Below are 72089 nucleotides of genomic sequence, written 5' to 3'. Positions count from 1 at the left end.
TAGGCGAGGTGTTGTCATATAAAAATAAATAATGTTGAAAATATATATTTTCTATTTATTTATTAAAATTAAAAAATATGATGTCGGAAAATTTTAAATGTGACATTTGATATTTCTTATTTTTGCTTTTACAAATAGAAAATATTATATAAAAATATAGAAATTTTATTTAAAAAGTAGGTAGATAATTTATAAAGTCCATTTTAGATGGTATTTTGTATTTTTATTTTCTAGAAAATTAGGCTGAAAAAAAAGGAAAATACGAAAATATCAATTTGGTATTAAATACAACCCAAATTTTTTTTTATTGGGAGATATTTCTTATTTGGTACACCACTAACTTTTTATTTCTTTTTTTTTTTAGGTGGAAATTTTCGGTATTTAGTAACACCTTTCTTTAATTTTTCCAAAAAAAAAAAGAAAAAAGAAAGAAAAGAACAAAGGGCAGTGATGTAATTCACAGTAAGGGTACTTTGGTCTCAAAATTGGTAGATTTTTTAAAAACCAAACAGCGGTTGTAACATCCAAATCACACACCATCTTCACCGTCCAAACCGTACCATCCGACGGCATCTAACGGCGTCAATAAAAAATGAGAGGGAAGCAACAGTGACCGTTAGATCTCATCCCCTCCTTATATATACCGTTTCCACTGCTCTCACTTCACTCTCAACCGGAACCGTCGGCAGTATCTGTGAATTCCCTCTCCGTCTGTTGGTTTTCGGAGAACTTCTTCTCTCATTTTCCTGATCTTTCCGTTTGTTTCCAGTAAAAACTAGAGAAAATGAGGGAAATCCTCCACGTGCAGGGCGGACAATGCGGGAACCAGATCGGATCCAAGTTCTGGGAGGTGGTCTGCGACGAGCACGGTATAGATCCGACTGGAAGGTACACTGGAAACTCAGATCTGCAACTGGAGCGGGTGAATGTGTACTACAATGAGGCTTCGTGCGGGAGATTTGTTCCTAGGGCTGTGCTCATGGATCTGGAGCCTGGGACTATGGACAGTGTGAGGACTGGTCCTTATGGCCAGATCTTCAGGCCTGATAATTTCGTTTTTGGGCAATCCGGTGCCGGAAATAACTGGGCGAAGGGGCATTACACTGAGGGTGCGGAGCTGATCGATTCGGTTCTCGATGTTGTGCGGAAGGAGGCTGAGAATTGTGACTGTCTTCAAGGTATTACCGTTTTCTCATAGAAGCTCAGTTGGTGGTGAAAGTAGTTGGATGTTGTATTTCCATGTGAGTTTTTACTGATTTTGATTGCAAGAGTAGGACTTTAGAACTCAATTTCAGGCTGCATAATGGGTGGAATGTTTTAATTCAATGCTTTATGTTTGTTTGGCTGATGGGATGGATTTGAGGCTTTGGAATTAAGTCTGGAATTTTGATGAATTGAAGACAACTTAATCCGAAGCCAATCCGTTAATTTGAGAAATTCAAATCCTACTCAAATTTGCGTTGGGTCCTAGGCAACTCAACTTGAATTCAGACGTTTAATTGAAAGGCTCCCGCTCGCTGGGTTGGGATTAGTTTGATCCGATGGAATGAGGACATAAGTTCCAAATCTATGGTTGGATTACTTTATGCTTCGCTTGGATCTCAAAAAGTATGAGGGGAGGGAAATGGAAATGATATCCATATTCGTTCTTTTTTTCTCAACCTGTTTTCAGACTTTTTAAGATTCAATTGGAGCTTTAAAGTCCAGTAGATTTGCAAGTTAATTTGAATATATAGTGTTTCAACCCACAAAAGCATTCCATCATTCCTTATCAAGTGCAAGATTTTGGAATTTTATAGATCTGAATTTCCAATTTAAATTCAACCATTTGCAATCAATTTCACAGGATCTTTTCTTAAAATAATGTTACCTTCTTTCTGTTTTCTAGAAAATTTGGTGAATTATTTTGTTTGTATCTAATTCATGCTGAGTGGGTTTTGCAAGATGTGAATGTACAGTTCTTTGATTCTTTGTCTTTTCTCTTAGTAACTGTATTTGTAATTTGTTCATTTGTAGGTTTCCAAGTGTGCCACTCACTTGGTGGAGGCACTGGTTCTGGAATGGGAACTTTGCTGATTTCAAAGATCAGGGAAGAATACCCTGATAGAATGATGCTTACTTTCTCTGTGTTCCCATCACCCAAGGTTTCAGATACAGTGGTGGAGCCATATAATGCCACCCTCTCTGTTCATCAGCTTGTTGAAAATGCAGATGAGTGTATGGTTCTTGACAACGAGGCTTTGTATGACATCTGCTTCAGAACCCTCAAGCTAACCACTCCTAGCTGTAAGTTTATCATTCCTTTCTACTTCCGGCTATGATGGTCAATTAAACTAGACATTCAAATCGTTTAGATGAGTAGTTATGCAGACCCAGGTGATTTTGAGATGAAATTTTGTGGATATCATCTTTTATTGTATGTCTATTTATTGCTTGTCTTTATGCATTGTGATATTGGGGTTATTTTGTGACTGATCTTTCCAACCAATAAAGTTGTTTTGCGACTTATGGTATCACTTTTATTCTCAAGTATGATGTTCAATAAATGTTTTTTATCAAGAGGAACAAAAAATGTTAATGATATAATGAAATTTAGATAGCAATATTGATTGAATTCTAAGGGTGGCATGAGACCATCCCATGCTCCTATCAGTGCACAGTCGCACAGAGATTTGATACTTGGAGGTAACGTGGTTGAAGCGCTCACCCTTCTTTGTGTCTAAGACTGAATAACTGTCTAGGGTTTCAGACTCAAGTGGATTAATCCTCTACTGCAATAGCATGACTACTATCACACTGCAATAAGGTGAACAGAACTTGCAATAATTCCACTAAGCTATTGTACTCATCAATTCCGTAACTGTACTCATCAGTTGTATTACTTTAGAGTAGAGCCAGCACAAAGAATATTCTAGACAGACAATTGTTAATTTTTTATTTTTTTTTTATTTCTGTCATCTTTTAGTGTAACAGGAAGATGCTTCTCATGATGCTTTTAATGCAGAGATATGATGTTAATCAGTCTTTTCTTTTACAACTACTTCTCTGCCATGTTCTATAAAGATATAGGCTGACTAACTTTTATGTTTCATTTATTATTAATACAGTTGGTGATCTGAACCATTTGATCTCTGCAACCATGAGTGGGGTCACTTGCTGCCTCAGGTTCCCAGGTCAGCTCAATTCTGACCTCCGGAAACTTGCGGTGAACCTCATTCCCTTCCCCCGTCTACACTTCTTCATGGTTGGGTTTGCTCCTCTCACCTCTCGTGGGTCTCAGCAGTATCGTGCACTAACAGTCCCCGAGCTCACCCAGCAGATGTGGGATGCCAAGAACATGATGTGTGCTGCAGACCCACGTCATGGCCGCTACCTCACTGCCTCAGCTATGTTCAGGGGCAAGATGAGCACCAAAGAAGTGGATGAACAAATGATCAATGTCCAGAACAAGAACTCTTCATACTTTGTTGAATGGATACCCAACAATGTTAAATCAAGCGTTTGTGACATTCCACCTAGGGGTCTTTCCATGGCATCAACGTTCATTGGTAACTCTACCTCAATTCAGGAGATGTTCAGGCGGGTGAGCGAGCAGTTCACAGCTATGTTCAGGAGGAAGGCTTTCTTGCATTGGTACACTGGGGAAGGCATGGACGAAATGGAGTTCACCGAAGCTGAGAGCAACATGAATGACCTTGTGTCTGAATATCAGCAGTACCAGGATGCAACAGCTGATGAGGAAATTGACTATGAAGATGAGGAGGAACCTGAACAAGATATGTAAGTCGATCATAAGATATTGCTGAGTGCTGCTCTGCCATTCCGTTATGGTAAAATGTGCCTAAATATTTTTCTACTACTTGAGGGGTTGAGCCATGGGAATTGTTTGATGTCTTTTCTGTGTGACGATTAGCGGGCAAATAGTAGTAGTTGAGTCCCCAAAAATGCCCGTTTTCCTTTCCAATTGAAGTAGTTTGATACCAGTTGTTGCGAGATGTGGAAAGTTCAAAATGTATCCTTTTCATTCCTGCTTGAATTTCAGCATATTGCCTTTTTCTACACATTCCGTGATGGTCTGTTTGTTTTGGTTGATCCGGAATTAATTGAATTATTGACACTACTGTGGGTTTGATTTTACGGTTCCATTGACGGTTAGCATTTTTGGTTTTTTTTTTTTTTTAAAAAAAAAATTTTAAATTTTTTGAATTTGTTACTTCTGAAAGTAAATAAATCGATTCAGGTTGGATGAATATTGTATCTCGAAAATAAATTTGTGATCACTATGTCAATGATCATTTCATGAAGGTACTCACACCGCATCCCTAGTCTATTTTTCATCTGGGATCCACTGGCAATCATAATCATTATTTTAATTTTTGAAATTTTATATATAAATAAACTTTGAATAGTATATAAAAAAAAGTCTTAGAAAAGTATGAATCTCCAAAGGTGGTATGCAAAAAGACATTAATAAAAATGTTAAGTGAAAGGGTAAGCTAGAAAGGCCTATAAATTAGGACATGAAGAAGTGATACTAATATGGCCAAAAAAGTATAATAATTTCATTTATGATAAGCATTTCCGTGCAAGGAAAGCACAACAATAAAACAAATCCATTCTGAAAAGCCCAAATTATTATCATGCATCTACCTTCAATAAATAAATAAATGAATCTCAACTTCAACGTAAGCAACCAGGTGAGCTATTGATCAAAAGTACAAACAATTGGAATTTTATGCCTTGAAATCTACTCTTTTTAATACTTTTTTAAATTTTATCTTATATGAATTTCATTGCATATATGTATATATTAGATATGTTGTAAGGGGCTCACTAATTTTCTTAACAAGGTGAGCTCAAATCATTTAAGCCCATAAGTAATGCTATAAATACCCATTTAGAGGTTCGGGTTTCATCTTCTTACATTCACTTTATTCCAAATGTTCCATAAAAAGAGAATCATAGCCTCTAACCTTCTCAAATCTTTACCATTTAGCTGTTAATATTCAAGGAAGAGTCATCAAGCAGAAGACTTGGGAAATATAAGATCTTCTACGGTTTTTTGTTCTCCTCTTCATCAATAGGAATCAATTTAGGAATATCCAAATATAAGGTAATCATCAATTTTCTAGATCTAAAATGTTTTTTGATATCAAATGTTTATGCTATGAATAGATCTAGGAGCTTGGGAAGTTTTTGCATGCACCTGATTGATCTAGGGCTAGGAAACAAAGTAATTCAGAATTCCTTATAAATAAAGGGATTATGATATCTCATGTATTTGAGAGAGTATGTCCTATTAAGTGATCCTAAGCATTTATGATAGTGAAATCTATTACCATAGTAATTCATTTAGTGAAATTTGATTGAAATTTGACTTCTACGGTTTGTGGATAATAGTATGTTTGTTGATCATGATATAGGTAAATTTAAGAATTAAAGATTAGAGAGGTAACAGAGATTGATAGCTACTATCTTATTAAATTACGAATATCAATTCATGAGAATTTTGCATGAATTTGCAGCAATGAATAGTAAGTCACATACTTGAGAAATTAATTGATTAATAATTAATTAATTTTATCTTCATTTAATTTTCATGAGATAATGGAGTGTGTTGACTTCCTTTATTAAAATGTTGAATCAATTTTAGAATTTGATTATAAGAGGGCTATTATTTTCTTATGGATTTCAATAATCTCCACTTGAGCTTAAGAGATCTGTAACTTACAAAAATTTTCCTAGACAAGGAATGTGAAAAAAAAAATCCTCAAAGCATTTTTCAAGTTCTAAAAAAATGACCAAGGAGAGAGTAGGTGTTGGAGGTGCTGGAGGAGGTAGGTGCTATTTTGTGGTGGAATCAAAATCCTTTGAGATTTTGATTAACTCTTCAGGGGGGAAGCTTTGTGGGATCATAATGGAGAAAAGTAAAGGCTTCTCCAATTGGATTAGGTTTAGAGATTATGGGTTAAGGAGTTTGCTTGGGGGAGTGGAGGCTTGTTGCAGGGAGGAGAAGTTCGGGAAAGTTATCAAAACTTGGGTAGAGGAGGGGAGGAAATTCATATTAGAATTGTGTGCTAATGAGATGGGGAGGTACATTCTCTATTCTGTTCATGATCTGGAAGCGAAAAGGTTTAGTTTGGTGTTTCTGGAAGGCAGGAGGTTAATTGAGGGATGGGTTTTGCTAGCTGAAAAGCTTTGTTCTTTAGGTATTTATCTGCTAGTTGAATATAAGGTGGGTGTAGGTATGGTAGGAGCAAAGGAAGGAATGAGAGACGAAGAAACGGAGAAGGGGGAGGAGAATAAGTGTTTCTTTGTTGAAGTAGCAAAAGCAAAGGCGGGAAGAATAAGGAATGTAGTGTGGATTCAGCTAGGGGGCAGAGCATTAAGACGAAGAGAGGAGCAATTAGGGCGTTGTCTTGTGGGAATGTGGGAAACAAAGACTGATCAATGTCCAAATCTAGATTGTTTAAGATTATGGGGGAGGCGTTTATGGAACTTGAAAGGGGGAGTGAGGTTTTCATATTTGGGAGGCATTTCTTTTCTTGCAGAATTTGAGATAGCAGAAGAAGTAGAAAGAGTGTTGTGAAGAGGAAACTGACGTGTTCAAGACAAATTTTCTCAGTTAGAAAGATGGGGTTCAGAAGCAGGTTGTTTTTGTCATGGAGTTCATTCAAACCTTTGTTGGGTGAGGGCGGTGGGGCTTCTTCTCAATTTCTGGAACCAGGAAGTGTTCAGAAAATTGGGGGACAGTTGTGGAGGGTTGGTAGCTGTGGACGAGGATACAACTAACTTCTCTCAGCTCCACTGGGAAAGGTTTTTAGTGAAGTTGGATGGAAAGGATTTACCTGAGGCGTTAAATCTGGTGGTGGGCTCTTTGTGTTTTGCTATTCAACTATGGTGGGAGGTGCCGCCATGGGTGTCGGTGACGGTACCGGCGCAATGAAGGGAGAGGTCGTAGGGCAAAGACGAAGGGTGCTTGGCTTCACACGTGGGAAGCAACGTGGGGCCATCGCAAGTACAAGGAACCATGGCAGTAGGTGAGGTAGGCAGTGAAAAGCAGGTGAGAGCTGATACTGTGGAGTATGGTTGGGGTATGGTGGGGGGTATTGAAGCAGGTGAGGACATTGATGGAAAGGGAAAGGGGGCAACTGAAGAAGTGGGTTTTGTCTCAAAGGGAGTGGGCTTAAGGAGAAAAGGTAGTGGGTCTAAGGAATATTAGGCTGAGTCAAGTAAGGGGGGAAGTTTGAAGAAGGAGGGAGCCCAAAGGGATTGTGGGCAGTTTGTGGGCCGGGAAAAGCCCTTGGCCTAGGAGGGTTTTGGAGTGGGCCTTAGTCAAGAGGGTTGTTACCCTTCTTTGGGTTTCTTAAAGGAAGGTGGGCTCAGGGGATTGGGCCAATCTGTTCAAAAGGGTGTGGCACGGATGGGTCACAATGGTGGCTTTATGAAAGCTAGGGCTCCAACGATTCAGTCTTCGTGCGAGGAGTCGAGGCTGGTCGAGGCCATCGTCGGCGCTGCGTTGTGGGCTGAAGAAAGAGGACAGATTGGAGCAGATGAGGCCCTCTTGGAGGAGGTTTCCAGGTACTCACTTCCTGAAAATTGTTCTCTTCTTAGTTTTGGGGATCTGGGACATCTTTCTTCTTCTTCTTCTTTCTACGGGGAAAAAAGTAAGGATTTTATGGCTGTTCGGGACTTGGTGGCACTCGATGGGCCATATTTGGTGAACGAAGAAGGGAGGGCTGACCCGTTGAGGATCATTGAGGCTGATGGGAGGAAAAGAGAAATTTCTTTCGACATGGAGAAGAATATCAAGGAGAGTAAGGGAGGGGGGTGGGATGACGATAGAAGTTATGGGAAGAGTTTCGGAGGAAGATAATAGAAGTGTGCTGGGCTCGTGAATGAATGGTGATTTTATAAATCTTTGTAAGTGTTTGGGTATGCCTACATAGTGTTTTGAGGGGGAAATTTTAATGTTATTAAGAAGAATGGAAGGACGAAAGAATTTTAAGGGTGTTGCGGCAGGAAAAAAAAAAAGTTCAAAAGGTCTCCAAGTCAGAGAGAGAATTGAAAAAACTGGAGTGTTTAGTGAATTATTGCGGGTCTGGAAAGAGTGCGGGGTTGTTTTAGATTGCTAACTGAAGTTTGGGTTTGTTGGTCTAGTGAGGGGAGAGGGGATTATTAAGGTGGATGTTATGAAATTAAGAGTCTTGTCGTGGAATGTTAGAGGGGCTAATGATAGTGAGAAAATAAAGGTGATTAAGGCGTTGATCAAGGATCAAAAGGTGGATGTAGTGTGTTTACAAGATACTAAAATGCAGGAAATATCAAGGATTGATAGTTAGAAGCCTCGGAGTGGGAAGATGTTTGGATTGGAAGGTGTTAAATTCGAGGAAAGCTTTTTGGTGGTGTGCTGATGTTCTGGGATAAGAGGGTGCTGCAATTATTGGAAACGGAAGTGGAGAATTTTTCAGTGTCTTGTAGATTCAAAAATTGTGAGAACGAATTTTGTTAGATATTCTCTAGAGCTTATGAGCCTTCCTTGATGAAAGAGAGGGAAGATTTTTGGGCGGAATTAGGAGCGGTAAGGGGTCTATGTAGTGATCCTTGGTGTGTGGCAGGGGATTTTAATGTTGTGAGATTCCTTGTGGAGAGTAGTAAGGGAGGCAGATTATCTACGTCAATGAGGAGATTTTTAGAGATTATGGAGGATTTAGAGTTGAGGGACCTACCTTTGCAAAGAGGCCCCTTCACCTGGAAAGGAGGAGTGAAAATCAATCCCATTCAAGGCTCGTTCGGTTTCTAATTTCGAATGAATGAGAGGATCATTTCTCTAGGTTTGTGCAGTATGTCCTTCCTAAGCCGACTTCGGATCATTTTCCAATTCTTTTAGATGGGGGAGGAGTAAGGAGTGGTCTGATGCCGTTCAAGTTTGAGAATATGTGGTTGAAGGAAAAGGGGTTCAAAGAAAAAATGCAGGGGTAGTGGGTAGGGCTCAATTTTAGTGGATCTGCGAGCTTTGTGTTGGCTTCTAAATTGAAAGCTTTGAAGCCTCTGTTGGGAGATTGGAATAAGCTGGAGTTTGGGAAAATAGAGGTTAATAAGGCTTTGGCTTTGAGTCAGGTGGATTTTTGGGACAAAATGGAGTTATCTCGACCTCTCTCTATTCAGGAGGTGGATGCAAGGAGAGGAGCTAAAGAGGATTTTAAGAAGTGGCCTTTGCTGGAAGAGATATCTTGGAGACAAAAATTAAGGGAAGTCTGGTTGAGAGAGGAGGACGGGAATACTAAGTTCTTCCACAGGATGGCTAACGCTCACAGAATGGGGAACATGTTATCCCGGGTCAAAATAAATAGAGTTTGGTTAACAGAGGAGAATGAGGTTAGAGATGGGGTGGTGAATGAGTTAAATCTATACTGTCTTCTACTGGAGGTTGGAGACCCAGCTTAAGGGGATTGTCTTTTGAGAGATTGGAGGCTATAGATGCAGCCAGTTTGGAGGAGTTGTTTTTGGGGCAAAAGGTGCTGGAGGCGCTTAAAGGTTTTTGTGGGGATAAAGCTCCCGGGCCTGATGGTTTTACTATGGCCTTTTGGCAATCATCTTGGGAGTTTGTGAAAAAGAAGGTCTTGGGTTTTTTTTTAGGGATTTCCATAACCATGGCAGGTTCATTAAAAGTCTTAATGCCACATTTATTATTTTGATTCCAAAGAAATGAGGGGTAGAAGAATTAAGGGACTTCAGGCCTACAAACTTGGTGGGAGGTCTGTATAAGTGGTTGGCTAAAGTTTTAGCTAATAGATTAAAGAGAGTGGTGGGGAAGGTGGTATCCAAGGCTCAAAATGCTTTCGTGCAAGGAAGGCAAATTCTAGATGATGTTCTGGTGGCTAATGAGGTTTTAGACTCGGTTTTAAAAAATAAGGAAGAGGTAGTGATGTGTAAGTTGGACATTGAGAAAGTGTATGACCGTGTGGAATGGTCCTTTTTGTTTTCAGTCATGAGAAATATAGGGTTTGGGGAAAAATGGATTAGATGGATGAAGTGGTGTATCTCCATTGTTAGCTTCTTCGTTTTGGTGAATGGGTTTTCCTTGGGTTTTTTTCAAAGCTTTAGAGTTTAAGACAATAGGATCCTCTCTCTTCGTGCCTTTTTGTGTTGGTGATGGAAGCTTTTAGTAGTCTCCTAAGGAAGGCAGTAGTTGGAGGCTTTGTGTCTACTTGTAAGGCAAAGAGCAGGGGTGGTAAGGGAGTTGTTGTGTCACACCTCTTGTTTGCTGATGACATTTTGGTTTTCTGTGGAGCTTCCACGATTCAATTGTTGCGTTTAAGTTGGATTTTAATGTGGTTTGAAGCCATGTCGGGCTTGAGAATTAATCTTGACAAAAGTGAGCTTATTCCGATGGGTTGTGTGAATAATGTAGAGGAGTTGGCTACAGCTATTGGTTGTAAGGTTGGAAGTCTCCCAACCACTTATCTGGGCTTGCTTTTAGGTGCGCAGTATAGGTCGCTGGCTGTTTAGGACGGTATGGATGAGAAAATGAGGAAAAAATTGGCTAGATGGAAGAACCAATACATATCCAAAGGAGGCAGGATTACTTTGATCCGAAGTACTCTTGCTAATATGCCCATTTACTTTATGTCCATGCTCTCTATGCCTAGAAAAGTCAGACTGAGGTTAAAGTGGATTTAGAGGGAGTTCTTATGGGGAGGTGGGGCTCTTGAGAGGAAGATTCATCTTGTTAGGTGGGAGTTGGTTTGCCTTGAGAAGGATAATAGGGGGTTGGGGGTCAAGAGTCTTTCTATCCTCAATAAGACTCTTTTATGTAAATGGAGTTGGAGATTTGCTATTGAGAGAGAGACTTTTTGGAACCAAGTGATTAGGGGAAAATATGGGGAGAAGCAAGAGGGATGGAATTCAAAGGAAGCAAGGGGGGGCATGGTGTGGGATTGTGGAAAACTCTTATGAAAGAATGGAAAGTCATGAAAAGTAGGTTTTTTTTCATTGTGGGGAATGAGAAAAGGATAAAATTTTGGAAAGACATTTGGTGTGGGGATGAACCCTTTTATGTTTCTTTTCCTTCTTTATTTGCATTGGTTGTTTCCAAGGATGCTTGGGTTAAGGATGTTTGGAGGTGCAATGAGGGTGGGGGAAGTTGGAGCCCGCTGTTTTCTAGACCGTTAATGATTGGAGTTGGAAGAGGTGTGCAGTTTTTTGTGGCCTTAAATAGGAAGCAAATTCAACAAGGGGTGGATGATAGGGTGATTTGGAGAGAGACTAATTGTGGGAAGTTTTCGGTTAAGTCTCTCTACAAATCATTAGTATCAGGTCATCCAATCTCCTTCCCTTCGTCGGCTATTTGGAAAGTTACGGTGTAGCCTAGAGTGAGTTTTTTTGGGTACGAAGCAACGTGAGGAAAGACTCTCACCTTGGATCAGCTTCAAATGAGAGGTTGGGCTCTAGCGAATAGATGTTACCTTTGTCAAAGACATGAAGAATCAATTGATCACATTCTTCTACATTGTGATAAGGCGAGAACTCTTTGGGTGCTGCTTTTCTCAATGTTCGGGGTGCAGTGGGTGCTGCTAGCCACGGTTAAGGAGACGCTTTCGGGGTGGAATGGGTCTTTTGTGGGAAAGAAGAGGAAGGGTGTTTGGAAAGCAAGTCTTTTGTGCTTTTTTTGGACTGTTTGGAAGACAAGGAACAAAGTTGCTTTTGAGGAAGAAGAACTGTCAATTCAAAGACTTAAGGCTTCTTTTGTTTATTTTCTTTGGTCAGAGACGAAGAGGCCTATAAAAGATGGTCCCTCGACTTTAGTTGATTTTGTTGGGTGGGTGGCCTCTCGTTAAGAGTGTGGGTAGGGTGGCTCTTTGTTCCTTGGCATGCTGCTAGGGAGCATGGGGCGTTTTTATTTCTTTTTCTTTCTTTTTGTTTTCTCCTTCTTGTACTTTTAGCCACTGCTTCGGTGGTTTTTAATACAATCTCTTTATTTATATATATAAAAAATAATCTCCACTTGACCTTATATTTTTTGGTGGCATAGGATTTGAGGGAATTATTTAATTAATTGTAAATTTACAGAAAGTTGCTTAAGAATAAACACAAGATTGTATAAGTGCTTATAATTAAACAACTTATAGTTTCAACTTATAGTGGGTCAATTAATTAAATAGAATCCAATGAACTGGATTAAATAATTTAAGTCCATGTGATAAGCTTTAGTCACTTAAGCTTACTAGTGGTCTATAGTGATTTACATAAACCCGCTTAGAGTTTAGGGTTAGACAACTTTTCATCTTCCATTCTCTAAATAGAAAATCGTAGTCAATATCGCCTCAAGGTGAAAGAGAAACTCATGCTTCTCTTTGTACCACGATCCGAAGGGAGAGTCATAAGGTGAAAGACATTTAGGGTCCGTTTGACCATGTTTTTTGAAACTTATTTTTAAAAACTATTTTTTTATTATTTAACTTAAAAACATTTTTTAAAAAACAAGTTTCAAAAAACACAATCAAACGGACTCATTTTTTCCTTTTGTTTTTAAAACTAGTGAAAACAACTCATGTTTATTCTTTATTTCCTTTTGTTTTTAAAAATTGTTTCCAAAGAACAACAACAAAATAGTGTTATAAATTTTTAAAAATAGTTTTATGTTTTTAAACCACATGGCTAAAAAGGCTTAACTCTTCATCAGCCCAGAAAAGTATTTAGGAATGTCTACATCCAAGTTATGTCCTAAAATATCCTAGAAAGTAAAAATTAAAAATTGACATATGTTGTAAAAATTAAAAATTGACATATGTTTTCTTTGTGCCTAGGATGTAGTAGTATGCTCCAATGTATTCAAGAATCTTGTGGATTATCTTTTATTAAAGATAACACAACAATATTATATGAAAATAATGTTGCATGTATTGGGATTTTTGATAATTGTAAGGTGAATTTAAAATTAATTTTTTAAAATATAATTCATTGAAAAATATTTCCAAATCTACGACACTTTTTGCCACTTTGAAAAGTGCCTCTTGAAAAGACATTTTCCATCATTTTTATATCAATAATACGCGTTCAAAAAAATTGAATTTACATTGAAGGTGTCTTTTTAAGAGACACCTTCCATAATTTTTATATCAATAACACACATTAAAAGAAAATTTGAATTTACATTAAAAGTGTCTCTTCAAGAGACACTTTTTACAATTCTACAAAATCAAATTTATATTGAAAGTGTCTTTTAAAGAAACACTTTTCACGATTTTCATACTAGTTGCATAGTGAAAAAATTGAATTTATACTAAAGATATCTCCTTGAGAGACACTTTCTATAATTTCACAAAATTAAATTTATATTAAATGTGTCTCTTGAAGAAACACTTTTAACAATTCTTGTATCAGTCATCCATTGAAATAATTGATTTTATACTAATAGTGTGATACTTTTCATAATTTCATAAAATTAAATTTATATTGAAAGGATTTCCTTCAAGAGACACTTTTAGTATAAATTTAATTTTTTCGATAGGTGACTAATATAAAAATTGTGGAAAGTGTTTCTTCAAAAGACACATGTAGTTTAAATTAAATTTTGTGGAATTGTAGAGACGTCTTCAATGAAAATTCAATTTTTTTTTCACTGTGTGATTAATATGAAAATTGTGGAAGATGTCTCTTCAAGAGACACCTTAAGTATAAATTTGATTTTATGGTATTATGGAAAAGATATTTCTTTAGTATAAATTCAATTTTTTTAATGTGTATGACTAATAAAAAAATTATGGAAAAGTGTCTTTTGAAGAAACACTTTTAACATAATTTCAATTTTATAGAATTATGGAAGGTGCCTCTTGAAGAGACACCTGTAGTGTAAATTCAATTTTTTTTTTTTTTTTTTAACGTGTTGTTGATATGAAAAATATGAAAGGTGTCTTTTCAATAAACATCTTTCAAAGTAGCAAAAGTACTATATATTTATCAATAGTTTTGTAACTACCATATCTTAAGAATTTTTTTTCCGAAGTAGCATTTTTTAAGAATTATTTTTTAAAATAGCTATACAAGTTAAAAAAAGCCCCATGTATTGCACAAATTGTAAGAGGTTATATTAAATGTGATAGAACTAAGCACATCTTACCAAAGGTATTTAATACATATGAATTCTAAAAGAGTTATGAAACTTATGTTCACTAACTGCATTCAAGTGCTAATCTAATTGTAAACCCCAAAATTTGTCCCAATTTTTTTTTGTTGTTATTTATTTATTTATTTATTTTTACTTTTGTTTATTTTAGGACTTCTAGTTAATATTTATTAGACTTATTCTTTTTAACTTTTAACCCAAGTTTTATTGGAGAATTAATCTTGACCCTTCCTTTTTTTTCCATCAAATCCCTATCACCCATTTCAAACAAAACCCTAATATTCTCATTTCTCTCTCCATCTCAACCCAAGACAGCCGCCTCCCTTATCCACATTTTCCACCATCTTCTCTTCTTTTTCTGCATCTTCCCCTCATGCAAGTTAATAAATCTGACATAAAACTTTATTTTTTTAAAATGATATAGTTTGAAATGTTTGTTTTTTACAAAATTGAAATATTTGTTCTTTTTTTTAATAAATTGGAAAACTTTTCTGTAATGAAACTTAAAAAAAAAAAAATGACTTTTATTTGAAATAAAATTCAAAGGTTTTAAATCCTTTACTTAACTTTATTTTATTTTATTTCATTTTCTCTTTACCTTTTTTTTTACCTTAAATAAAATCACTTAATTTCTAAAACCAAGCTTGTTTTTTTGTTTTTTTTTTTATTAAAGTAATTTTCTTATAAAATTTTAAATAATCTTTATATATGTATATACATAATAAAAGTTGAGCAAAAATCATCTTTAAATAAAAATCAAGATACTTGTAAATAATTTTGCAAAGGTTCTTTTCCCAAATAATTTATAATGGTCTTCCTTAAATAAAATTATGATTGGAATAATATTCTTTTTTATGAAAAAAAAAATCATAAACTTTATGAAAAATTCCTCTAGATAAGTCTATAAAGAAATCTTTTTAATCAAATTTCTTCTTTATGTAAACTTGTGCAAAATCCATTTTTAAGGAAAAAAATCCTTTAGTTAAATTCATTTTTTTAGTTTATTTATTTATTATTATTTTTAAAATAAAGTAAGCAAAATCATCTTGTAGTGAAGACAAAATTCCCTTTTTTAAATAAAGTAAAAAAACAACTCTTTTACTGTTATTATTATTATTATTATTATTATTATTATTATTATTATTATTATTATTATTTTTCATGAATCTTTTTTATACAAGTAAAATAAAATTTTCCTTTTAGATAAAATTATCAAAATATAGATTTTCTTTTTATAAAGCAAATAAATTCTTGGAAAAGAAAGCAAAAATAAAATTCGAGAATAAAATTGGAATGCTTTTGTGAATAAAATATCAAAAATCATTTTTATTTATTTATAATAAGATTGGATAAACTTTTTTTTACACAAATTCCAAATCTTTAAAGGCAAGTAATAAATTTGAAATATCTTTTTATAAAATCATGGATAATTATTTGATAAAATATTTTCTAATAAATCTTTTTAAAATCAAACAGAAGGATTCAAACATTTTTGTGATTAATTTTGCAAAAATTCATTTTTTGACTAATAAATTTTTTTTGGTATTAATAAAATTGGATTGAATTTTGATTTTTTGTAAATAAAATTGTAAAAGTCATGTTTTCTATAAAAATAACAAAAATTAATTTGCTTGCAACTAGAATTAAATTGAAACATTAGATAAAATTATATATATATATATATATATATATATATATACATCTTCTAAATACTTCATAAAAATTCATTCATTTATAGTAAAAGCAAATAAAAATAATTTTTGTTGCCAAATTGAAATTTTGTAATAAATTATTCTGAAACAATAAGTGTAAATAACTTTTTTTGAAAATTGAATACAAATAAAATTGAATCAAATCACTTGAAGAAAATAAATTGACTTTTTTTGTAAATAAATAAATTGAAATCATTAATTTGAAATTGTTTTTAATAAACTCCTTTGAAATTTCTTGAAAAAAAATATATTTTTAATCAATTCAATAAATCAATTTGCAAAATCCTCTTGTCATTTATTTTGTATATTCTTGTAATTAGATTTCATCATTATTTTTGTAAATATTGATTTTCACCATGACATGCACATACTCATTTGTGTGATTATTTTTTTTTTTTGTATCCATAATTAATTAATTAATTGTCACAATTCCCTTGATTCGTTTAGTAGAGACCTTATGTATACAGACTTAGAGGGGTGCTACGGCTCACCACCGTACCTTCCCAATAGGTAACCTGACCCCCGAAACCAGACTCGATTTTTGCAAACATGTCTTTTCCTAATAAGGAGTCACACATGGTTTTCTTTCTTTTTTTTTTCCCTTTAAAAATAAAACAAAAATAAGTGGCGACTCCAATTCTTTTTCTAAAAATCAAATTTTCATAAATAAATGAAAAACGAGTCTCGTTGTTGAGTGAGGATGCACTTGAAAAATGTCGGTCCACAAAATGGCGACTCCGTTGGGGATCCCTAAATGATCAAGCTTGAACTTAGGTTAAGACAAATGTGAAGTTTGATTGGTCGATCAGTGGGTACCTATCTCTCTTTGTGCTTTTGTTTGTTTGATTGTTGATTACACATTGAGTGCTCTTGATATCATTATCCTTGATGCATGCTTGGTAATTGTATTCATTTGAGGCATTGGCATGTTGATTATATTGATTGATCATTTCGCCTATCCTTACATGTTGGCTCTGTTTGCTGTATGATTACTCTACTCACCTTGACTTGTATATTCTCAGTGTTGCTTATCTTTTTCATCTTGATATCTTGATTATTTATGCTATATACTATCTTGATCACGTTTGAGCATGCCATTTATTATTGTTAGATATTCATCATGATTATCATATTTCTTACTTAGCTTGTGTGTAGATTTGGATGATATACATATGCTTTGTATGACTGTCTGTTGCATGACTTCTCTCATTCTGTGTGATTGCATGAGTTGCTTGTCTATGTGGGACACACACCTATCCCCTTATCTCCAACTCCCTAGTCTCGGTCGATCTTGTTTCCCTTGATCTCGTATTTGATATGAAACTCATTGTTTTGTTTGCTCTCCAACCGAGCTAGTGATTAGGAGTAGGGTCTAGCGATAGACTATATCTTTGTTTGGGAACATTCTGGAGGAGGCCGCCACATTGACGTTGATTAGAGTCCGACCTTTGAAGACTTGTATAGCCCAGAGTCAAATTTCAGGATATTTGTGTGGCCAATATGTTTTCTATTTTAACTTCATAGGATTTTCGGATGCACCCACACCACTCATTGTGTACTTTAGTTTACTACTGAGTGTTGAGAGTTATGAGAGCTTTCACCATTGGAAACCCCTTAGGATGTCGAGGTAGTGCATGTGTGGAGATGATGACCACCTTGCATGGAAGAGTCCCGTCTCTTCGAAGGCGTGCAGGAGGTTGCGTACTGTCGGAGGGTACGATCACTTCTGCTAAGGATCTTTTAAAGTCCACCATTCCTTTTTAGAGTCACCTTAACCTTGTAGGTTGAGCATAAGATCATTTTATTAGGATTTCCCTTCCTACACGCTAGTGCATCTAAGAGTCTTTGGGACCTCCTTAGTCATAGTTTGGATCCAATACTCCTCATTGTGGTCTCCAGTAGAGAGTGCTTAGAGATTAGTACGAATTTGAGTTTCAATTGGACCACCCCTTGATGTATGGTGTTGACTTCTTCTTGTTGCTCGTTGAGTCTATCACACTTTCCCTTAGGGCTTTAGACATGTTTCATTTCTTTAGTCGGTACATTCTTTCAATTTATTGTCATTCTGTTTGACACTTTAGGGTATGCCATCAATCATGTTCATCCTTTTACACTTATCATGGGCTTGATATTTCATTCTTTGATTGATCCATTTGATTCCATTTTCAACCCGATGCTTATCATTTTCATTACGAAAAGGTGAATGACTCGTTTTCACATTCATACATTTTTTAAAGATCTACCTTGATCACCTTATCATTTTTCTTAATGGAGCTTGGGTTGAAAGTGAATTAAGGATATTTTGTTATAAATTAAGTATTGATCTCGTGATAGTGTTGTTCTTCACACCTCATTCATTTTTTGGATCATTGATAGAAATTCTTTAGTCATATTTATAGCCATTTCACACTGGAAACTCCTGTGACTCTGAAGTTTCTATCATGTATCTAAATTTTAATTGTCACCATAGGATTGTGTATCACGCCTTGTCATGTATTGAGTTATGTTGTATCATGCATCCTGTGTTGTTGCATGAGTCTTGTTTGAGTCATTTGTTTTGTTATTTTTGTAAGAGTCTATTTTTAGTCCAGTCTTGGTTCAGTGCCCTAGGTTGAGTTGGAGAGAGGTTGATCCGTATCAGAGAGCTGTTATAGACGGATTCACAGTCTATTTCGATTGTTTAACAGACCACTTCTATGACTTTGATTTAAGAGGCACTGACTAGTTTGAGTCAGAGGATGGGTACTCAGTAGAGTAGGCATGTAGTGCCTGAGGACACTCTATCTGATTTAGTACCATCACCACCTCCACCTGTTTAAATGCCATCTACATAGGCCTTATATACCATTTCATGGGATCAGGCCGTTGTCATTCCACCCATTGTTGCACCAACTATTATTATTGAGTATCCCACTCTCGCATGGACAGCCTTGAGCAAAGGATTAGATGGATGAGAGATCCTGAGGTGACGATTTATTGGATGACACGGATGATATGCCAATGTCCACTTTGCCAGCCGATTTCAAAAAGCCTGAAATAGAGTGATATACGAGTGTTGGATGTCCTTATATTCATCTCAAACTTTACAGCACAATTATGAGGGCTCTTGGTATAGATGAGGTATAGTTGCTCACTTTGTTCCCATTGTCATTGAACGACATAACACAGAGATGGTACGCTTCATTAGAGTCATCTTGTCGGAGGACTTGGAAGGACTTAGCACAAGAGTTTTTGAGACAGTATTCATTCAGTAGTGATACGAGCATTACATGTAGAAAGCTTGAGTCTCTTAGACATAAATTAGATGAACCAATTTCTTCTTTTATCTCCCGCTGAAGGGAAAAGACTGCGGGAATGATTGAGCGACCTACTGAGAGAGATCACATGTGCAAGCTTTTAAGGAGTTTGCAACCTAGGTTTGCTCGATGTTTGATGAGGGTCCCTTTCTAAGATTTCAGATCATTGGTTCGAGATTTGTTCGATGTAGATGAGGGCATATATAAAGGATTATGGTAAGATATTACTCATTCCCTAAATACGAAAGGGAAAAGAGTTGTTGGATCATCTGAGAGCCATGAAGGTGTATGTTCTGCGAGTTTTCAACATCAATGACCCGGTTATCATTCCTACGCTAGATCATTGTAGATACCTAGGAGTGATTTCCCACCCTCACCCTTAGTTAGTTTAGCAATATCCTTCTATGCATCCTCATACTACCATAATACGACTTTTATTTCAATTTCAGTATCCACAGACTAGTACCCCATGACATGAGCAGTCTCGTTCCCATTGGCGACATTGAAGAACTTATTCTGATTTGGGGATGCCCTTGGATTAAGCTTTTGAGCGACTCAAAGCTATTGGTTTTTTAGTATCATTGGTTCTCAGGTCGTGCACGAGTACTTTGCTTCTGTGTTTTTGTGCTCACGAGTTTTGTGCATTTCACCAGATGGCAAGCCACCATATTGATTATTATGTTTCCCTGTGTCATACCATACAGGATTTTATTGACAATGGTGCGATTAGCTTTCCTATATTGACCACAAATACTGATTTTGGTCTAAATATGGCTGCTGATTTCTTTTCAGCCTATTCCACACATGTAGTTCTTTCTCCTTTAGGCTTATATCATCATGTTTTAGACACTCAGGGCACTGATATTCACAAGACACTTTGATATTGCAGACCTTGTCGATGTATTTTGAGACTACATTTTTAGTTAGTCGTTTAAGTTTGTTCTCTTTTGTTTTATATTTGAGTTTTGTTTTACAGTTAGTGATTCAAGTTCGTACCCCATGTTTCGAGAGTGGACTTTATTGTCCTATTATTTCACATGATGTACTCTTGTTTCACTTAGTGATATTGTTTTCTTCTTGAGTATGTGTTTCTATCTTATTTTTTTATTGTTTCATATCATGTATCTTATCTGTTGTTATCTTGAGTAGCATTAGGTGTTGCCTTGTTTTGTTTTTTGCATTGTTTTTTTTTAAGTCTTGGACAGTTTGAGTATAGTGACTGGTTTCCGAGTAGAGATTAATGGCATGTTGGTTATGGCATAGAGTACATTGAGATTAGACTTCTTCAGTTATGGTTCATCATGTTAGACGAGATTGCACCAATCTCTTACTACTCTTTATGAGATGATGATGGATTTGACACAGATGATTAAGAGGATTGAGCTCATTATGTCAAAGTATCCATCGTTGTCGAGAGAAGTTCCAGGAGTAGTGACACCTTCATGGCCACATTTGACTTTACTAGCATTTGTTACTCGGGGTGCCTCACATCCACGACCTTGTCCACATTCAGTGCCCCAACAACATTATTCGCCCACTACACTGGCTACACTGACACGACCTCCATTCTAGTTTCGGGACCCTCTAGTCGTTATAGTTCCTTAGGAGCGACTCATCCTCGTCGACGATGTCAGAGACACTTTTCAAACTTAGGCATACCACTGAACAGAGTTTTTGAGACATTCCAGGCCATGGGATTTTTAGCCCTTTTGGCTTCTAGGCCACTTTCAGATCTTGTGTCTTCACAGTTAAGACTTTATTTATATTATGTATACCATCAGTCGATAGGGCATCACACTGATCGTTACACTGCTGTACAACATGCCATACATGACATTGTTGTTTTTAGGGGGTTTTGTCATCCTCGGTCTAATATGATTTATATTAACTCAAACCATGCATGCAGACACCCTTTTTCTAGTAGTCCCTGATTTTATTGACTTAGGTGATTGACTCATGGTTGACTTACTTTGGTGCGATGTGATGTTATGACCAGTCAATGTTTTTTAGTCTCGTTTTATTTTTATTTTTGGCATTTGGAGTCTGTAACTCGATTTTCGAGTACTGTCCTTGTTATCCTTATTTTTGCATGATGTACTCATCAGTCTTGCTATTGGATGCATTTTCCTTTATGAGTATATGTTTGTGTTTTGTGATATGATGTATTGTCTTTTAAGACATTTATTCACTTATATTTTGTGGTATTGAGGCCTGACCTATCATGGAGGATATTGAGTCTTTTAACCTTGGACCAGAGACTTAACCTAGGGAGTTCAGGATTGTGACTCATTTATCTAGTGATTTGAGCAGTACCTACCCACTTTCGCACCTTTTATTCTTGTGTGCCTATCTATTTTGAGCCTTATGAAGCATCATCTCTCACCCCATTATCGCTTGACCTTTCCATCCTACATATTCTAGCCTTGCACAGTATCATCACTTATTCTTTTTATCATTCTCTGATTTGTCCAGGTGGAGTTTTAAGGGATTAAGTCTGAGATGAGTTTGACATGATGAGGATGGGCTTATGATGAGAGAGTAGCTTGGTTGTTTGACAAGATTGTTGATTGTTCTACCATTTAGAGGATCATATTTTAGTTGGTTATAGAGTATTCGTGTTGAGATCTTTACATATGACTTCAGAGAGTTGCCATGAGTATAGAGATTGATCTTGCATGATGAGAGTTGGCTTGTGATTAGTAGTTGTGCTCGATGAGATCGTCATCTATTTTGCTTTGAAGAGATTATCTTTGATTTTATTACAAAGCATTTGGAGTAAAATATGACGCATGATTCTAGAGAGTTGACACAACTATATTAGATGGACATCATCTTTAGTATCGATCATTTGAGGGTTTGAGAACATGATGTTTAAAATTGTGGAAAAGCTTACACCCTATTTCATTTATTGACATCTGGACCGTCGCTAGCCCTTTAAGTCTCACATCAGCATCATGACATTTTCTTTCTTATAACCTTGCTCACCTTTTACTCAGGGATAAGGGTCCTTTGGTGTATATCTTCTTTATTCAGGAGTTTCATAAGCCATGGACTTATTTGCTCACCTTGTTCATTATTTTTTTTATTTTATTTTTTATTTTTTGTCGTCTTACCATCATTTTTCATCATACCTCATTGTTTATATAATTTGTTTCATCATTTGTCTTTGTTATCACGTTTCTCTCCATGCCTTCAATGATGATATTTCACATTTCAGTGCATGGAAGACGACCCTGTCCCCTTCCACTCCTATCTCATGGACATTGGTTCGAAGATCCTTAGTTGAAAAGGTCATCTTGTCAGAGAGAGCTCATGTACATCATTCTTTAAGAGTATATCCATTTCATAATGTATTCTCAGTGGAACTCATTTATTTGATATTCTGAGTATGCGTAGAAAAAAAAACAAAAAATACTAATACTAATAACAATAATAATAAGTGCATGTATGTATGTATACAGTGTCCTTCTCCATTGAGTGTGTAGATTGGCCATTAAGGGTTGCTTTTTTTGAGCAAGTTCGTATGTGAGTTTTCAGACGTCCTCATTTCCTTATGCCTATCTCATTATGCATTTTATATGTGAGAGACGGGTGACATTTTCCTAAGAACTCCGAATCATTGTTTTCTCCATCATTACATTCATTAATGATTTGACTGTTCTTTATGACTTGATTTGAGTATATCAGTGCTCATTCATTTTCCTTTGATTTATTTTTTTTTATTTCATTCGGCTTGCCTACATTGTTCTTCGTTCATATCGATTTACATTTCGTGTTCGATATTTTCCACACATCATTCTTGTACATCTCATTGGTAGTTCAATATTCTTTTTTTCTTCTTCTCTTTCATCACTGATATATTCAGTTTGAATTCTTTCTTCCTCATCAATACATTCATATTGGACATCCTTAGGTCCATGAATTATGAGATTTTTTTCTATACATGTTACATTTTATACACGAGGACATGGGATTTGATCATTGGGTATTTGAGCCTAGTTTCCCTTCGTTTCTTTCATCCTATCACCCTAGTCTACATTACGTTTCAAGTCTTAAGACCACCCTAAGGTAATGATATTGTGCATTGTGTTTGATAGCACTCATGTGGGTGATACTTGAGATTTGTTAGAGAGCATTCTGATTATGGTATGACCCTACACTGGGGCATAACCACCTCAAAGAGTTTTTATCAAATATGTAGCCATTCTGCTTGATATATCTCATTGAGACACACATCTTTCTCCATTAAGGGTTGATTTTTGAGATTTCCATTACACAGAGTCATAATGCTCTCAATTGATGATGGATTCTTAGGACGTAGTCATTCATTGGAAGGGATTAGACATTCTTTTTCACATTGGAGCATGAGATGTGGGAGAGAGATTTCATTTGATATGCTTACATTGGGGCATACCCTTCTTAGACGATGATGGATTTTAAGTCATAGCCTTTCCTTGGAGTTAATCAGATTCATTTTACATTGAAGTATGATGCATGGATGAGAGATTTCATTTTGATGTTCTTACACAGGGGCTTACCCTTCTCAGATGATGATAGATTTTTTTGGGACATAGTCATCCTTTTTGGGGGAGTATAGTCTTCTCATTAGTATTGACGGATTTTTGAGGTAATTAAATCGTGGTGCAAACGCTTGTGAGAGCTATATTGGTTCTTAAGTATTTTAGAGATTGCTTATATTGAGGCATACCCTACTCATCGATGATTGATTTTAGAGGTACTTGTTGTATTCGAGGCTTGCCTATTTTGAGATGATGTATTCATACTAGAGCATAGCCATTTTATCGATTTTGACATTGAGACTTGACCTTCTGTTTATAATTGCTATTTTCGATGGATTATAGAGATTATGATATTTTTGGGATCAGTCTTCTTAGCTCACTTGGTTTGATTTGGCTACCCACTTATCTTTGTTAGACATCCAAACATCATACCTTTGATACCATTATACCTGCATCTATCTTGTTAGAGCCTTGCATATCTTCTTTTGAGCCCACCTATTTCATCATCCTGCATGACTTTATCCTCTTCTTTTGATCAGAAAAGGATATAGATCAATCTTGAGTTTTTTTTTATCAAGTTTTCACATGTATTTAGACATCAGGTTCAACATCTTCCATGATGGTAGAGCCTGTTTGTTTGCTAATGTATTTGTGATGATGTTTTCACGTTGATAGTTGACATGTCATGTCTTGACTTATGTGCATTTTAGACTTGGAGTCTTAGTTAGCATTTGTTTGGCGTATTATTTTAGTTTCTGTGATGCATGGTCTTGTTTGAACATTTGTTGATTGAGGCTATATGTTTTCATTACATTATCATTGAGCATATCTTAGAGTGTTTTGTATGGTGACATTTTGTGTCTTATGTTGGTCACTATCTTACATAGGAGCATACCCACATCTTTGAGTACATAAGATTTTTTATAGATCTCATCACTACTTGATCCATTTCCTAATTCTTGTGAGTTGTCAAACTGGAGCATACCCCCTTTAGCGCTCTTCCAATGGGGCATACCCCATCTCTAAGTTTATCATATCTCTTATTGACTCCATGGTCATTTGCCCATTTTGTCGACCTTTTCCAAGTTATTACATTGGAACATACTCCCTTTTTCATTGAGTTCATTATCCCAGTCATTTTTTTTGTTGCAGACCACATTCCTTGTTTCCTGTTTTTGTTTTAGGTGTTTTCGATTGTAGATTGCATACTTCCATCTTTTTTCCCGAAGTTTATTTAGAGCATTCCCCTTCCTTCAGGGTTTTTTTTTTTTTTTTAGGGCATCCCTCTTTTATTAGTTTTTTTAGGACATCCTCCTACTGTCAGTTTGTTTAAGGCATCTCCATTCCTTTAGTTTGTTTAGGGCATCCCCATTCCTTCAGTTTGTTTAGGGCATCCCCCTACCGTTAGTTTGTTTAGGACATCCCCCTTCAGTTTTTTTAGGGCATCCCCCTACTATCACTTTGTTTAAGGCATACTCCTACCGTTAGTTTGTTTAGAAACACCCCTTTTCTTCTGTTTGTTTAAGGCATCCCCTTTCCTTCAGCTTATTTAGGGCATCCTTCTACCATCAGTTTGTTAAGGGCATCATCCTACTGTCAATTTGTTTAGGGCATCCCTCTTCTTTCAATTATCTCACCACCATAGATTTACATCTATGAGCATTTGTTTCAATTATCTTACCACCATAAATTCGACATCTTTGGGCATTTCAATTGTTCACCATCATAGATCATACATCTATGGGCATTTAGTTATCACCGCCATAGATCAGACATCTATGGGCATTAAATCTAGATTCTTACCACCATGGATTAGACATCTATGGGCATTTCACTTTTCACCACCATGCATCTAATATCCATAGGCACTTTAGTTATCTCACCACTATGGATCAAACATCCATGGGCACTTCAGTTATCTCACCACTATGGATCAAACATCCATGGACACTTTAGTTATCTCACTACCATGGATTGGACATTCATGAGCGTTTCAGTTATCTTACCACTATGGATTAGACATCCATAGGCACTTCAACTGTCTCACCATTATGGATCAGACATCTATGAACACTTTAGTTATCTCACCACCATGGATTAGACATTCACAGGTGCTTCAGTTATCTTACCACCATGGATTAGACATCCATGGCCACTTTAGTTATCTCACCACCATGGATTGGACATCCATGGGCACTTCAGTTATCTTACCACCATGGATTATTCATGGGCATTTCGGTTTTTACCACCATAGATCAGACATCTATGGGAATTTCATATTCTCCACCATAGATTTTGATCTATAGGCCTTGATCAGTTTTCACCACCATAGATCAAACATCTATGGGCATTTCAGTTTTCACCACCATAGATCAAACATCTATGGGCATTTTAGATTCACCATCATAGATTTTCATCTATGGGCCTTTGAGTTTATCACCACCATAGATTGTGTATCTATGGGCATTTGCTACAATTATCTCAGCATCATAGATGAAAATCTATGAGTGTTTGTTCTAGTTGTATCACCACCGTAGGTGTTCACCTATGGGACTTCCAGTTTAGTGTTTAAAGTTATATTTTCGATTTGGCTTCTAGAGCCATTATTTTCTCAGTTTAGCACTAAGAGTTGGTCTTATCATTCATAGCCACAACTCTCGACATTCATGATTACTAGCATTGCACACCTTGTCCTCACAACTTCATATTCGATCATACATCTCACTTCATTGCATAAGTGTTTCTCACTTCTTCATAATATTGTTGTGGAGTTTTCCCTCTTCCACTACGCATGGTATAACCCTTTGAGCTCATAACGCGTATTTCTATCCTATTGTTGGATCCTTATGCCTTTTGTTCCCATATAATACACATAAGGTTTTTCCCTTTGCACACCTTCACTCATGTGCTCTTGGTGGCTTCTCGACTTTGACATCTATTTTTTAGTCTTTTTTTTTTTAGACTTTTCGGAGGGAGTCTAGATCCATAGTGTAACTTTAGATGAACTTTAGGAGTTTCTATTCTTACTCTTTTTGTAGGGTTTTAGAGTGCCTTTGTTCTTATTTTAGTTTAAGAGAGTTCATGTCATATTGAGATAAATTTGATGGTCTTTCTTATTCTTCGATAGAGCCCACTTTATTTCGCTTATGTGTACACTTACTTTACTCATGGACTCTACCGAAAAGAGACATATTTATATACCTCAAAATTTGTCACAACTTTTTATTTATTTATTGATTTATTTACTTTTGTTTATTTGATTTATTTTAGGACTTTGGGTTAATATTTATTAGACTTATTCTTTTTAACTTTTAATCCAAGTTTTATTGAAGAATTAATCTTGCCCCTTCCTTGTTTTCCATCAAATCCCCATCACCCATTTCAAATAAAACCCTAATCTTCTCATTTCTCTCTCCATCTAAACCCAAGATAGCCGCCCTTCTTACCCACGTTTTCCTCCATCTTTTCTTCTTCTCATTTTTTCTTTTGCTCTATATTTTATTTTATTTTATTTTATTTTTCTTTTTCATCTCATTTTTTTTTCTCTAACCCATGGTCGCCTTTCACCATCAATGACGCTACTACTGATGACCCACTACTGGTGGCACCATTACTGGTGGCACCACTACTGACAGAGCTACTGTCAGCCAACAGTTCTCTCCAACACTGACAGTCCTCTCCGTCACATCATCTCTCTTTCTCTTTCTTTCTCTCACTTCTTTCCTACCCATTATCATCCACCACCATCACCATCCATGGTGAAGCTCACCATAGTTGACTGTTGTCATTTCGACATTGGCAGCATCGACACTGTCTCTCCACCACGACACTCATTCCTTCCACTTTCATTTCAAAAGCTTTAAAAATGGTAAATTTTCATTTCTTTCTTCATTTAGATCTTCACAATGCATTGTTTGAAGACTTGGGTTACGTTTATTGGGCTTTGGTTTTTTATTTATGGGCTTTGAAGATGTTGGGCTTGCATGGTTTTGATTTGGGCTTGCATACTTATTGGATATTAATTTAGGCTTGAATTATTAGATGTTATTGTTGGGCCTACTTGAATTTCTTTGATTTTTGTTGATTAGGTTTTTCTTAGTGTTTGGATGGGTGTTTTGGCACTATGCTAAGAGTGGAAAAAAATGGGAGCAGTTGGAGCAGTTGAAGCAAGGCATGGGCAGTGGCAAGTTGGAAAGAACTCCTTGAAGAGTTAGAGATTGATATATATATATATATATATATATATATGGTTATCTTCTATAAAAATGGGTAGCAGGGATAGACATAGGAAATCTTGGTTCTCTTCTTTCTTTCTCAGTTTTGTTTTGTATATATTTACTGTGAGGAGAGATTTATTTTGAGATGTTGTTGGAGTGAGATATTACAATTTTTGTTAGGGCATTATTGTGTAGGTATGCTCGATCCTTCTCCTCATTTTGTTATATTTTTCATCTTTCATTTTATTCCGTTTAATTATCTATTTATCTTTATCAGTTTTAAGTAAATATTGTTTTTTGATATTTAGATTTTATTAATCATTAAAAAAAGCATGAATAGTGTAACTATATGAGATATTATCATTTGCTTTGAATCTCTTGTTCATATCTGTTATCTCATTTTTTTTTAAAAAAAAAAAATTATTGTCATCATCATCATTATTCTACTTTAATTTTCATGTGTTTTTATTTTTTTCATTTTCTGTTCATTAATAAATCTGAAATAAAACTTTTTTTTTTAATGATAAAGTTCGAAAACCTTTTTTTTAATAATAAATTTTTTTATATATAAAATAAAATAAATTAACAAAATGATTTGGTTTTTACAAAATTGAAATATTCCTTCCTTTTTTTAATAAATTGGACTTCTTATTTGAAATAAAATTCAAAGGTTTTAAATCCTTTACTTAACTTTATTTTATTTTATTTTCTCTTTACCTATTTTTAATAAAGAATTGAGTGAAACACTTTTTTTTTTACCTTAAATAAAATCACTTCATTTGTAAAACCAAGCTCTTTTTTTATTTATTATTAAAGTAATTTTCTTGTAAAATTTTAAAGAATCTTTATATATACATAATAAAAGTCAAGCAAAAATCATCTTTAAAAAAAAATCAAGATACTTACTTGTAAATAATTTTGCAAAGGTTCTTTTCCCAAATAATTTATAAAGGTCTTCCTTAAATAAAATTATGATTGGAACAACATTCTTTTTTATGAAAAAAAAATCATTTTTTAATAAAGTTTATGGAAAATTCCTCTAGATAAGTCTACAAAGAAATCTTTTTAATTAAATTTCTTTCTTTATGTAAACTTGTGCAAAATCCATTTTTAAGGAAAAATTCCTTTAGTTAAATTCATTTTTTTTAAATAAAATTTATTTTATTTTTTTAGTTTATTTATTTAATTTTATTTTCAAAATAAAGTAAGCAAAATCGTCTTTAGTTGAAACAAAAATTCCCTTTTTTTAAATAAAGTAAAAAAATCTTTTATTATTATTATTATTATTATTATTATTATTATTATTATTATTATTATTATTATTATTATTCTTCATGAATCTGTTTTATACAATTAAAATAAAATTTTCTTTTTAGATAAAATTGTCAAAATGTAGATTTCCATTTTTTTTTTAAGCAAATACATTCTTGGAAAAGAAAGCAAAAATCAAATTGGAGAACAAAATTGGAATGCTTATGTGAATATAATATCAAAAATCAATTTTATTTATTTATTATTTTTAATAAAATTGGATAAACCTTTTTTTACCCAAATTCCAAATCTTTAAGGGTAAGTAATAAATTTGAAATATCTTTTTATAAAATCATGGATAATTATTTGATAAAATATTTTCTAATAAATCTTTTTAAAATCAAAATTCAAACATTTTTGTAATTAATTTTGTAAAAATTCATTTTTCAACTAATAATTTTTTTGTTTTTGTATTAATAAAATTGGATTGAATTTTGATATTTTTGTAAATAAAATTGTAAAAGTCATGGTTTCTATAAAATAACAAAAAATAATTTTCTTGCAAATAGAATTAAATTGAAACATTAGATAAAATTTTATATATATATATATATATATATATATATATATATATATATATATATATATATATATAATTCATAAAAATTAATTCCTTTGTAGTAAAAAGCAAGTAAAAATAAACTTTTTTGCAAAATTTCAATTTTGTAATAGTTTTTTTTTGAAACAATAAGTGTAAATAACTTTTTCTGAAAATTGAATACAAATAAAATTGAATCATATCACTTGAAGAAAATAATTTTACTTTTTTTTGTAAATAAATAAATTGAAAACATTAATTTGAAATTATTTTTAATACCTTTTAATTTCTTGAAAAAAAATTATATTTTGAATCAGTTCAATAAATCAATTTACAAAATCCTCTTATCATTTATTTTATGTATTCTTGTAATTAGATTTCATCATTATTTTTGTATATATTGATTTTCACTATGACTTGTACATACTCATTCGTGCGATTATTTTTTTGGTATCCATAATTAATTAATTAATTGCCACAATTCCCTTAATTCGCTTAGTAGAGACCTGTATATATACGTGCTTAGAGGGGTGTTATGGCTCATTACCGTATCTTCCCAATAGGTAACTTGACCCTCAAAACCAAACTCGATTTTTGGAGACCTATCTTTTCCAAATAAGGAGACATACATTGTTTTCTTTCTTATTTTATTTACCATTTAAAAATAAAACAAAAATAAGTAGCAACTCCAAGTTTTTTTCTAAAAATCAAATTTTTACAAATAAATGAAAAGTAAATCTTGTCATCGAGTGAGGACATACTTGAAAAATGCAGATCCACACTAATAGATCTATTCACAAAGACATTGCTAACTACAACATTTGGAAAAATTAATACACTATTAGAATGTCTCAACTCAAAGATGTTTCATAATAAATTAATGGAAAATTCATGTTCATAATAAGATACTATTGTATCGTATTATTTGTTCTATTTGTCCATGTTTTGTCTTATTGAGCTTTAGTGACAAGGCTTTTAACAAAATAATATTAATAAAATTAATATTACTATAAAGAATTACAAAAATATTATACTTTTTTTCTTTTAATAAATTTTTTCCCATAGAGATTTACAGGCTTAGTTGACCATTATTATCCTAAAATATTATAGAATTTTTTTTTTTTTTTTGCTATAATTTTTTTTTCCATAGTCTTTTTCCTAACAAGGTTTTAACAAAACATACATATGATGTAGTGGGGACTATTGTAAATGCATATGGTAACCGTTTTCCATTACTCGTCTTAATATGGGCATTAATTGAAGACTTGAAGTTAGCCTATAAAAGACTCTTCTCCCTTATGCATTTTCACACCTAAAGAAAAACCTTCTCCATTTATTTTATTCTCTCCAACATAATTTTTGTTTATAACTTTTACACGAGTTGTTTTTTTAAAACTTATTTTCTTTAGCTTTTATGAAGAATATTATCTCCCATTTGACGGTGTTTTTAAAAATTGTTTTCAAAATAGAGAATAAAAAATAATTTTTAAATTTTTTTAAAAAGCAAGAGTATATGGTAAAATGTTTTAAAAAATAGTTTTTTTTTTTAAACAAAAAGCAAAAAAGCTTATTTGAATAAAAGAATTTGTATTGCTTTTAAAAACAATGTCTTATTTTTATTTTATAACAAAATTTTAAATTTAATTTATAATAATATAAAATCAAATTCAAGTCTTATTAAAAAATAAAAATTAAATCTACAATTATGTTTGAGTTAAAGATAAATAATTTTTTAATTATGAAACAATTTTTTTATTCTAGTGAAACAAAAATTACTATAAGATAAAATTAATTTTAATATTCATTTTTAATATAAATCAAATAAGTACTTTAATTATTATTATTTTAATCTCTTGTTTGACCATGATTGCTTGTGTTTGTTTTTAAGTTAAAGAAGCAACAAATGTTTTTTAATATTTAATAAAAATAAGGATATTTGACAAGCTATTTTTACTTTTTATAAAAGGATTTTAAACATAAAAAATAGGAAGACTTGTTTGGATAATTTTTTTAAAAATTTATTTTGATTTTGTAAAATATTTTAAACTATAATTTATATAATATTAATTAATTTAATTTAATTTAAATCTTATTGAAAAATGAAAATAATTTTTAATTAAAAATAAATTAAAAATGAATAGTTTTTAGTAAAATATTATAATAAAATCATAAATTATATTTTTAGTAGAAAATATATTGTTTTATTATATGTTAGAAATATAAGGATTACTTTTTTAACATATAAATAAGCCAAGTTTTTTTATTACATATGCACACATTTAATACTCAATTTTGAATATAATATTCTAGAATATTTTGATTTATTTATAATTAATTGGTTTGGTTTTCTCTTTAATTTTTTTTTCAATGATTAGTTTTTTTTTGAGTTCCAAATTATTTTTAAAAATTGTTAGAGTCATTAATAAATTCAATAAAAAATTTCATTTGATTTGAAGTTCATTTTTTAAGTGGGAAAATTTATAAAAGTATAATTATGTAAAAAAGAAATAATAGTCATTATAAACCAATTTTTATCCATAAATTTATGGTATTAATAAGTTTATTATTTGAGTTTTAAATTATTTTTAAAAATTATTAGACTTGTTAATGAATCCAACACATTAAGTTTTATTTAATTTGAAGTTCATTTGTCTAGTAAAAAAAATCAAAAAATAATAATTTTATGTAAAAGAGAAACAATAGGGTTATTTTAAACCAATTTTTGTTCATAAATTTATGATATTAATGAGTTTATTATTTAAGTTTTAAATTATTTTTAAAAATTAATAGACTTTTTAACAAATCCAACACATTAAGTCTTATTTAACTTGAGTTAATTTGTCTAGCAAAAAATAAAAATAAAAAATAAAAAAAGAATGATCCTATGTAGAAGAGAAATAATCCTATGTAGAAGAGAAATAACTGTGTGTGTATTTTTCTATTGTTTTTTAAAAAATGGGTGAAAACAAATTTTACTTGTTTTCTAAATGTTGCTCTCTATTTCACTTTGTTTTTAAAAAATTGAAAATAGAAAATAATAACTAAACAATGTTATGAATTTTTGAAAGTCGTTTTCTACTTTTAAAAATTCTGTCAGCCAAGCTCTTAATTTTAGTGAAAGAAAATAGAATTTGACTAGGTACTAGGGTGGAGTTGTATGAAGAGGCTTCAAAAGTTAACAACATTTTTGGATTGATTTTAACATTTAAGAGTGATGAAAAAAATGGTTTCGAGTTACCTTATGAAATGCTCAAAAGCACGATTGACTGTTTTACCGACAAATTCTTTATCCCAAGTTGTGAATGAAACTACAAAAATATGTATTGTTTTGTTTCTATAGTACAAGTGTCTTGACCTTTATTTTTATGAAGAAAATAGGAAAAAATTCAAGAGAGAGGACTCTTTTCACAATCGTGTTCTTTCTAATCTTTTTCATATATAAAAAGTAAGAGAAAAATTATTATTATTAATAGTAGCACTTCTAAAATTTCTAAGAATTGCTCCCCTTTTCTCATTTATTGGGCGAGGTTGGGTTAGCCTACTTGGGCATCTAAGCCCAACTCCAACATAAGAGCTTATTAAGAACACAAATATAAAAATAACTTATTATAAAATATATTTTTATCACTTTCAATGAGAAAAATCCACCTACAAACATTAAAGTTATGTTTGGTTTTCGAAAAAGTGTTAAGGAAAGAAAAAAAATGTTAAGAAAAATGGTTTACTCATGTTTGGTTTTATTATGAAAAATATAAAAGAAAATCAAATATAATTAAAATTTATTAAAAAATTATAAATTTTAAAAATATCTAATCTTTATATAATGGAGAAAAATAAATAAAACAAGTTTGAAAAAACATCTACAGATAATTTATTAACTTCAAATTTATTTATTTTTTATTTTCCTTCATTTTTTCTTTTCTTTCACTTTTCCTCTCCATTTTCTTTTCCTTACATTTTCCTTCAAATTTTACAGAAACCAAATATATATATATATATATATATATATATTAAGTCGAGCAACACCAATTACATAACAATCAAAATTCAATATCAAACTTATAAGAGTGAGTGTATTTTTGGATATGTTTTTTATTTTTTGTCTTTAAAAATAGAAAATTTTTATATCAAATATAATTTTTTTATATAAAATATAGATAAATACTCAGTGTACTTAAAAACACTTTTTAAAAATTTCAAAATTCAAGTCCTCAAATTTTATAAATCTTGAAAAGAGTTTTAGGTTATATTTCATTCTCAGAAAGTTTGAAGGAAAATGCAGGAGAAAGAAAATAAAAAGAAAAAGTAAAAAAAAAAAAGCAAAGGAAAATAAAAAAAAAATAGATTTAAAGTAAACTATTTTTATATTCTATTCGAAACCTTTTTCACTTATTTAATCTTTTATATAAAAATAAAATAATGTAAAAACATACAAATCTCTCACTAATTTTAATTATATCTGACTTTCTTTTACATTTTTTATAATAAAACCAAACATGAGCAGATGGTTTTTCTTAATATATATATATATATATATACACCAAACGTAGTCTTAAGAATACAAGTAAAATTTTATTTTTAAAATAAGAGTTATTATATTTGTATATGAGTTATTTAATTTTTAAAAATAAGAAAAAGTGTCATAATTTATTCAACGTAATTTCTATATCTTCCTATATAAGGAAAATATAAATAAAATTGATGTTATATACTTCTCAAACATGGTTACCTTTGAGGTGTGAATAAAATATCCATTTTCTATTTAAAATATACCTTAAAGATATGTTTGGTTCTTGAAAAGTATTAAAAAAAAGAAAAAAAATGTTAAAAAAAAATAATTTTCTCATATTTGGTTTCACAATAAAAAAAAAAAATAATTAAAAACATTTCAAAATTTTATATATTTTAAAATTATTTAATTAATAGAGGAAAATAAGTAAAATGAGTTTGAAGAAATACATAAAAATAATTTATTAAGATTAAACTTATTTTTTATTTTCCTTCACTTTTTTCTTCTTCTATTGTTCCTTTGTATTTTCTTTTCCTCAAAATTTTCAATAGCCAAACATAGAGTAAGACTACATTTGATTTTCGGAAAGTTTGAAGGAAAATGCTAAGAAAAATAAAATAAAGAAAAAAAGTAGCATGAAAAAAATGAAGAAAAATAAAATATAGATTTGAAGCTAATAAATTATTATTATTATTATTATTATTATTATTGTTATATATTAATTCAAACTGTTTTCACTTATTTAATTCTTTTATATAAAGATGAAATAATTTTAAAATATATAAATTTCTTAATAATTTTAATTATATTTAACTTTATTTCATATCTTTCATAATAAAACTAGACATAATACAATCGTTTTTTCTTAACATTTTTTTCTTTCTCTAATGGCTCATGAAACCAAATACGGCCAGAAATTTAAACACTTTTTATAACAAAATTGAAAGCTAGATACTTAGAGGTTTTCCAAAATATTCAACTGCCAAAAATGGGTAATTTTTTTTTTTTTTAAATTCAAATTGCTGTAAAAATCATTAAAAAGGTATCTTAACCAATTCGAGAATAATGACGTTGAGATTTTTAAGGATCTAGACATTATCCATCTTAATGTCTTAATACCACTATGTCACTAAATGATGATTCAATATTGCTTCTATATATAGGGAACAAAACAATTTTGTAGTAACTTTTAAGAAGGGTGAGCGAAAATCATGAACCCACAAAAATAACATTGAAATTCATGGGCATTAATATATATATATATATATATATAGAAACTTTTATACATAAGTCAAAATTTACCTTATATTGTCTAATTTTTGTAAAAAAAGTTATTTCCTTACAATTAAAAAATTTATTTGAATTTTTTTTTATTTTGTTTTTTTATTCATTCCACTTTTCTTCACTATTTTCTTTACTTCACATTTTCTTTCAAATTTTTTAAGAGCCAAACATAACTTAAGACCACGTTTGATTTCCAAAAAATTTGAGGGAAATTGTGAAATAAAGAAAATAGAGAGGAAAGATAGAAAGAAGAAGAAATGAAGGAAAATAAAAAATAAGTTTAAATTTAATAAAATTATTTTGGTATGTTTCTTCAAACTCATTTGCTTATTTCTCTATATTATAATAAGATTAAATAATTTAAATATATATAATTTTTAAATTAATTTTAATTATATTATATTTTATATATATATATATATTTTTTTATAGTGAAACAACATTTTCTTTAACATTTTTTTTCTTTTTCTAATATTTTTTGATGACTAAACACTGGTTAAATGTATTGAATCAATAGTTATTAAATTTTAAATTTGGGTAGTTAATATTGTATGGTAAGATTTAATATAAATATCCAAATTCAAGATATAAATAAATGGGATTAATATATAAAGAAATAAAATCAAAATATAAATAAGTAGGATTAAAGCACAAAATACTAAAACCAAATATGAGAGTCAGGTATGTAATAATGAGATGTGAATTACACCCGTGACATGATTTGGCTTTTTGTATAAGATTTTTTAATTTTTAAAATAAAAAAATAAAAAAATATATATCCAATCATTCAATAAACATCATTTATAGGAAAATTATATCATACAACCAAACTTTATGTTATACACAAGGAGTGACAAATTGTTTCACCCGAAATGGTCCCTCATGGGTGGGTAAGAAAAAATATGACGTGAATCGGAAGGAGAGGAAAGGAAGAAGGCGTGGGACCCGCGGATGAGTTTTAACATTGAAGCATTGAGATTGAAGGCTCACACGCTTGAATTCGTTCTAAGTTTCTAACATTTCAAGTTCGCACAGCGGCAGCCGGCTTTTCCTTTCCCTTTCTTTTCTTTTTCTTCCTTTTGTTTCTCCTTCTCCTCCCTTTTTAAAAAGCAAACACCACCCACACCATCTTCCTTTCTCATTCTCTTTCCTTTCTCTCTCTCTCGCACTATATAATTTCAATCTCTCTCTTCTCTTCTCTTCTCTTTGATCGTTAAGCTGTACTCCATCTGATCCAAAACATTCTCATTTTTCTTTATTATTTGTATATTCTCTTTCCGCATTTCATGATCTGTAAGTCCTCTTTTGTTTTTTTTGTTTTTGTGATAATAATTTAGAATTAGGGTTTGTGTTTTGACTTCATTCCAGCTGAGGTGCTCATTCTTTGACCTTAATTTTATTTTTGTTGCTTTGGGGAAGCTGTTTTTGAGGTCTTTGTTCCCACACTCAACTGCCAATGCTGGAAAGTTTTGGATGCAAGAGTTTTAATTTATCTTGCCCGGTTTCCAGAGACCACACTGGGGAGTCTTCCCCCTAATTATTGCGTTTGATCTAGGAAATTTTGTTTTTGTTTTTGTTTTTGTTTGTTTTTTGCTTTGAAATGGTATATCTATTGTTGAAGATTGGATCTTTTATGTTTTTAATTGGGTTCAATTGACTTAGAAGATTTGTTCTGTTAGTTCTCAGATGGTGAAAAGTTCAAGATTTGGAATTTGTAATTTGTTTTCCTGCATCTTATCAGCAAGCAAAGTGGGTTTTTCTTCTTTATCTTTTGGTTTTTACATTAAAATTCTAAAAAATGAGCCGAATTATGAGTTTAGGTTGAGAAATGTGTTGAAAATAGTGATTCTGGTACTTGATTTTTTGTTTGCTCGAAAAAGTTTTCATATTTATTTTCCTGCATTTTCTAAGCAACCAAATTGGTTGTGCTTCTTTGTCATCACATTTAATTTATTGGGTTGGTGCAAAATGAGCCAATTTGTGATTTTAGGCTGAGAAGTTTCTTTACAGTAGTAGCTTTCTTATGATAAGGTTCATTCTGAGTATGGTCCTGTTTTGATGATAGGAAGAGTAGTTCAGTTGGAACAATGACGAGGGTAGGCCGTGATTTCAGCAACACAATGCAAAAAGAGGCAGTGCCGGCAGTGTCGGCCGATGTGACATTTACCTCAAGTAGATTTCCCAACTACAAATTAGGACCTTACAATCAGATTATGGAGGCAAAGGAGGACCCTAAAGTGCTATCCATGAAGGAGGTTGTTGCACGAGAAACTGCACAGCTTTTGGAGCAGCAGAAGCGTCTTTCGGTTCGTGATCTTGCAAACAAATTTGAGAAAGGGTTGGCTGCTGCCGCCAAGTTGTCTGACGAGGTTCGGTTCTTTTGTGTTCCACCCTTGGTTTTAGTTTGTTTTTATTTGCCTTGACTGTTAAAGAAATTTGGGTTTGTTTATCCAACTCTCTGTTTGGTTGCCAAGAAACACAATAGAAAGAAAGGATGTGAAATTCAAAAATTTTCAGCTCGGTCCTTAGGACAAAGAAAACTCCACTTCACTAAGCCAAACAATTACACAAACTTAATGTAGTTGATTATTTCTTTTATTGATGAACATGCATAACGGGTAATATAAGGTGTTACATATTTCTTGTTTCCCTCTCCTTCCCAGTTTCTCAGCAATCAATAAAATGTGGAAAAAGGATGCACAACTATTTGGTGGTTTTCATATGAGCAAATTTTCCTTTTCTATTGATGCTAATCAAAAAAGATTTTTTTTTCCCTTTTCTTTTGATGAATTACAAAGTTACTGTAAGGCAAAAAAAAGTGGTGCAACTTAAGTATGCACAGCACCTATGGGACTGACCGAATGAGAAAGTTTCTTCTGTTTTACTATTTTTCTACCATTGGAGGAGAACTGGTGATGTTAGCCATTCATACAATTCAGGCTAGACTTCGAGAGGCAGCCTCATTGGAGAAACATGTTCTTCTGAAGAAACTTAGAGATGCACTGGAATCTTTGAAAGGGCGTGTGGCTGGTAGAAACAAAGATGATGTAGAGGATGCCATTGCTATGGTTAGTATTCTATATCCTATTCCTTTTTATCTGATAGTGCTTCTTGTTTAGAACCTCTTATGCTGCGTGTAGAATGACATGTTGGTTTATCTTTCTGCTGTATTATTTGAAACATTCATGAAAAAATGTCAATGCAAATACATTACCATGGCATACTCATTTTTGTTAAAAATTTATAATCAAAGTAAGGTTATAATGGGTGTAACAAAATCTACAGAATGATCCACAAGCTTCTTTATATCTCTCTCTTCCTTTCTCCCTTGTGCCCTCTGTCTATCGTTTTTTGATAGGCAAAAGAGCAAAAGAGCAAAAGATGTATTAAAGAGACAAAAAAAAAAAAGAAAAAAAAAAAAGAAGCTACACCAAGTTCTGTCTATCGTTGCTCTCTCCCTCTCCTCTGTGTTTCTCAATCCACAAAAGGATAGAATTTCCTTGGCTGTTTATTGCATGCATATTTTGCTGCCTTGCAGGAAAGAGGTAGTTTTTGTGCTGCAGATTCCATGGCATGCAGGGAGTTTTTTGCTTCTGTTGCATTGAAGCTCAATCTCCATGAGTAACCATTTATTATTCCTGTCATGTCATGCAATCCAGTTTTTATAAGTCCTAGGCAGTTGGCAGCTTGGATAAGCATATCTCTCTCTCTTGGTTTGGGGTTGTGGTTGAATTTTTATTTACTTATTTGCAAATATATTCTTAAAAAAATATAAATCCTGTTGGCATATCCCACTCAAAGAGAAATAACCTATACTATTGACAGGTCTACATAGACATCTCTGATCAGGAACAAAACCCATGAAAAGTATAAAGGGAACTTTGACAACATGAGGATTTTTCTGTTTTTTGTTAGTTATGGATGAGATTATTATGCATTTGCAGGTTGAGTTCTCAAATCTTGATATTGGTGGAAAGTCATTAAAGATGTTGACAATCTCTCAACATTAATTTTGATGTCGAAAATGGTAAATGAAGCTTCATGCATGTCAATGGAAATCAATAGTAATTTTGTGATTTAAAGTCAACATGTGATAAATAAAAATACATGACAAGTATGTGATACTTACAGTTAAAAATTATGTGCCTAATAGCCTTTGCAAAACCCCAATCAATTAAAACCAATTTAATACCAAAATATAGTAAAATGTTCACTTCTTCAAACAGATGGAAAGAAACTGAAGAGTTGCGTAAAAGGGCTATAAAAGATGCTCATCATGTGCGGTTACTGGTGAATCGATGATATTGTTATGTCACTTATAATGTTATTAAACTAGTAAGATGCATAGGGAGATTTTGAGATATCTCCCTATCTCTTTGATATCTCGGCATCTCTCTAGAACTTGCATGCTTTTTAAAAAACTGTTTGTCCAGTATGGTAACATGCAGAGTTTTATTTTCTTCTTGAGATCGCTCAAGAGAATTCATCTCATCTTGATGAGATTTAAGACCTTCACTTGGATGAAGCCATAATGGTGTATGCTGTCTGCTGATGTTATGACTTGAGTTGATGACGCTAGAGCATGCATTAATTCTAAACTAGAACTCAGGGAGAACATTTAGAATCAAATGGTTTTGAGATAAGTAGGACTAAAATGGAGTATAGTGAATGTGAAATCAATAAAATTAGGCAAAGAAATAAGCTACCGTCCTACACTTATTATTGTTAGGCTTCTATACTGACTTTTAATTATATAAGCTCCTGGAAACTAGTCTTTGAAGGATGATTGCCACACCATTGATTCTGCCAGAATCTCACCCTCTGCCCATCCCTACAGAATAGCATATGAATTTTAATGTCTTTCCATCCTGTCCTAACAGTTTGACAAAACCTTACCAACTGCATAGTCATTCAGAGCAAAGCCTTGTTAAGTATACTGCATATCCAAACTCCTAATGCCTAATTTCATTCCCTTTTGGAGAACACACAACCTCCCATCTCAAGAGTTTGTCCTGCCACCAACGATATCTTTCTGTAACCTCTCTAATTTTTTCCTCATTGATGGTGGATTGATAAATAAAGACATGAGATGCACTGATACTGGATAATGGGCTTTGATCAGTGTTAGGCTATTGGCCTGCCTCCTGTAAATAAATAGTGTTTCAATCAATTGCCACATCTTCTCAAACCTTTCCATCATAGAAGCCCAGATGGTTGGATAATCTCTATGATATTTTGCAGCAGACTAGACCACAAAGAATTTCATGAGTTCTAACAGAGAATGAATTTATTGTGAGTCTTCTTTCATATGGAGTACTCACCAAATTCTATCTCTATGTCAGTTTACATACAAACATTGTGCCACAGATGTGATATCAGAAGAAAGAGCTTGAAGTGCAAAAATTTCTTTTCTACTAGGATGGTTCTTCTGTTACCATATATCTGGATTTTGAGTTTTCCATTTGTCTTTAATGTTACTTCTGCTCCCTTTCAAGTGAAGCAAATAATGAATATGCCAAATTATGGGTACTACCTCCAGGTGGAAGCTTTAGCAGTTCAGCTGACTCAAAGGGAAGGGGAATTAATTCAAGAAAAGGCAGAAGTGAAAAAGCTAGCAAATTTTCTTAAGCAGGTAATGCAATTATTTTTCATAAGGCTGGCATTGTTGCTCTGTTTTGCGTTTTAGAATTCTTATATGCAAAATGTTCTATTTTTTTATTTGTCTAAAAATGCATGTAGAAGTTAATGAATTCATTGCTTCAAAGTTTCATGACTCTAATGTAAAACCAATTTTGTGTGTATGTTGTACTTGTTGTGTTAATTAGCTTGGGAATATGTTTTAGGTAAAAGAAATTGCCTAACTTTTCCAGTGCTGTTGTTTTAATAGTCAATGTAACATATAAAATCCTTTTATATAGCTTTATTATCACAAGCCATGTATAACAATACAAGCATTCAGTTTTCTCCTCTCTTTCAGTAGTTCATTGAATACAAGAGTATGTAAAGGTTCTTTTTAGTCAGCTAGGGATTACCTTTGACTTGAGGACCTCCTTTTTCCATCCCAGTTGAGAATTAGATTGGTGTTTTGTACCAAATTACCAATGTGGTTAAGGATGTATGGTTTTTGGTTGAGTTAGGGGTTGGAGATGAGTCATGGGGCAATAATGTAGAACTTGGTTTAAGGCTTCAAGAATATGTTCAAGATGTATTCTTCTCAGGTTTTGAACTCTTTATGTCAATTTACCAGCCTGGTTTTACCATTTATAGCTTACTAAAGAATCCATATTTTGATGCCCTCTTTTCACCAATATGAACTGACTGATATTTCTGACTACATAGTAGTAGCGCACTACATAGGATTTTAGTTATTCTACCTGATCAAATGCTGTTTTCTTTTATCATTTTATTTCAAGACCCATCTTCTCTCAATTCTCATGTTTATTACTTAACAAATGATCATATGTAGAGATATTTCACAGCAACATGTAAATTCTTACATAGTGAGATTTTTTTTAATAACAAATGCTATCCAAGCGTTAAATTATCCACGAAGATGACATTTAATTTATGTATGATTTATCAATTAGCTGCTACCTCTCTCTCTCAGTTCAAAATAAAATTTGTAGGAAAGTACTTGTTTTATATGTCTAGAACATACCTTGGCATAATTTGAAATTAGAATAAGTCAATATTTTTACTTTCTTTTTTAAGATTGTAAAGTATTATATGGTTCGATTGTTACAGAATCATGGCTTTACATAGAGTATGCCACCACAGAGATCTTATGACTAGGGTGTCACATAAAGATAACTGGCCCAACTTAGTATGCCTCCTTATTGAATGATCATAGTTCCAAACAACTGCTATGATCCCATGATGTTGAGAAAGTTGGTGCATTAAGTATGCATGGACTGCGTATACTCCCTTGCCCCATTGATATATTCTCTATTTTTCCTATCAAAAACAAAAGAGGAGTATATATGAACTGCAATATTTGTGGCTACATTTAGTCCTCTTTCCTCTCTTTTAATAAGTGGAATGAGGAGGAAAAATGTGACCCTGTAGTTTAGACTTCTAGTGATATTACTGATAAGAAGAGATTAGTAAATTGTGAATGTGGAAAATGGATTTTAGAGATGAGGGACACATGGACATGGATATGTCCATGTGGAAAAATATGTTTGGTGGATACACTGATAGACATGTCCATTCTGAAGTAAAAAGAGGCGTCCATCAGTGTTGCTGTTCTGTCTTCTCAAGAATCTAAAGAAAATGAGGAAGCTTCTTCTCTAAAGAAGTGATTTTCATTACAGTGTATCTGCTGTACACTAGATGGCTTAAATAGAGTTGATTACTAACTAATCTTCTAAAAGTGTACTAACCAACCTTCTAATGGATTTCTAACAGAAGCAACAAGTGTCCTGGTTGTTTTAACAACTTAATACAACTACTAGCCTTGACATGTCTAGAACAAATGTAGTAGATGATGAAAATGACTACTGGTTGTAGTTGGATGCACTTCAATATATATATATTTTTAATAGAAAATAATGCATATAGCACCAAAAGGATGCACTGAAGTATACAGGAGTTGAATGCACTTGAATATAATATCCATGGATGGATATTTGGGAAAAGGGAGATGTGGACACGACCATTCTGAAGTAAAAAGAGAGGGATCCATCAGTATTGCTGTTCTTTCCAGAACAAATATGGTATGATGAAGAAAATGACTACCAGTTGTAGTTATATGCACTTGAATAAAATATCCATGTGGTAAAAGATTGTTGGTGAATGCATTGATGGCTGAAGCTCCTATAACAAATTTGACGATGTTTGAGGTAGATGAGGGGGACCCTTCTGCTGGGCCTTAAAACCTTGCATACTTTTATACTCTGCAAACAACGACCATATTCAAAGGAAATAGCATATGTGGTCTTAATTAAATGTTGATACCCAGATTGAGATCTCTAATATCTATTAGCTTCATTATATGTTTGCCAAAGTTTTATTCAAAGTTTCAATGTTCTCTATTAATTTCCACTTTTCTTAAATTGATAATACATGATTCATACCTCCATTGAAATCTGTGTTTTTAGAACCTTGATTCGATGGTTAATATCAACATGTTTTTATTTTTTGTTGCTGACAACCAAAAGGTTGGAAATTAGCTATTATGCTCATCAATGCATTATGGATTGTGTAAACACCAAGATGACCATTCCAGTGAGGCCAAGATTAAAGAAACTGGGTAGGCTTACCATTCTAAAATCAATGCATCTTCCTTGTCAGCTAGAGTCCCCACAATGTTGACACTTGTCCCCACTAAAGAGGGAAGACTGTAGCACTCATGATGAAGAAGGTTCACCAAGGTCCAGATAATACAACCCATCATTCTCACTCATGCCCTGACCTAATCATCCTCTTCATCAGTCTTGAAAAATGCATGAAGTGAGAGAAAAGTTATGAAACAATTTAAGGCTTCATTAAGTACTTACAGCAAGAGAATTAAATGGAAAGTTAGGAGCTAGAAGGTAATGATAACAACTTAATAGGGTGTCAGGCACATTGCCCAAGAATAGACCTATAAGAGCCTTTGGCTAAAAAATGTGATGGTTAATAGGTTCTAAATCAAAGAAGAGATGATTTAGTGAGTATGTGGAATTAGCTTCAAAGCTAATGGCCCATGATGGAGAAGATTAGTCCAAACATGTGGTATTATTTGAATTGGCTAACGTAGCAATGAAAGAGAATGGAAGGCTGTTTGTAATGCCTGGATGAGTTCATTAAGTTTAGTGAAAGTAGCATGATGATTGAGTCAGGAACTGCATGTCCAGATGTAACAGAAAGCTGTAGTGGCATTAGTGACTTGATGCACATAATCTGGCTTATCATATTTCACCTAGCAATAAGGCTCAATAGGATTGGTACCACCATAATGATCACACTTCATTACTACATCCACTTCCACAAGAACTACCATGAAGGCCACGATGGCCACAACCACCATAAGAACTATTGCAGCTTCTACTGTTAAGCCGTAATGGAGCCTTATTCTAAGGGGGATCTCGATTGCCAAGAGTAAGTGTTAATAGCAGTAGATAGAGTCTTGCTAGCAAGAATATGATCTTTAAAACCTTTAGGCTTCACACCCAAGTGATCTTTGTATCACTTAAAGAAAATAGTGACAGTTGAAATTTCATCATTCATTAATTGATTCCTCTTCAAAAGACAGATCAACAATTATATAGAGCTTCTTTAGGCTTCACACCCAATTATAACTCCTTGGAACTAGTCACATAGTAGTAATGCAACTTGAAAATAACAAAAACTTAAGACAGACTACTAAACCACATTAAAGACTATTGAAAAATGACAATATTAATGATGGACAGTAGTAACTTATGACCATTGGCGAGGTCCACAATTTGATTTCTAGAAAGCACTTAAAGGCTGAACCCATATTGAATTATATAAAATCCCAGCTAAGCCCATTATCATCTGGAGAGTGCCAAATTAAAGTTTGGGCCTTGGATCCCATTCCTTTGCCCCTTTGATAAAGTTTTAAAGGTTGCATCACCTTCTAATGACATTTCTGTTGTGCTAGTTCATTAGTGAAAGACCATGAAAATTTTCAAAATTTTAAGGGTGCTATAATCTTGAAAGAGTGGTTTACAACTTAATAGCCTAAGAAATGTGACCCTATTGCAAAAATGTCTGTGCAAATGAATCCCAAATTTTCCTAGAGGTATGACATAACTCAAATATAGTTGCAATATGGGGTTCCATTCTATGGCATAACCATCTAACCACGATGGAGTTTTGACACATTCAATCTTCATTTTCCATAACCTTCGTATCTAAAGAGGGATCATATATTTGTTTTTTTTTTTGACTTCTTATTTTTTTTTTTTTTTAATTTTTGTTTTTGTTGTTGGGAATGATTTATGCAATCCATAATAAACTCTGGGATTGATCAATGCCAAGTTAGAAGTAGAAAGTTGTGAGATTAGGAAAAAGAAGTGAGAGAAGAAAGGAGAAAAAGAAAGCATAGAAAAGTCTAGGTTTGTTTTACTTGACTTTCCTATACCTTCTTAGCTATTTATATTATTAACTAAGATTGCCAAAATACCCCAAGAAACTAATACCTAATAACTAATAAATAATTGTTAATAGAACATGACAAAATAAAATAAACTCTTAACAATGATCTAGGGAGGAGAGGAAGAAGAAAGGGAAGGGAGAGTCAAATAATCAATAGTATTTCTCTTCCAAATCAAATCTTATGAATATGACTCTGAGAAGATATTTTTGGTAGGTATGAATCTGAAAAGATATTGTTACTCTCAGGATTTGTTCTCATAAATAATAATGTTCCTATTATGTAATACCTCTGGAAACTGCTCCCTGATGTTTAATTGTTAATTTTGTTTGGTCTTGTATTTTAGGTTGTGGTTCTTCCCTTTGCATTTTTTTGAGGGTTTTGTTTGGTTTTCAAAAGATACACTCACCCTTTTGGCCTCACTTATTGAGAAGTGATGTCCATTTTCTTAAGCAGGCTTCAGAAGATGCTAAGAAACTTGTTGATGAGGAAAGATCTTTTGCTCGTGCTGAAATTGAGAATGCCAGAGAAGCAGTTCGGAGAGTGGAAGAGGCCCTTGAGGAACAAGAACGAATCGCTCGGGCCTCAGGAAAGCAGGTTTGTGCAATTTGTTTGAAAATTTTGTTCTGCACTTCTATTTATTTGTTCTTGTTTTCCTTGTTCTATATTCTTGAATGTTAAACCTTTTCTAACTTGCTTATTAGTGCTCCCAGACACCCCCTTCCCTCAAAAGAAGCCGCCACAACATCATATCACCCTCTTTGCAGCACAGTATTCTACTCTTTCATTTTTCTTAACTCGTATCACTAAATGTGTCAAATCTGTCTTCTTTTTATACCATCTTCTTGATAAAGCAATGGTTATATTTTAATGATTAGTTTATGACCTGTATGAAATCTGGCTACTGTGAGGAATATCAGAAACACATTGCAAGGAGAAGAACATCAAGTATAACATTTTTTTGTGATGGTAACTAGTAAGTTCTCTATGATAGAGTTATGCAAGTAACTAATAAGTGGTGAAGGGGTGTTGGGCGCTGTCAACTACTGTAGTCCTGATGCACCCTAGAGCAGATCTTTTATCCTAAACTGCAGATAGCCAAGCCTTCAAGTACATTTCCTCACAAATATATGTTATGTTTCTATTATTATTAGTTTTCCTTGCTTGTGCAGAGCATCAATCTGTTAAAAGTTTAGACATTGACTTTTTCTTTCCTTTTGTGTGTGTAGAATTCAATTTTTAAGGTTCAAGTAGTTGTTTGTTCTTTTCTTAGTGTGCCTCTTGTATTTGATTTTTGTCATTGTAGTTGTTGACATCCTTGTCATATTGCAAGCTCAAATTTTATTTTCTTTTTCAATAAATATACTCTGAATGATTATTTTAGGACATGGACGAATTGATGAAGGAGGTTCAAGAAGCTAGACGGATCAAAATGCTGCATCAGCCGAGCAAGGTACAATAAGACTTGGATAAGTGTAGTTATGAGTTACAGCATGACTTTGATGCATTCGTTGATATGCTGCAGTTATTGTTTAATTACTATTTCCATTCCATACACCAATTGACCTGTACTAAATATTGTAATAAACATAAAAAAACCTAGCTAGTGCAAAGAGTATGATGGATTAAAATGCTGCATCAGCCAAGCAAGGTATAATAAGACCTGGATAAGTGTAGTTATGAGTTACAACATGACTTTGATGCATTCGTTGATCTGCTGCAGTTATTGTTTGATTACTATTTCCATTCCATACACCAATTGACCTGTACTAAATATTGCAATAAACATAAAAAAAAAACCTAGCTAGTTCAAAGGGTATCTTCAATAGATGATGAAAGTAAAAGTTGTACAGAGGGTTGAAGTTCAAAGATATCTTTTTTCCCTCACTTTTAGAAGTATGTGATATGATGAGACTTGTACTGTTGTAATATTCATTTTCTATAATTCATACAGCAGTGTTAATATTGTGCTCTTCTGCCAGAATTTAGCTCTTTTGAGTATAAATAAATGTATGATTGGATATATATATATATCTTCCTATTTTAAATGTATGTTCATTTCTTGATTGAGACTTACAAGTGAATTGAACATGAATTTGAAGGTTATGGACATGGAACATGAGCTTCTAGCATTAAGGCTTCAGCTTGCAGAAAAGTCTAAGCATTCTCTTCAGCTCCAGAAAGAGGTTTGTTTCAAATTTTATATCACCATTGTCAAATTTTGTAGATTCAAATTTTTCATGATTTCCTTCTCAAGTTCTCAGGCCTTGCATTATTTTTTATGACAATTTGTTGGTAACCCTCTTCTTTTCCTTTTGGGTTGATATTAGAGGATGCATGCTAATATTTAGTTTTACTTTCATGAATTCTTCTTGCACCAACTATTATATTGTTTTATTCTTCCTTTTTTTTTTTAATATATATTTATTTATTATGGTGCAGGTTCATTGCATTAGGTCTATTGCTTGCTTAGTTAACCTGTAGGATTGTTATGTATTTTGATTTGAAATCGTTTTTGTGATCTTGAAACAAGCTAATATAGCATCCTCTTCCTCCTTCCTTTTTTTAAAGTATGAATTAAGCAAAGTGAATACATCTTTTTTCTCTTTGATAAGAAACAACAATGTATTAAATTTAGGTATCAAGAAGTACAATAGAAGGATGAGGAATCCTCCCAAAAAACAAAGAACTAAACAGAAGGTATGTTGGACCTCCAAAGTACTAAGTAAACTTATACAACAGTAAAATACCACATGGGGGGAATATACAAAAAGAGATCATAGCTCTGCAAATGAATAATATCCTCCTAAGCAATCACTCCTTGCTAGCCCACACCTTTCGAACTACACACCAAAAACCAATTAAGTTGAACCACATTAAGGGGAATGCCCTTAAAAGTTGTGGTGCAAGAGGCCCAAAAGGAGGCATAGAAATGAATATATCCCAAAGAGCCTTTGAAGTCCACGCCTTTTCTTAAAAAATCTTAGCATTTCTTTTCCACAAGACAACCCAAATCCGAGTGACATAAGCAGTTTGCCACAAAATCTTGCCTCTAATGGAACTTCCTAATCTCGTATATGAGATGGTCATCATGTTACATATATTCCTAGAAGGAACCAAGTCTAAATTTGCCAATGTGCATAATCTGTGGCATAACCCCAAAGTCAATGGACAATGTAAGAAAAGATGATCTATTGTTTCTCCACTCTCCATACACAACAAACAACATGACTAAGGGCTTTGTAGGTCTCAATTGCAAAGTGGATACATCTTTGGAAAAATGAGTTGCAAATATAGTGGTTTGCTAAGTTTGAGCATTAAAGTCCTCAAATAATTATGTTTTAATATAGTTTGAAACTTTGAAAAAAACCAAATATGCATACTTTTCCAATGCTAGTTATTGGAGAGCATGATATACATTTTGGATCTAAATCTTAATAGTTTAAGCATTTAGGAAAATTAGTTGTCTTACATGCTATCCTAGTCTCCTTTAGTGGGAGATCATGAGTGTGAACCTCACTACCTGTTTATTTCCTCTAGTTTATTGAGCCCAAATAAGGTTGTTTATGATTTGTTTGCATACAACTTGTCTGTCTCTCCATGTGAGGGCATGAGGTTGCATATGAGGGAGAGTGTTAGAGAGCATGATGTGCATTATGGGTTTAAATTCTAACAGTTTAAGCTTTTATGAAAATTAGTTGTTCAACACTATGTAATATAAATTTCTTTTCTCATACATCCTTAAATAACTTGGAAGTCATGTTAGTTATGGAAAAGCAACCAAAAACTTAGAATCTTTTTTTTTTTTTTTTTGATAAGTAACCAAAAACTTAGAATCTTTAAAATATTAATTAAGTTTGCTTAGTTTGGGAAAATGAGTTACGAATTTAGCATGAGTTGCACATATAGTGGTTTGCTTGGTTTGGTACTATGGGCATGAAGGTCTCTAGAAAATTTTGTCTAGTTTGAATGAGTTGCAATAGTTCAGTTTGTGAAAATGAGTTGCAAATATAGTGGTTTAATTAGTTTGGTCATCTTATTATGCTAGTTCGCGAAAATGAGTTGCCAATACAATGGTTTGATGAGTTTGGGTGTAAGAATGAGTTGCAAATATTTTTTTTGATAGACAAATAAAGAAATTATTTGAACAACACCAAGCAATGTCACACCAAAGCACACAGGCCATATACAGAGGATGCCAAAAAGCAAAAAAATAAAAAAGAAAAGGCAACAAAAACAAAGGACCCTAACCAATCCATAATGTCAATCATAGTTAAGGACTCCCCATCAATATGCCTTACAAAGAAAAGTAGGTTTTCACGCTTGATAAGATATTTCTTTGCTTTCAAAAAATTTTTGATCTATCTCCTTCCATGATATCTAAAATACACATAGCAAGGCAACCCTCCAAACCTATTTTTGTTTTTTTCCCATAAAAGCATCATGCAACCTTAAGAGGGTTTATCTTACCAAACTTGCCATCACCTAAACAATTCCAAATAGGGAAAATACCAAATTCCATACCACCTTTGCTCTGACACAATGCAGATGGGTGTGATCTACTGACTCTGTCTTCCTTACATAGAATATATCAATTTACCACATCCCACCTTTTCCTTTGCAACTGGTTCAAAGTTAGAACTTTGCCCCAAAAAGCTTCATAGACACAAAAAAACTTACTTCAGTTGGAATGATAAGATTCCAAATAGCTTTCATTGGGAAAACTTTCCGCTCTTTCCTGCTTAAAAAAGGAGTAGATTTATTTGACTAAAAAGTTCCTTTTCCTTACATCCATGCATTCTGTTATGTCTTCCTCATCCCTTGTAACATTCTTACCCTAAAGCCTTTCGATTTCCTAATCATTCATTTTCCTTGAAAAGTGGGGATTCTAATGCCCTCTATCACCTTGTCGATTCCATAAATCCACCACCCCACATTCTTTGTCAAAGCTATGGCATACAAAGAGGGGAAAGAATCTCTTAAAGTAGAATGACAACACCATTTATCTTTCTAGAACTTCACCCTTCTAATATTTCCTATGCTGAAAGAGGTTTTGTTATTAAAATTCCCCCAACCTCTCCTAATGAGCTTCCACAACCCTACACCAAAACCATCCCTACTCTTGTGGGAGCACCAACCCTTCTCTTATTCCCCATATTTCTCAGCAATCGCACGCTTCCAAAAGGACTCATTCTCATGGGTGTACCTTCAGATCTACTTGCCTAGTAGCATCTTGTTAAGGATTGATAGCTTTCTAATACCAAGGCCTCTATTATATTTCTCTTTGCAAGTGATATCCCATCTCACCAAGTGCGTTTTTTTTCTCTAAAGATCCCTTTCCCTGTAAAAAGTCTCTTTGAATCTTCTCAATCTGGAACTCACTTTTTTAGGCATGACAAATAGATACATGATAAATGGGTATGATTAACATAGTGCTCTAGATAGAGTAAGCCTTCCACCAATGGAAAGATATTGCTTTTTCCATATAGCCAACCTCTTGTCAACTTTCTCTTCCACTGAATGCCAACCAACCCTCGGTTTAAAGTCTGCTCATAGAGGAAGGCCCAAATACGCAAGAAGGAGTTCACCCTTTCTACAACCCGACTCAGCCACCATTTCTTCAATGTTAGGAACATTGCCCATCGGAATTAACTTGCTTTTCTCCGAATTGATCCTCAAACCTGAGATGATTTCAAACCACATTTTATCCAACTGATCATTTTTGACCAAACCCTATTTTGTCAAGGATTTCTAGCAAATAAGCCTGACAAACATGATCATAAGCCTTTTGTGTGTCAAGGTTGCATGTCAAACCATTCAAATCATTTTTCAAACTTGATTCAATTGCTTCATTGGCATTAAGAACCACATCCAAGATTTGTCTCCCCTCCGCAAAAGCATTCTGAGAATTAGAAACAACTGACCCCACCATCTTTTTCAACTTATTTACCAAAACCTTAGCTATTAGCTTATATAAACCACTCACCAAGCTTATAGGTTTGAAATCCATCAACTCCTTTACCTCTTCATTCTTAGGGGTCAACACCAAGAAAGTGACATTTAACCTTCTTTCAAAAGATCCAAACACATAGAACTCCTTGAAGAAGCCCATCATCTTTAGCTTCACAAAATCCTTCAGTGTTGCCAAAACACTATTGTGATACCATCTGGACCTGGAGTTTTATCTTCATTCATTAAATTCAAAGTTGACACAAACTACTTCTCTGAAAAGGGAACCTTCATCACCTGAACATCATCCCTGCCCAAAGGCTCCAACAATATCCTGTTGATACTTGGTCTTCAATCACTTGCATCAGATAAAAAGCTTTAAAAGGACTGAGTTACGCAATTTGGAGGCGTATGGTGTGCATCTAAAATGGAAACTTCAAAAAAAAAAAAAAAAAAAAACTGTGATGCAGATGAAAGTTCTTCAAATATGGAATATGTTAATGTGGTTTTTATGGCAAAATGACGATAAAAGTTCCAGTAATCTTCTGCCCTAGATGTCTGTTGGTACAGTATTATGTAGAGGATATAGCTATCAAAAAAAGTATCATGTAGAGGATATGTATCATACATTGTGATTAATTGTTGCATTTTTTTCCCATTGCTCTTTCCAGTTGTTAATCAGCAAGAGCAGGAGGGGTGAGGAAAACATGTCTGATATGTATGAATTAGATGGTCCTGAAGCTTTGGGCTCGTTTTTGCAAATTCAAGCTTGCTCTGATAAAGCTCCAGATCTTTCTCATTGTTCAATTCAGTGGTATCGTGTATCATCTGAAGGTGGTAAAAGGGAGCTTATTTCAGGTATACTTATATATCCTTTCATTCTTTCTCCTTTACATGTTCCTGACTCCTGTTGAATTCAATATTAAATTGAACAATCTACAAAAACAGCCTTTTGCTTTACCATCAAATGAAGGAAAAATGCTTCTCTTCCCACTGTTATCACCACTTTTTCCACCTTGATGAGTTGCAAGTGGTTATTGAAGGGAGAAAAAAAGTGGAGGTTGTAAGTGGTGATTGGAGGGAAAAATATTTATATTTCTTATTCATATTCTTTTATCCTCTTTTTTTTCCCTCAAATCACCACTTGCCCTCTCAGTAAGGTGGTAAAAGTAGTCATAAAGATGCTGAGAAGAGGAGCAATGCTCTGGAGGAAGATATTCCAGAAGAAGATGTTTGTGGAGATCGATGACGAACCTGTTATTAATCTTATCATACTCTTTATGACACTGAATCAAGGGAAGAACCGGCATGGGATGAGTCTAAGCTGTTATGCATTGAGCTGAGTTTATTTTATTTTATTTTTATCAAAAACAACTAATTAATTGATATGAATTAAAAAATATAATAAAGGATTAAAAAAAAAAAAGAAGAAGAAAGAAAGAAAGTAAAAAACATGAATAGATTGAAGTGAAAGAGGTAAAAATAAACTTATGCAAACAAAATTTTAAACAAGCTATAAGCTATAACGGCTGAAAGATATGACGAAAATATATAAGCCAAAGATAGAAGAACACTACTCGGGGCTTAAAAGTCCCCTATAAAAGGTACAAGCAGCTTGGCTACTTGGTTAGCTAGCTGTTCTGCAATGTGATCAGCTAAAAGCAGACCCAAGAGAGACCATCCAAGTCACTGCCAACATATGCCTAGAGGGGCAATCAGAAAAATTACTTTAGTTTTTAATCATGTAACTTTTCGTGATCGATCTTAGCTATTGATAATCACTTTTTACTTTGTAGGAGCCATCAAATCAGTTTATGCTCCAGAGCCCTTTGATGTTGGGCGAGTCTTGCAAGCTGATATTGTTTTAGATGGCTACCAAATCACATTGGCAACTGCTGGTCCCATTGATCCAGGTGTGATATTTCTCCTGGTTCTCCAACTTAATTTCTCTGATTATGTAGTATTTGTTTCTGCATTGCTTCATCTATCTCCCTTAAAAATATTATTGGTTTGCTATTATCTTACCATACTTTTCTTTATCAGCTGCTGGTTTGGGAAGCTATGTGGAGGCCCTTGTGCGGAAGCATGACACAGAATTCAATGTATGTTATCATTATAACTTTCACAAGTTCTGTGTTCCACAATCAGTATTTCTGTTATAACCTGTTTTTAGATTGCTATTATCGTCACAGTAGCTGGGTGATGTCATCAGGTGTAATGGATGATACTTAATGGCACACACATTAGATTAAAATGTAATGGATTTTATTCGATCTATGAATGCTGAAAATGCATTTAAAATTGAGAATTAAATTTTATAGAAAGATACGGTTACTGGAACATCCATGCAGTCACAGAAATACATACTTGGTGGGTGTTATTAATATTAATACATCTTTTATGATTGCACTGAGTAGAGACTAATAGGATGGGTCCCATAGCCTCTTCATTTGAGATCACTTTGAGTTTGGTTCTAGCCTCATTTCCTTGCTACTCTTGTTGATAAATGTAACGATGGCTTCTATACTTCCATTATCTCTCTATTGATACTGAAAGTATAATGGTGAAGAATACTTGGACATTTATGAGGTGGCTGATTATTGCTGTTTTGGAGCCGAGGAAGGTGGATGATATCCAGGTGAATAGGGTATGCCAGATTAGATAGTGCAGGAATAACCACATGATGGAGGTGGATAATTTGGGGGTGGTGGCAGTGGTGGTGGATCACCATATGATTTTTTTGATAGGAAAGATCACCATATGATTTAGATGATTCACTATGTCAAGTCTCTAAAGCTTCTCAACATACAATAAGAGGAAGAACCCCTTTGTAATCCTTGATGTGCACCTTTTTTTCCTCTATCTTGTATTAACTGGCAATAAAGAAAAGACACATTAAGAACACCTAAAGGGGGGCACTCCTGTATCATAATTATAGAAAGAGTTCCCAATTCATGACATTCACCACAATAACCTCCAAAACTACTAACATTGTCCTTTCCCTAATAACCATATCCTTCACTGTTACCACCTCAGGATTTGCATAATCATCAATGTTACTTAAATTAGGTCAGGGCTTACTTTTAAGATGTAATTTAAGAATGGACTTGGGTTGGCTGTGGGAGAGTACTTAGTTGAGTGGGTTAATTCATTCCTGCATGTCAATTGGGGTATCATATTGTCATTAATATCTTCCAAATTTACCCAGTTTGAATTATTTTGACCATCTAACACAAGCATTTCCCATACTTATCATAGAGACAATGAAGCATCTTTCTTTATTATGAAGTCTAGGTTTGTGGGGTTGGAAATCTTATTGTACTAACTATTGACTTCTGTATATTTAGTGCCATGACTTCAGTCTTGTAATGGACCTAGACTGGTCTATTTCTCTCAGCATAATAAAGTCCATTCCTTGAATTGGCTCCTGACTTTTACTGCTAGTTGTTGTATAATTCAGTAGTGGCAATTGGGACCGTTATGTTTGTTTTGGGTCATATGGAAGGCTAGAAATTCAATTGCTCTTGAGGATTGCGTGCTGTCCATTCAAAGGGTGAAAGTTTCTTTTGTGTATTTATTGTGGTCGGAAACCAATTTGTGGATAAAAGATGGTCCGACCTTAATAGATTTTATAGAATGGGTGTGTTTGCGATAAGGGAGTAGATTTTTTGTTTTTTTCCTTGTTGTATGGGCCCTTTTGTAAGGGGGTGAGTTCCCTTATATTGTATTTTTGTGGGTCGCTATTTTAGCACCTCTTTGCAATACAATTTTATACTTATTGATAAAAAAAAAATAATTCAGTAGTGGATTCACCATAATGGTTCTACCATTGAGAGACGTGAAATGAGAGCATGATATACATTGTGGGGTCCAAATCATAACATCTTAAGGTTTTAGGAAAACTTGTTGTCCAACATGATATCAGAGCTTTGTTTAGTGGGAGGTTGAGTTTGAACCTCACCGTATGTTTATTTTCTTCAATTTGTTGAGCTTATGCGTAAGGCCTTAGGAGGCTGTCCATGATTCATATGTCCGAGGGTCTGTTTGTTTCTCCATGTACTTGTGTGGGGCCACACGAGTAAGGGTGTTAGAGAATCAAATTGATTTAATCCTAACTGTTTAAGCTTTTTAGAAAATTGATATCTGTAAATTTGTTATCATGTTTGTCCCACAGAAAATAGAACAAAACCAGGTCAACTAAAAACCTTTAAAGTTACAAAATAGTATAGTTGATGTTTCAAGAAAATCAAATTGAAACCAATGGAAAAAAAAAAATTGCTCCACTGAGTCTTACAAACTCGAAACAGCCCAACTTCAGTGTCTGAGTCTATGTAACAGAGATTGAAACAGAAGACAAGAACCGAACAAGTGTTGTTGGCTAAATCTGCTACCCTTTGCATATGTTGGTGAATTCATATTTGGCTGAATCTTTGTAATGTATCACTGGTAATGTATTACTTATCCACTTTTGATGTTTCTTCTGTTGCTTTGCAGGTTGTTATAACCCAGATGAATGGTGCAGATCATCCATCAGAGTCTATTCACGTGCTCCATGTGGGAAAAATGAGGATAAAACTTTGTAAAGGAAAGGCAACAATTGCTAAAGAATACTATTCAACTTCAATGCAGGTACTATGTATCATATTTATTTATTTATCTTTTCAATTAAGATGATTGGAGATGAATAGGTAACATACTGGTCCAAGAATGTTCTACAATTTATCTTTAGCACCTTATTTTTCTTTTTCTGCAGAATAATTTAGGTTCTTGTTTGATTGAAATATTGTATGTAAGATAATTTGAGAAAAAAACTCTTTTTTCATTCCATGGAATTAAGCAAAAAATGCAGGTTTTCTTCTTACAATTATTTCTTTTTTGCCTAAAGAGATGGATGTTCATTAATAAAGTTCTATATTGATCCCATTCTGGCTCTTGGGTGAGAGCTTATTCCTGATTGGACAATTTACTTAGGAGACTTTTATGTTGTTTCTCTTCAAAATTTTGTTATAAAATAGAATGTATTCAAGATGGTCTAAGAGAGTTTTTTCATACTAGCCATATAGGTTTTTTAGGGTGCCCATTTGTTGCAAGTTTCTAAGCTTTATGTGCAAGCCATGCATGAAGTAATCTTCATCACTGGATGTTCAATTCTCACTTTTCCCTGTAATTTTTTAATGATGTCTTGCTTACATACCATTTAGAGTTAAAATCCTTTGTCATCATTAAAAACTAAGAGACGTGGATTCCTCAAGAGGCTAGGCTCTTGAATTGTGGGATGGATATGAAAGTTTTAGGGGCAATCATTTCTAACATTACTTTCTGATCTGTTAGCTCTGTGGGGTTAGAGGAGGAGGTAATGCTGCAACTCAGGCATTGTATTGGCAAGCGAAGAAAGGGCTTTCCTTTGTATTAGCATTTGAGTCAGAGAGGGATAGGAATGCAGCCATTATGCTCGCCAGGAGGTTTGCATTTGATTGCAATGTAAGTGATTCTCAACTGGTTATCTGTCTTATTTCAAAAACTTGAATTGTCACCTCTTTCCTTTTTTATCAATGGAAGAATTCTTAAACCTGAATTCTTAAAATTCCAGATCATGCTTGCTGGGCCTGATGACAGAGCTCCTCAAGGAACCTAACAAACGTGCATAGTTTTCGTCTTCACTTAATATGTAATTAAGTTGGTTTTCCTATAACATATACTTGAAAGAAGTTTGCGTTAGTTGAGCATGGCATTGTTGTGATTGTAATATTGGTTTCCATGATTCTTCCTTCTTCCTCCTTTTTCTTTCCCATTCCCTTCCACCGCCAAGGCATCCTTTTAGTTGCCTTTATGTCCTAATGTAACAAATTTTCAGCTTGCATTTGGAGAATTTATTTGCAGCTGTGTGTCAATCTGTAAAGCTTTATTTCAGTGTTGAGTGATATTTTGATGACTAATGCCTATATACAATTGTTGTTGTTAGTAATCACAATGTACTGTACTTGTTTTGAGATGTATGTTTTGAACTATACGTCTTTTGAGATTTAAACCAGCAGCTTATGTTCTATAGGAAGTAGAGAATGTGCTTGCACCTCCTCATTGGACTGTATATGGATGATAAACAATGGGAACCACAATATGATTCACATGACCGGTCCATGTGGCCGCATCGACAAGGAAAGATGGAGCTAGCAATGGGCAATTCATACAGAATGTCTACTCCCTCAGCAGGAGATTGTAAAATGTAAAGCGGAATAGGAGCTATCATTCCTCACAACCAACATTTGCTTATAGATCACCTTAGCTATGTTTGGCGAACTGCCACAATTGACCCATGCAGGTTCCGTATAATCTCAAACTGGAACGTGCTGAGGTAGGAGCGGAGGCAGCCTACACGATGCTGTAGTGACATCCCTCTGTAGCGAGCAGGAGGACCAGTGAGCTGCCCCAATTGTACTTACGTAAATAGTAGGATTAGGAAAATAGTAGGATTATGAATTGCTTCCCGTTAAACCCAAAAAATGAAATTTCTCTTATCTTAATAATATTCATGATTAAAATAGTTAAATTTTATAAATAAACTGTTTTATATTAGATTACTTAATATATACAAATAATTTATACATCATATAATTAATATTATTATATACATATTTTTTATTTTTTCTTTTTAAAGTATAAATTTAAGCACATAATTTTTTAAATAAAGAAAATAAAATAAGTTTAATCTTAATAAATTAAAGGAAATTTTTTTATCAAGCATGAAAGATAATATAACTTCTACTATAAAAAAAAAGTATAATTAATTTTATATTTTGAGGATTTTTAAAATTTGCCTCAATTATTTTAATTGGTTTTCAAAATCTATTAGTTTTTAAATAAGTTCCAAAGATTTTACATTTTATGTACAGGTTATTATCATTTTTTTAAATAAAAATAAAACAAAAAATTATCCAAACAACATCTTAGCTTTATAATTTTTTATTTAAAATCTCGAAATTTTCTCTTGCAATAAAAATGAAGAATAAAATGTAAAATAATTGAAAAATCTTTTTATTTAAAATTTTTTTAACGTCATATACAATTGTAGAGTAAGTTGAAAAAAGTATTTTATAGATTTGAGTTTAGTAATAAAATTTCATTAATAGTATTTGTTTTTATTTTTGAAGAATTACTTTCCAAATTATTTTGAGCTATGATGAAGGTTTTGGGTGGAATAGTCATTTAATTAATTAATTTATTTATATATTTATTTGATGGTGTGATTGAAAAATAATTTTATTTAAAAAAATTATAACATTGTTTGATTGTTGTTCTCTATTTCCAGTTTTTAAAACCAAAGTGAAATAAAGAACAACGTAACATTGTTCTCCGTTTCTAATGTCTGAAAATAAAGTGAAATAAAGAATAGTTTCTGAATAATAAGTATATATTGTTTTTATTGGTCTTAAAAACAAAAGAAAAACATAAATGTTGTAAATGAAAAGTAATGAATGACCACATTGATAGCCATTATGAACTCCATTTACTCATCTTTAAGATGAGTAATGGGAGTTCATATTATGAAGCCTATAAAAGGCTTCTTACCCCCCCCCCCCCCCCCCCCCCCCCCATGTAAAAGCATCCTGAGAAAAGAAAGAAAGTTCTTCCTCTCATTCTCTCTCTCTCTCTCTCTCTTTCTTTCACTTTCTCAATTCTCTTATTTGATTCCTTCTTCCATATTATATATCAAAGTAAGATATATTTTATCTTTACTACTTTGATTTGCATTATATTTGTCATTGTTTTACAACACGTTATCAGCACGAATTGCTCTAAAGGTAATTCTCGTATCTTAAACTTGAAATTATTTATATGGAATAAAATTTTGCATATTTATATTATTGTTGATTTGTTTTGTTACATATTGTTAAAAGTTATAAACAAATTATTTGATTTTGTTTATAATCAAAGTTATACCAATGATATCAAGTTATTATAACTGATTTTAATAATATTGTTTTGTCATATATATGAAGTTATTTGACAATGTCGAATATCACAAAACTCGAATTTGTGGCACTTGACATTTCGGGAAAGAACTATCTATCTTGGATCCTTGATGCTGAATTACATATTGATGCAATGAACCTTGGAGCTACGATCAAACAAGGAAATCAAGCATCCCTGCAGGATCGCGCAAAAGCATTGATTTTCCTTCGCCATCACCTCCATGAAGGTTTAAAAAATGAGTATCTTACGGTAAAGGACCCTTTTACTCTATGGAGTAATTTGAAGGAAAGATATGACCACCAGAAAACTGTGATTCTCCCAAAAGCTCGATATGATTGGATGCACCTAAGGTTGCAAGATTTTAAAACTGTTAGTGAATACAACTCTGCACTTTTCAAAATCAGCTCTCAATTAAAGCTGTGTGGAGAAAAAAATCACAGAGGAAGACATGTTAGAGAAAACTTTTACTACGTTTCATGCCTCGAATGTGTTCCTACAGCAGCAATATTGAGAGCGTAGATTTACAAAATATTCTGAATTAATATCATGTCTTCTTGTTGCTGAACAAAATAATGAGCTTTTGATGAGAAATCACCAGTCTCGTCCAACTGGATCTGAACCATTCCCTGAAGTGAATGCAATATCATCCCAAACTCGTGGACGTGGACGAGGACGTGGTCGTGGTCATGAAAGAAATCCCCGATACCATGGTTCTTATAGTAATAATTCTCAGAAAATGAAAGCCTCATTGCACCACCAGAAGTGGAACAATACGAAATGGAACAATACTGAGGCAAAACAAGAAAATGGGAAGCGTTTACAAGATAAACCTCCTAAGAATCATGAGAATAATTGTTATAGATATGGTATTAAGGGGTATTGGTCATGTACCTGTCGTACGCCCAAACATTTGGTCGACCTTTACCAAGCATCAATAAAAGTTGAAGGAAAAGAGATAGAGATGAACTTTACCATAGTGATGGATTAGACCTAACCTACTATGACATTGATTTCTTTGGAGGTCCTAATGAAAAAACAGACCATTTGATAAATGATGAAAAAATTAACATTGATTGATGTTACTTTATATATAAAATAATATATTATTATGTCTTATATTTACATTTGATTTACTTTTTTATTTACATTATGCCCTATTTTTTTTGTTATATTTGAAATCCATGTGTTATTTGGTCTCAAGATGAATGAGGATGATGTATGTCTCGCAGACTGTGCGACCACGCACACAATTCTTCGAGATAAAAGATATTTCCTCGAATTGACATTAATAAAAGCTAATGTAAGTACCATATCTGGTACTACAAACTTAGTTGAAGGCTCTGGAAGAGCAAACATAACGTTGCCAAATGGAACTAGATTCCATATAAATGACGCGTTATATTCTAGAAAATCCAGAAGAAATTTGCTTAGTTTTAAAGATATCCGCAGAAATGGATATCATATTGAAACTATGAATGAAGATAATGTAGAATATCTTTACATTACTTCCATTATATCTGGCCAGAAGCTTATAATGGAAAAACTCCCGGCTTTCTCCTCTGGGTTGTATCATACAACTGTAAAGCCTATTGAATCATATGTTGTCGTGAACCAGAAGTTCAATGACCCAAAAGTTTTTGTCCTTTGGCATGACAGGCTAGGTCACCTAGGGTCTTCAATGATGCGTCGAATAATCGAACACTCATATGGGCATCCACAAAAGAACCAGAAGATTCTTTCGCCCAATGAATACTCATGTGCTGCTTGCTCACAAGGTAAATTGATAATCAGACCATCTTTTACTAAAGTCATATCTGAGTCACCAGTCTTTTTAGAAAAAATACATGGGGACATATGTGGGCCTATCCATCCACCATGTGGACCATTCCGTTATTTTATGATCTTAATAAATGCTTCTACTAGATGGTCACATGTTTGTCTCCTTTCTACACGTAATGTAGCCTTTGCTAGACTCCTTGCACAAATAATCAAATTACGAGCATAATTTTCAGATTATCCAATTAAGACAATACGTCTTGATAATGCTGGCGAATTTACTTCTCAAACATTCATTGACTATTGCATGTCAGTAGGGATAAATATTGAGCATCCTGTTGCTCATACTCATACCCAGAATGGTTTAGCAGAATCCTTCATCAAACGTCTCCAATTAATAGCTCGACCATTACTAATGAAAACCAAATTACCTACTTCCGCCTAGGGACATGCTATTATGCATGCTGCAGCTTTAGTCCGTATTCGACCTACAACTTACCATGAATACTCCCCTTCACAACTTGTGCTTGGAAAACAACCAAATATCTCTCACTTACGAATCTTTGGTTGTGCAGTATATGTACCAATTGCACCTACACAACGCACTAAAATGGGTCCCCAACGAAGACTTGGGGTTTATGTAGGTTTTGATTCTCCATCTATCATAAGATATCTTGAACCTTTGACAGACGATGTTTTTACAGCCCGCTTTGCGGATTGTCATTTTAATGAGAGTGTTTTCCCATCATTAGGGAGAAAAAAGTCGATTCTTGAAGAACGACGAGAAACTAATTGGAAGACATCTACTATGACCCATCTTGATCCTCGTACAAATCAATGTGAACTAGAAGTTCAAAGGATTATTCATTTGCAAATCAATTACCAGATGCATTCATTGATACCAAGAAAGTGACAAAGTCACATATCCCGGCTGCAAATACTCCAGCACGGATTGATGTCCTTGTAGGACAGTTAACAAATGAATCTAAGATACGCCTGAAGCGTGGTAGACTTGTCGGCTCAAAGGATGTAACTCCCCGGAAGAGGAGAACCCAAGAAAAACTTGGCACTCTAGAATAGACCATCAAAATGACTGATCAGTTTAAAATTGATAAATCTATAGCCCTAGAAGAGGCACAAATAATGCAGAAAACCCCCGAAGAGGCACATATTGAACAAGAAGCCCCTGAAGAGGCACAAATACCTGAAAATTGTGAGATCTCAGTAAGTTATGTACAAACGGGAGAAAAATGAGATCGAAATAATATTGTTATTAACAATATTTTTGCTTTCCAAGTGGCTTCTAATATCATAAGAAATGATGAAGATCCCGAACCACGAAACGTGGAAGAATGTCGACATAGAAATGATTGGCTAAAATGGAAAGAAGCTATACAGGCAGAATTAAACTCATTAACAAAACGAGAAGTTTTTGGACCTGTAGTCCAAACACCTGAAGATGTAAAGCCTACTGGGTACAAATGGGTATTTGTATGAAAGCGCAATGAGAATAATGAGGTCATAAGATATAAAACGCGATTAGTAGCACAAGGTTTCTAGCAGAGACCTGGTATTGACTACGAGGAAACATATTCTCCCGTCATGGACGCAATCACATTTCGTTTCTTAATTAGTTTGGCAGTCTCAGAAGGACTGGATATGCATCTCATGGATGTTATTACAACATATTTATACGGATCCATGGATAATGATATATACATGAAAATCCCAAAATGATTTAAATTGCCTGATGCAAATAATACAAAGCCTCGTAGCATGTACTCAATCAAGTTACAACGATCCTTGTATGAATTAAAGTAATCTGGACGCATGTGGTACAATCGCCTTAGCGAATACTTGCTAAAAGAAGGGTATGTGAATAACCCTATATGCCCATGCATCTTCATTAAGAAATCAGAAACCGGATTTGCAATTATTGCAGTGTATGTTGATGACTTAAATCTTGTTGGAACTCCTGAAGAGCTCACAAGAACAACAAATTACTTGAAAAAAGAATTTGAGATGAAAGATCTTGGAAAAACAAAATTTTGTCTCGGCCTGCAGATCGAGCATTTTCCAAATGAAGTTTTAGTACATCAATCAACATACATTAAGAAAGTTTTGAAGCGTTTTTATATGGATAAAGCGCATCCTTTAAGTTCTCCAATGGTTGTCCGATCACTTGATGTGAAAAAGGACCCATTTCGTCCTTGCGAAAATGATGAAGAGTTACTTGGTCCTGAAGTACCATATCTTAGTGTTATTGGTGCACTTATGTATCTTGCCAATTGTACACGTCCAGACATTGCTTTTTCTGTCAATTTATTAATGAGATACAATTCCGCTCCAACTCGAAGACATTGGAATGGTATCAAACATATATTGCGTTATCTTCGCGGAACTACTGATATGGGTTTATTTTACTCAAGGGAATCAAAGCAACAATTGCTTGCATATGCAGATGCAGGATATCTTTCAGATCCACATAAAGGCAGGTCACAAACAGGGTATGTGTTTAATTGTAAAGGTATTGTTATTTCATGGAGATCTGTCAAACAAACAATGATGGCCACATCATCAAATCATTCAGAAATACTGGCAATTCATGAAGCAAGTCGTGAATGTATATGGCTAAGATCTATGATCCAACATATTCGGGAATCATGTGGACTCTCCTCTATCAAAGGTGACCCGACAATATTATTTGAAGATAATGCTGCATGCATTGCACAAATAACAGGGGGTTATATTAAAGGAGATAGAACTAAACACATTTCACCAAAATTCATTTATACACATGAACTCCAGAAGAGTGGTGAAATTGATGTGCAACAAATACGCTCAAGTGATAATCTAGCAGATTTATTCACAAAATCATTGTCAACCTCAACATTCAAGAAGTTAATGCACAGGATTGGAATGCGTCAACTCAAGGATATCGACATGAGGGGGAGTATGCTTGTAAAAGGGTGTTAGTGTACTGTACTCTTTTTTCCTTCGTTCAGGTTTTGTCCTACTGGGTTTTACTGGTAAGGTTTTTAACGAGGTAGTCCTAATATACCAAGAAAAGAATATTGTACTCTTTTTCCTTCGCTAGGTTTTTCCTATAGGGTTTTTTACTAGCAAGGTTTTAATGAGGCATATTCTTTTAATATGGTGGTCATCCAAGGGGGAGTGTTGTAAATGAAAAGTAATGAATGACCACATTGATAGCCATTATGAACTCCATTTACTCATCTTTAAGATGAGTAATGGTAGTTCATATTATGAAGCCTATAAAAGGCTTATTACCACCCCCCCCCCCCCCCCTCATGTAAAAGCATCCCGAGAAAAGAAAGAAAGTTCTTCCTCTCATTCTCTCTCTCTCTCTCTCTTTCTTTCTTTCACTTTCTCAATTCTCTTCTTTGATTCCTTCTTCCATATTATATATCAAAGTAAGATATATTTTATCTCTACTACTTTGATTTGCATTATATTTGTCCTTGTTTTACAACAATAAAGAAATTTTAAAAATCCTTTAAAAGCAACTAAAAATGATATCATTTTTCTTTTCTCTTCATAATCCAATATGAATATTGAAAATCTTTAAATTTGACTTTCTTTTATATTACACTTGTTTTTATGAATTTCCTTTAACTTAATAAAAAAAAATTCATTTGATATAATTTAAAACTTAAAAACTGATTTAATTAGTACTTGGAAAATCTTAGAACTTATTAACATTAGAAAGACATAGACCAAATTTATTTTTGAATGACTTGAAATGTTTCTTCTTTACATATGATTATACACTATAATTTTTATTTTTATTTTTACTAGGCAAATAAACACAAAATAAAGCAAGAATTGATGGGTTGGATTCATTAACAAGTACAATAATTTTTACAAAAAAAAAAAAAAAATTGAAACTCAAATAATGATTTAGTTAATACAAAAAATTTATAAACAAAAATGGGTCTAAAATGACTATTATTTATCTTATACATAAAATTGTATTTTTTTTCACTATATAAATAAATTTAAAATTAAACAAGACTTAACGTGCTAGATTCATTAACGAGTTCAATCATTTTAAAAAATAACTTGATATTTAAATAGTAATCAAATTGGTACAAGAAATTTATGGACAAAAATTTGTTTAAAATAACTCTATTGTTTCTTTTATACATAAAACCATATTTTTTTGAATTTTTTTAATAGACAACTATATTCTACATTAAATAAGACTTAATACATTGAATTCATTAACGAGTTTACTATTTTTTTTTAAAAAAAATAGCTTGATACTCAAATAGTGAATTAATTAATAAAAAAAATTTATGAATAAAAATTAATTCGCAGTGATATTATTATTTCTTTTCTACATATAATTAGACAAAATTTGTAAAATAACTCTATTGTTTCTTTTATACATAAAGCTATATTTTTCTGAATTTTTTTAATAGACAACTAAATTCCAAATTAAATAAGACTTAATGCATTGAATTTATTAATCAATCTACTATTTTTTTTTAAAAAAAATTACTTGATACTCAAATAGTGAATTAATTAATAAAAAAAATTTACGAATAAAAATTAGTTCACAATGATACTATTATTTCTTTTCTATATATTATTATTATTATTATTATTATTATTATTATTATTATTATTATTATAAATTTTCTCACTAGAGAAATGAACTTCAAATCAAGTCACACTTGATATTTTATTTATTAATGAGTTTAATCATTTCTAAAAATAATTTAAAAGTCAAAAAATAAATCTAATCACTACAAAACATGATAGACCATATATTATGAGCCATATAACTTTATTATGTCTCATTTAAAGACTATATTTTTTGAATTTTCTCATGTGGTCTATGGATTCTAAATAAAGTATGATATAATTAATAATCTAATTTTTAAGAATAATTTGAAATTAAAAAAAAATTGAAACAATTAATTGCATATTAAATAAAAATATTTTAGAATATTGTGTTTGTAATTGAATATTAAACATGTGAATATAATGACTCATTTATATATTAAAAATGTTAATTTTATTTGTTTTAAGATAAAATATTATCAACCATTATTATTTTTAAATTATTATTATTATTATTATTATTATTATTCATTTTTAATAAAAAAAATTAATTATATTTGTATGAAGATGTTAATATTCATATTTTTTTTTTCTATCATACACTAAAATAATATATTTTTGTAAAATTTATGATATTATAATATTACTATTCATAGTTTACTAAAAATTATTTATTTTTTTAATTTATTTATAATAAAAAATTATTTTCATTTTTAAGTGGATTTGAATTAAATTTAATTAATATTATATAGATTGAATATATAATCTTTTTACAAAATCAAAACAGAAAAACTATTTTTAAAAATAAAAACAACTTATTTCCTGAAAATTTTTTGTTTTTTGTTGTTTTTTGTTTTTGAAGAATATTTTGAAAAACAATTTGCTAAACACTCTTACATTCATAAAATAGTAATTTTTATTTATTTATTTACTTGAAAAAAGTTTTCCAAATGGGTTGTAAGCTTCCCTTCTCGTTCCTGCCTCTTCGTCATTGTTTTTTTTTGTTTTTTTTTATCACTGAAACTGATAAGAGCTACAGAAGCGCAGCCACGTCACCGTATCGCCTCCGCCGGCTACCTACTCCACAAACACCCATCTCCGCCGTGATACCATCACCACTAGCCGCGGGAACTTTTCAGTTTAACAACACTCCAGGTTTGATCCTCTCTTTCCCCTCCTCTCATGCTGGTTTCAGACTGTTTTCCCTTTCTCCTCCAAAAATTTAGTTCTTTTCGGCTTTTCCCTTCATATCCGTAACCATATTTTCTTTTTGGAAATAAAGATTTGCCTGGAAAATTTCTCCATTTTTGTGGTTGAATTGGGCTCCCGGACCTGATATCTAAAGGCGGGCGTCGAAATTCCTTTGTAATTAATTTCAGAGCTGAGGAAGATGGTATCTACTTCGATTGGTCGAAAATTCCTTAGAAAATCCTGAATTTGAAGCTGTGATTTGTGGAGCTGTTATCTGTATTTCAATTCATCAATCAACTGCTAATTCCAAGAACCTAATTTCTCATGTTCCCTTAGATACTTGCTTTAACATCTTTTCTGCTGATGAAATTGCAGGAAATGTAGTCTTTGAAAACTAGATCATCTGGGATATTTAAGTTGAAAAAGAAAAAAAAAATCTGTAAAATCTGAAGTTTTCCTTTATCACCATCAGATAAGGTCTTGCAATTGATTCATGGATAGGCCACTACAAGTTAAATTTTTTACATTGGATATTTTGCTTGAGAAATTCAGGTTGAGAAATTCAAATCCAGATATTTTGTTGGCAACTTTGCAGACTGAAAGGGTAGATTGTTTGGGAATAAGCTTGAAACTGTCTCTCCCAATTTTGAAGGGCCAAATGATCTTTTGATTGTGATATGCAGACGGTTTTGTTGTTTGTCCAATAGGCCATATGATATTTGACATTTTCTGTTTCTTGTTTCATCAACAGCAACATCTAGCCATGGCTGTGCTAGCTCTGTAATTTCTGCAGAAAGCATAGGATAAGTTTGTTGTCTGAATTACCCAAAGCATTACAGTTGAGGAAGATGGCCGATGAGGAGAGAAACTTGGTTGAAATATTAGAAGAGCATAATGTGATTGACATTGCTAAGTATATAAATTATGTCAGTGCCCCACAGGCAGGCGCTGTAGCAACTTTCTCGGGCACGACTCGTGACACCTTTGATGGTAAAACAGTTGTAGAGTTGAGATACGAAGCTTATGTTCCAATGGCCATCCGCTGCATCAATGACATTTGTTCATCTGCCCGAGCATCCTGGAGCCTCATCTCCATTGCAGTTGCCCACCGCTTGGGACCAGTTTCAGTGGGGGAAACCAGTATCTTCATTGCAATCTCTTCTGTTCACCGGGCTGATGCATTGGACGCTTGTAAGTTTGTGATTGATGAAATTAAGGCATCAGTTCCGATATGGAAGAAGGAGGTGTATGCAAATGGAGAGGTTTGGAAGGAGAACTCTGAGTTTTTGGAGAGGAGGTCAGAGCTTGGTAATGCTGGGCTGCAGGAGGGAAGGACATGCTGTTCAAGAAAAGTAAAGGTGGAGGCACAGGAGAGGAAGAGTTGCTGTGGGGCTAAGGTGAAGGTGGAAGGAGAACTCAAGTTTTTGGAGAGGAGGTCAGAGCTAGGAAATGCTGGGCTGCAGGAGGGAGGGACATGCTGTTCAAGAAAAGTAAAGGTGGAGGCACAGGAGAGGAAGGGTTGCTGTGGGGCTAAGGTGAAGGTGGATGTTGAATGACCACCTTATGCATCTATGGAGGAGAGCTTTATGGGTAAGAAGATCTAGTTCAAGTGCATTTTTATTCACTCCTTTCTGTTCACTGTTAACAATCAAATGCATTTTAGGGTCTGGTGGAAAAGCTGTGCCTGTTTTGTTGCATATCATCCATTGTTCTTTCATATAAAATTAACGATATTTATATATTATACTACTCTCTAATAGGAGCCACAAGTTAAATGGCAAATTGTGTCCGGCAATTCTGGCCTATAAAAGGGAGAAAAAGAAAAAGTGTGGAGCAATTCTGCAAACCCAAACAGATGCTGGGTGAACTCCTTAGGTCCTCCAAACTATTGAGTTTGAGCCCAGGACTATGATAATTCCTACAAATTTCACAAAACATGCATCTGAAAATTTTGCAATGAATTTCCCTAACAAAGTTGTTGTATGCTGATTGATTGAATAAAGTTGTTTCTTATTGTTGGGTTTTTTTTTTTTTTTTGGGTCTTTTTAGGCATATTATGAACTTGAAATAACCATCAACTTCAGCTCCTTTGGGAACCTAGGGGTGAGCATTTGGTATTTAGGCATCAACATGGGGTTCAACCATAGTGACGAGGAAAATTGAATCATTCATTAGAATATATTTAGACTATGTTTGGTTCACAAAATTTGAGGGAAAATGTGAATGAGAGAAAATAAAGAAGAAAATTAGAAGGAAAAAAAAAGTAAAGGAAAATAAAAAACAAATTTAAAGTTAAAAAAATTATTTTTATATATCTTTACTTATTTTCTTTCATTATGTAAAAATTAATTTTTTATAAGGAAATAAATATAAGAAAATAATTTTTCTTAATATTTTTTTTCTTTAATACTTTTCGAGAACCAAATATAGCTTTAGAGGTCAGTACTCACTAATTAAAATTCAGCTAAATAAATTTGGGAAAATCATCTAACCATACACTAACTGCAACAAATATGAGATTTTGGAATTTTACTTTTTTCTTTTTAATTTAAAAATATTGTCTATTCATGCACTTCAATAGTGCTTTTATATTTGTTCCACAATTACCCTCAAAACTAAAGGACAAAGTACACACCAATTCAATACCACCTATTAATAAGTACATCTGTCATTTATTTTTATTAATTTTCTCATATTAATATATCTCCCTTACCACTTGTCACATTTTCACTTTTCTTTTTTCTTTTTCCTCTCTTGCCACCATTATCCATTGTCACCTATTATAGTTTTTATTATTATTTTTCTTTTTTTCTTTATATCCTTTTTAATATGCTCGTGCATTTTCTCATAAAACTTCTTTAATTTTAATTTATTTTTACTCTCTAATTTGTCTATATTTATTGATTTTAATTATTTTTTTGACATATTAAACTTAAAATGATAATATATAGTAAATAATTAATATAACAAATTAAATAAAAACAAAATATATAATGGACAAAAATGAAAAATATTATCCCACAAATAATAATGATTTTAAATATTAATTATAATAATACATTTTATAAATTAAGGTTTAAATTTAAAAATTCCATTTTATTATTTAGAAGTTTATGATATAATATTTTTTATATTAATACTAAACAAAAGATTTATTTATTTTGTAAATTCTATCATATGTAAAAGTAAAAATATCATTGTAATACTATTTATTATTTACATTATTTTTCTTTTAATTTTTATTTTAAATTTATCATATCAAAATCACAATAAATGATGGTGCTTCTATCATTTTCCTTATGATTTTAAATTGATTGTGGATCTAACTTTTTTTTTGTTAAAATCTTTAATTTTTAATTAAAATAAAATATAAAAGAAAATATATTTTTAATAAAAAATTGTATTTAACCTTTTATATTAATTTCATAAAAAATAGGTATATCCTTAAAAAAAAAAGGGTAAATTAATGCTTAGGAGAATAAAAAAAAATATTATACTTATCATGGTGTATATATTCATTTGGGACCCTCGATAAGTAATTGGAGGAAATACCCACCCAAAAAGAACTTTGGGATCATAGGTATATCCATTCTTAGAGGAACCAAAACCCCTATTTTCATTTTCATGGTTCATATATTCCTTTGGGGACCATTGAGAAAGAATTAAAGGTTATTTCCCACCCTAAAGCGGATATTGGAACCTAAGGTACATCCTAAAGATAATTTGGTACATCATTTATAAAATTTGGCACATATTTCATAAAATTTGGCACATCTTTAAAACAATTTTGTACAACCAATCCATGAGCTATCAAGACCTCTATATTATTACATGTGGTTTGTTTATTTCTTTAGGGATCTTTAGGAAGTAATTAGAGGTCATTCCCTACTCCGAAACGAACTTTGGAACCCTAGGTATATCCTTAAGGAAATTTGGTGCATCGTTAAGAAATTTTGGTACATCCAAACCTCAGGCTATCGAGACCCCTATCTATCTTCCTATGGTCCCTATTATCCTTTAAGGACCCTTAGGTAGTGATTGAAGGTCATTCCCCACATCGAAACGAACTTTGACACTCTTATTACATCATTTACAAAATTTGGTACATCCTTAAAAATATTTGGTACATACTTGAGTTATTGAAACATCTATCTTATTATCCATGGTCTGTTTATCCCTTTAGGGATCTTTGGGAAGTGATTGGAGATCGTTCCCTACTCCGAAATGGACTTTGGCACCCTAGGTATATGATTGAGAAATTTTGATATATCCAATCCTTGAGCTAACGGAACACTTATCTCCATTTCCATAGTCAATTTTTTTTTTCCTTTGGAGACCCTCAGGAAGTTATTGAAGGTCATTCCCCACCCCATAACGGACTTTGGTAACATTGGTACATCATTCACAAAATTTGGTACATTATGAAGGATGTACCAAATTTTGTGAAGGATGTACCAAGGGTTCCAAAGTGCATTCCGAGGTGGGGATCGGCCCCCAATCACTTCTTTATGGGTTCCAAAATGAAATCATGTACCATCCATGTTCAAATGGGGGATTCGGAAACAATAGGATAGGATGTACCAAATTTAATGAAGGATGTACCAAATTTTGTGAAGGATGTACCAAACGTTCCAAAGTGCGTTTCGAGGTGAGGAACGACCCCTAATCACTTCCTTATGGGTTCCAAAATGAAATCATGGACCATCCATGTTCAGATGGGGGTCCCAAAAACAATAAGATCAGATGTACCAAATTTTATAAAGGATGTACCAAAGGTTCAAAAGTGTGTTCCGAGGTGGGGATCAGACCCCAAACACTTCGTTATGAGTTTCTAAATGAAATTATGGACCATCCATGTTCAGATGGGGGTCCCGAAAGCGATAGGATCAGATGTACCAAATTTTGTGAAGGACGTACTAAGGGTTCCAAAGTGCATTCCAAGGTGGGGATCGGCTCCCAATCACTTCCTTATGGGTTCCAAAATGAAATCATGG

At 33.0% G+C, this 72089-nt stretch overlaps 3 protein-coding genes across 4 annotated transcripts; all 3 read left to right on the top strand.

Annotated features, from left to right (window-relative positions):
* Nucleotides 1–660: 660 nt before the first annotated feature.
* LOC117926753 (tubulin beta-4 chain) lies at nucleotides 661–4137 on the top strand. The gene is made up of 3 exons (XM_034846037.1): nucleotides 661–1178; nucleotides 2017–2286; nucleotides 3108–4137. The coding sequence occupies exons 1-3, from the start codon at nucleotides 785–787 to the stop codon at nucleotides 3782–3784; spliced, it is 1341 nt and encodes a 446-aa protein (XP_034701928.1). The 5' UTR covers nucleotides 661–784; the 3' UTR covers nucleotides 3785–4137.
* A 32431-nt stretch (nucleotides 4138–36568) lies between these two features.
* On the top strand, nucleotides 36569–57532 carry LOC117926650 (stomatal closure-related actin-binding protein 1-like). Of its 2 annotated transcripts, none has more exons than XM_034845839.1 (13): nucleotides 36569–36809; nucleotides 37582–37885; nucleotides 38456–38584; nucleotides 41056–41148; nucleotides 46075–46215; nucleotides 47003–47071; nucleotides 47721–47804; nucleotides 52239–52425; nucleotides 53364–53480; nucleotides 53611–53669; nucleotides 56062–56196; nucleotides 56899–57048; nucleotides 57158–57532. In XM_034845839.1, exons 2-13 carry the CDS (start codon nucleotides 37604–37606, stop codon nucleotides 57200–57202), a joined length of 1491 nt encoding a protein of 496 aa, XP_034701730.1. In that variant the 5' UTR covers nucleotides 36569–36809; nucleotides 37582–37603; the 3' UTR covers nucleotides 57203–57532. The 2 variants fall into 2 exon arrangements, with proteins under 2 accessions (XP_034701730.1, XP_034701731.1); XM_034845840.1 differs by lacking the exon at nucleotides 36569–36809 and adding an exon at nucleotides 36858–37265.
* A 9364-nt stretch (nucleotides 57533–66896) lies between these two features.
* Nucleotides 66897–68884, top strand: LOC117926205 (molybdopterin synthase catalytic subunit-like). Its single transcript, XM_034845283.1, has 2 exons — nucleotides 66897–67059; nucleotides 67847–68884. The coding sequence occupies exon 2, from the start codon at nucleotides 67944–67946 to the stop codon at nucleotides 68649–68651; it is 708 nt and encodes a 235-aa protein (XP_034701174.1). The 5' UTR covers nucleotides 66897–67059; nucleotides 67847–67943; the 3' UTR covers nucleotides 68652–68884.
* Nucleotides 68885–72089: the final 3205 nt, after the last annotated feature.

Source organism: Vitis riparia, chromosome 12, assembly GCF_004353265.1.
Source record: "Vitis riparia cultivar Riparia Gloire de Montpellier isolate 1030 chromosome 12, EGFV_Vit.rip_1.0, whole genome shotgun sequence".
Lineage (NCBI taxonomy): Eukaryota > Viridiplantae > Streptophyta > Magnoliopsida > Vitales > Vitaceae > Vitis > Vitis riparia.
Note: the sequence above shows the minus strand (reverse complement) of the source record. Positions and strands in the feature narration are given on the sequence as shown.

Coding starts and splice junctions, on each gene's coding strand:
- LOC117926753 (XM_034846037.1), top strand. CDS start 785: ATGAGGGAAATCCTCCACGTGCAGGGCGGACAATGCGGGAACCAGATC. Junction 1,179..2,016: donor GAATTGTGACTGTCTTCAAG/GTATTACCGTTT, acceptor GTTCATTTGTAG/GTTTCCAAGTGTGCCACTCA. Junction 2,287..3,107: donor CAAGCTAACCACTCCTAGCT/GTAAGTTTATCA, acceptor TTATTAATACAG/TTGGTGATCTGAACCATTTG.
- LOC117926650 (XM_034845839.1), top strand. CDS start 37,604: ATGACGAGGGTAGGCCGTGATTTCAGCAACACAATGCAAAAAGAGGCA. Junction 47,805..52,238: donor CTCTTCAGCTCCAGAAAGAG/GTTTGTTTCAAA, acceptor TGCTCTTTCCAG/TTGTTAATCAGCAAGAGCAG. Junction 53,481..53,610: donor TGCTGGTCCCATTGATCCAG/GTGTGATATTTC, acceptor TTTCTTTATCAG/CTGCTGGTTTGGGAAGCTAT.
- LOC117926205 (XM_034845283.1), top strand. CDS start 67,944: ATGGCCGATGAGGAGAGAAACTTGGTTGAAATATTAGAAGAGCATAAT.